Raw genomic sequence first — 60,046 nt, forward strand, 5'->3', positions numbered from 1 at the left:
AAGAACTGTTAAATATTTAATTTTATAATAAAATGATACATTTTTTATTCAAAATTTTATAATATCTTCAAATTTATATTTTATTCAAAAAAATAAAAAACATTATCATTTTTTTCAGTACCACATAAAATCGTATTATAACATCGATGAAGACAAAATAAAACAAAATATTAAAATCGAGATGTATCTCGTTGCATTACGCAAATACCTTCTAGTTTTTATATAACTTAAACAAACATTTTATAATTGTTATATCTGACTAAATATATTAAATAATAATAAAAAATAATAATATAAAAAAACTAATATGATAAATTGAGAAAAAAAAATTATTTATTATCTATACTATATTATAAAACATTTGACAAAAACTCTTAATAACTATTTTTATGCATGAAGTACTGATTATTGATGCAAATTACTTAAAGTTCAAGATTACAAGTAAATTGTGCGTAAGTACAACTTATTAAAGCTTCATATTTGAATTCGTGTAAGTAACTGCAGATAAACATAATCAAATAGAGGATAAACATCTCATTTTAAATATAAAAAGTCTAAAATATAATTACGATAATTATTGAGTTCTAACAAATTACTTAATTATTATATTTATAAGAAAATTATATTACCAAATATAAATTACTTCATTATTGAACCTAAATTAAATTATAATAAAAAAAATTGAATTAAAAATTACACACAAATAGGAATTTTAAATAGTTAATTTGATATTAATATCGATATATTTTTGTCAAATTTTTATGACATTTTCAAATTTATATTTTATTCCAAAATAAGTACATCATCGCTTTTTCAAAATCACATAAAACCATATTATAACATCGACTGAGATAAATAATAAAATGAAATATTAAAATCAAGATGTATCTCGCTGCATTGCGCGAGTACCCTTCTAATCCTAATAAAATTAAAAAAAAGTTCGTTTTATTTTAAACCAATATAGTTTTTTAAGTAATCAAATAAACAACTACGTACCTTCGTTAAATTCTGATTTTAAGAATCATATTTTAATAAACACATTTGGGGTTGGATTTTGATTAAAAAGGAAGTCATACTAAGAAGCGTAAGAAGAGATATCCATCATTAGATCAATTCTAATTAAATGTCAATACTAAATAAGTGCATCGAGATGTACCGAATCAATTTTGTTCTAAGCGTAATTCATGGGTAGGCGTGAGATTAAAAGCGATCAAGGGTTCAGATGTCTTATTATGCTTCTCATACGATCCTTGACCACATATTTAAATATATCTTTTTTAAGGGTTGAGTTCCAAAAAGAAGTAAATTTAATGTGAGAAACGTAAGAAGGGTGAGATGCACATTAAAATGAGATGTACCCAGATCAATCCCCGTATCAAACACGATTCATGAGTGAGTTTAAAGTTAAAAGTGATTAAGAGTTCAAATCCCCTCTCACACAATCCTTCGCTCTATCTTTTAAATCGTAGATATTCAAATAAACTACATATTTAGAAGCATACACATTTAAACATGTTTTATAAAACTAGAAAGGTACTCGCGCAATGTAGTGAGATACATCTTCATTTTAATGTTTCGTTTTATTCTGTCATTGTCGATGTTATAATACGGTTTTATGTGGTTTTGAGAAAACGATAATGATTTTATTTTTGAATAAAATATAAATTTGAAGATATCATAAAATTTTGAAAAATATATATATATCCATATTAGTATCAAATTAATTATTTACAAGTTCTTTTTTTTGTAATTTATTTGATTCAGTTTTTTTATTATAATTTAATTTAAGTTTAATAACGAAGTAATTTATTTTTGATTTTATAAAAATAATAATTAAATATTCTGTTAAAACTCAATGATTATCCTAATTATATTTTAGATTTTTTATATTTAAAATAAAAATGTTTATCATGTATTTGATTATGTTTATCTGTAGTTAGTTATATGATTTCAAACATGAAGCTTTAATAAATGTACGTATGTACAATTTACTTGTAATCTTGAATTTTAAGTAATATGCAACAATAAACAGTACTTCATGTATAAAAAATGGTTTTTAAGAGTTTTTGTCAAATATTTTATAATATAACTAGAAGGGTACTCGCGCAATGCAACGATATACATCTTAATTTTAATATTTCATTTTATTCTTTATCTCAGTCGATGTTATAATATGGTCTTATTCGATTTTTAAAAAGCGATGATGTTTTTTTTTAATAAAATATAAATTTAAAGTTATGATAAAATTTTGATAAAAATATATCGATATTAGTATCAAATTAATTATTTAAAATCCTCAATTTTTGTGTAATTTTTTAATTCAATTTTTTAATTATAATTTAATTTAGATTCTGTAACGAAGTAATTTATATTTGGTTTARTAATATAATTTTCTTATAAAGATAATAGTTAATTATTTTGTTAGAACTAATTAATTATCCTAATTGTATTTTAGATTTTTTATATTTTAAAATGAGATGTTTATTGTCTATTTGATTATATTTATCCGCAGTTAGTTACACGAATTCAAAAATAGAGTTTTAATAAGATGTACTTATGCATAATTTACTTGTAATCTTGAATTTTAAGTAATATGCATCAATATACAGTACTTTATGTATAAAAAAGGGAAAAGTCCAAAAAAACTCAATGGATTTTACTGTTTGGAATGATTAAGTCATTGGATAATTTTTGGGAACAAATAAACTATTGGACATTCTAAAACCTGTTAAATAAGTCATTGGACATTATAAAACCTGTTAAATAACTCCTTGGACTTTCTAAAATATGTTAAATACATTTTGTTAGTGGAAAAAGTCCGAAAAAAACCCAATGAACTTTCATATTTTGAATGATCAAGTTCTTAAACATTTTTTGAACGAAAAAAGTACTTACATTTATTAAAAAAAACAATATACCATTCTCATTGCTCTTCATAAAACATATAAAAGTTGTATACAAAGCATAATAATCTGCGTACAAAAATTGGGCATGATTTTACCAAAAGTTAAACCAAAATATATATCAAAAGTTGAACCAAAATATGTAATAAAAGTTGCGCCAAAAATACTAACAATTGCGCTAAATATACCAAAAATTGCGCCAAAAAATACCAATGGTTGAGCCAAATATACCAAAAGTTATGCCAAAATATACCAAAAGTTGGGCTAAAATATATTAAAGTAATGCCTAATCTATGTTAAGGTCATGGTATGAACTATTCTTCATTTGCATCATTAATTTCTGGTGGAGAAATAACCATTTGACTTTCTTGCAACCCTTCTTGATGTCTAACAACATCATCACTTTCATAATGTTCTTCATCACCAACAGTTGTATCACCTTCATGACGGTCTTCATAATTAACAACAGTCTCTCTTGAAATTGAATACGGTATCGACTAGCATACCTCCCTGAGTTCTTAATCTATCCCTTTCTTCTTGGCAAATGTTCAGTTCATAACTGTTGAGTAAAAAATGGAGAAATAAAAGTAGGTCATTAGCAGCAGTAAGCAATGTTAGGCATTCTCTGTCTACAAATTAAACAGTGAGCAAAAAACTATTGAAAACATAACAAGTTTGGGTCAAAAGAAGCTCTAACAACCCCAACCTGCTCGTTGCACTCTTTCAACCCACAAGTCTGATAAGTCCGTTTTGTATTATGGGTGTTCCTCTATTTATAGTTTAAATAACTTTTAACATATTCACCGAGATGCATTAATATAATACACAAGCTCTTTAAAATGCAGCAAGTGCTCTCATTCAGTAAACAGCCTCTAGTTAAACAAACAAATGTTGAAAGATAAAAGACATCTACAGTATGTGATGCATATGTAACATCCACGTAAAAACTACATAGTGAACTTAGAAAACAAATTGGAAGTGATACTTACACTCCAAGTAGGAAAGTCCAAACCTCTGACCTGATACTTGCATCAACTCCCTACAGATCATTTAGTAGGAGAATGGAGAAATAAATTATTCAAACCCTGTAAACTTTAAAACAAGTAAAATTATCAGATCACGTGAAACTGGGAACACACCGCACTACGAACTTTTATTTCTTTGTCCACAGCCAGGCCTTCATAAGGACCTTGACTTGGTAAAGTGAGTTGCAATTAGAGTCCTTGGAACTACATACTTTCAACAATCACAACCCGGTAAGCGCTTACCAGTATAATTCAACACTATCACTTACTTACCGGGTAAGATTTTAGTCAACAAAAACGGCATCGTATGCAAGAATTTACCCGGTAAGCGCTAAAAATGGTAAGAGTCTTCGTCCTCACTTACCGGGTAAGATTCTTGGTCCTTACCATATTCATCCATTAAGTTAATATGACTTGGTAAGCGATAAGCGTTTGATTAACGACCCCTAAATGGTTGCAATCATATTTATATTTTGTATGTCAAACAAAGTGATCCTTCTCTTTAACATTTGTAATGCCATATAACGTTTAACCCGTTTGCATTGGTTATGAGAAAGAATTGTGATAAGAAATATCTAATGGCTAGCTAATTACCTCCAACTGGAATACAACTCACACTGTAAAGTAGTAGTTACAAAGATACAAAAGTACAAAAGCCAGGGATATCCTGCAATGACTTTTAAAGGTCATATTGTGTATAGCAGATCATTTTCAGAGGCGGAGAAAGCTGTAAATGAGCTGTTAACGTTTGTTTAAACTAAGAATAGGGATGGGGGTCGTGCTGTTTTTGGATTTGACATCGAGTGGAGACCAACATTCAAGAAAGGTTACTAGCTGAACATAATATCTTTTTAATTGCAGTTTGTCATTTGTTCTTGATTGCAAATTAAACACACATCCAACTAGTGAGTTTTTTAGTGTTCTTTTACCAGATAAACAATCACATTAACAATGATCGATTTATGCTAGAAGATCGAGTGATTCATATTTTGTAGTAAAGCAATTGGACAAATTTATAATAATCGACATGATTCATCTTTGATATTGTAGATATGTAAGTTGCACATTAAAATGTAATCATATGATGAACAAGTTCAACCATTAAAATAACAAGTTCTCAATCAGAAGTTCTTTGCCACAAAAGTTGCAATGGTAAGCACATAAGCATCAAACTGCTTACAGCAGCATTACAACCATGTTGCAACTTGCATTAATACAGGCTCTGATACTAGAAGATTATTAAGATAAACAAGGATCCGATTTTCTACACCTGTTCCAAAAAGTTGATGCCAACCAATTTCAAGTTTTCAAACTAATACAGCAAATCCAAGGAAATCGACAATGTTAGAACAAACCTGATTAGATCAAACTGCAGCGGGATCGGCAATAGAGACGGTTTAATTGCAACGACCGGCGATGGGATGGTGGTGTATGGCGACGAGCGGAGACAGGGCTGGGTGCGGTGGCGACGAGCAGAGACAGGGCTGGGTACAGTGGCGACGAGCGGCAACAGGAGTGGTGCGGTGGTGCGGCGACTACAGGGGTGGTATGCGCGACGACGAGGGTGGTGCATCAGGGACCGGTGAGAGGGAGACGTGGCATCGGGGCGTTAAGCAGCGACGGTGGTGTGGAGACGAGAGGGAGACGATGAGTGAGATGGGAGTCATCATTTTTAGGATATTAAGGTTTTTTTTTTTAATTTGAGTTTACCTACAGGTTACGTTCTAAATAAATAAGGATCTATTTAACAAATTCTAAAAAGTTTAAGAATTTATTTAACAGGTTTTAAAATGTCTAATGACTTATTTGATCTAAAAAATTGTCTAAAAACTTAATCATTCTAAACAATAAAGTCCATTGAGTTTTTTTGAACTTTTTCCTAAAATTAAACGTAAGATTTTGTTATAAAAGAAAAAGAAAAGGAGAAAAACAAAGAAAAGAAAAGACAATAATAGCAGCCGAGCAGAGCAGAGCAGTCCATGAATATGATCACGTTTAGAAGGCCTTATTTGACCTGACCATGAGTTTTGCGTTTTCTTCTCTATAAATTCAAAACACCATTTTCAGCACCAACTACTATCCAGATCCTCCCTTAAACTACCATTCATCGATACCACCCAAGACCTCGATCATCTCTATAAAGTACTCACTCATTCACCTTCCAGCCTTCAATCAACTGCTGGGTGGAACACCATCAATTCTTCTCATTCCAGAGCATGGAGGTCAGAGCTAGAGCTCCTGGCAAGATCATACTCGCCGGAGAACATGCCGTTGTCCATGGATCTACAGCCGTCGCCTCCTCCATTGGCCTATTTACATCTGTCTCTCTTCGCTTTCCCTCACCTTCTGGTAATTTACTCTTTTTTCATTTCTGTTTAGGAATAGCGATTTTGATTTTTGTGTAATGTAGTATTTGATTTTCAATTTGGAAACGACGGTGAAGTTTATGATTTGTTCAATCTTACAGTGATGCACTTTTTGATAACATTGTTTTGCATAGCATGCCATTGCTGTACTTTATTGAACAAGTCATCGTCTTTAATTTGATGAGCCTGGGAAAGCTCACCAGGTAAATTGAGGGGGCTAAAAACTTGCTTATTGCCCATTGATGCACCCATGGTATTTTACCAGACAACCTGTGAGCGGGATTCTAGTTCGCCAACACCTTCAACTCATCATAAAGCAAGCTGCAATTAGTTGAGCATGTCTAGTTTGGCTTCAACAGACCATCATTCATGATCATTCACCTTAGAGAAGCTTGTTGGAAGGATTAAATCTATAATACTGTTGGAGAAATCTTGAAAGAATACTTAATGATTTGATGCAACTGAAAGACCAAACATCAATTGGCTAAGCTCGTTCCTGTCACCCATTTCTCATATGGTTCCTAACCCTCTTAAATATGAAAAAAGTGCTTCTTGAAGATGGGTAATTGTTTTGATACTTTGCATAAGCTCAAACTTTAGAGTAGTTAACATTTTGCCTTTACCTTATCAAAACATTTATAAATAATTTTATATCCCTTACAAGAAAAATTCAACATAATAATTACACCGTTCATTTACATATCAAGATCTTCATATTTTATGTTCTTTTCCTCATAATTTTTCTTCATATATATGAGTTATAAGAACATGGGATGGCCCCATGAAAAAGATATCATGCTTACAAGAAAGACTTCATTGGAGATACCGGCAAACAACCTTGAAATTTAACAAACCAGCCTTGTAAACTCCCTTGAAGATAGCAACAATCCAATCTTGGAAAAGGAACTTCATATATTTGAAAATCTGATACTGGAAACTCCAGCAAGATATCTAAATTATGCATGTAAGATTATATTCTAATCAAACTTATTCCATCAATTCCAAAAACCATAAGCTAATAGAATCCTCTTTTGGTTTATATTCTGCTCAAGTTACACCTTAAAATTTTACATACTGGTCCATAAGCCTCTTCTAACTTTGATTATATATAATACACACACATACCATTGAAATGTCACAGTAGTTCTGGGATGAGGAGAAAAAAACATAAATAAGTAAAATTTGGATCCTTTTATCAGCATATAGTCGACGTCTCAGTGGCTGGTTAGAAGCATGTGGAATACCTTGGTTTTGGACATCTGACTCATGTCATCCTAAAGTTCTATTGTACATAGCAGATGTTAATAGATAAATACAAGTAGGGGAATTCTCTTGAGTTTGAGAGTACTTTGTTCTGCCCCTCCCTTGCCTGCTTTGCTATCACCCATACGTTCTGCATAACTTCAAATTCTTCCTCTTCATCTAGGAGACTAGGAGTAAAGAGAACATGATATTTTGCCACCTACATCATACCTAGGAGTAAATTTATCACTACTGTAAAAACAGAACCTTTCTTTGTTCTATCCTCGGTTGGTAGGGAAGTATTGGTTTTCATTTTGATTGTAGCATGGGTTATTAAAAAAAAACTCTTTCTTGGCTTAGAGTAAATTGGAAGTTTGCAGCTTCAATGATCATTTTGGTGTCAGATCATAACATTTAATCTTAGACAGGAAGAAATTTTGGAAAAATACTGAATTAGAACCAAGGGTGCCAAGTTTCCGTCTAGAAACGTAGGATATGATCATCATACCTAAGGTAACCTGAGGCGTCTCACCAAGGATCGATTGCATCACATCATCATATTCTTTCTGATGTTGATTCATTTATTCAAATCGTTGTCCTTCTATTACAAAGGAGTAACATTACTGGTTGATATAAGGATTGCCAAGGCTACTCCTTGAGGTCACCCGTATTAATAACAGAGAATAGTTAAATCAGTCCAATTGCATAAGAGTTGTATTTTCCCTAGAATTTTGTTCCCATCAGTCCAATTGCGTTGAGGTTTCTCATATCTCTTTTTGTTGACCCCAGGCAAATAACCTGACTTAAGTGTTCAGGGTTGAGCGCCCCATTCCATTTACATTTCTCATTAGCTCACTAAGGAAGGCTGCATCAAACCTCCTGCTGACCTTATTCTTCTAAGCTGCCTCAGACATAGTTTTCAAATGGATCTTCATGCTTCTATACACTCAGATGTGTATGATTTTGGTGATAGCATCCTTCAAATCTTCATTTCCCAAATTTAAACCTTATATCATTCACCAAGTCCCATCATCTGATGGTATTAGCCCACGGACTAAGCTAATGCTTGGTACCTTAAACTAGACTTCCATCAAGTATATGGATATTTATTTCATGGGGCTCCTCCATGAGACAGAAATCTAAGTGTTATTTGCATTCACGTGCCCAATTCCTAGGAATACCGTCTAGAAAAAAGAAATTCGGGGTACTACTCGTTGGCCAAGGGCAATTGAGGTACATATTGCCTTTTTGGGGTAAATTTGATTATAATGTTGGCGCAATTGTGTTGACCAACTAACTGCTGATAGAGATGTAGTGTGAGTAATAAGAGAAGGGATGATGGAAGTGTGTATATGCTGTAATGCTGATAGAACAGTTGTTTGGAGTGCTTCTGTTTCCACCTATTCCTAGTGTGAGAAGGCTGCAGGATTTTCATCATCTTCTTGGGTTCGAGCACGGTTTGTTGGTTTGGCCTGCTCTTTGCTTGCCAGTATAAATCTCCTCTTGATCTGTGCAACTTGTGACAGCTTTGAATCTTATTTGTTCTGATACAGTTGAACTGCCTTAATACCAGTCTCCTCAATCTTAATTTCCAGAAAGATAAAGTCAACTACACTGATGCAGTTATTATCCAATAAACAAATTTTGTGGAATAGGATGAGCTCATTTGAATGCTGAAACTCTTTCTCATCTACGTCAGCCTTTGAGCAAACCTCTTCCATTTCACGATGTGAGGCATCATATCCCAAAACTATACCAGTTGTTATGAGAGTTTGTATTCCATTTAAAATTGTACATATGTATGTATGCCACTAGTGTTCTAATCCCATCAAAGTTAATAGAAACAAATACACATATCAATCTAAAATTGTATCATTGCTGTACTATATGGTAATGAAATAGGACAAGGTTCAGCATTAGAAGTGTACTAGTGTCTATTATTCATTTAAAATATGTTCATCCTCACTAGCTTAATGGAATAGATTCAACTAGCGTCAACCATATCAATCTGCAGATCAGTGGTGATAACTGATTTGTTCTTTTGCATCCACTATGTTGCAATCATATTTTTCGGATAAATTTTCTAACACCTTTAACATGCTAAAAGACACTGGCAGAAATACTTTTTTAAATTGAAATAGGAGTATTGGTTCAAGCTCATTGAAGTTATCTTTACCCTTTTTTCTATGTTGTGATTTCAAATCAGTTATCACCAATCACTATTTTTTTAATCAAAATGACTGGGGCACAGTTTAAAGCAATCTGAAATGGCTTATTGATTGTCAGTGAAACAATACTCCGACAAAGGCGCACAAGCAATTTCATTTTTGAGGTGTTATTTTGTTACAAGGACTGGATGCAAAGAAAGTTGACATGCTTTTCCTAAAATAATTACCTCATAAATTCATTTTAGAAGATATGTACCCCACCCAGCCAACCAGAAAGCAAAGTTTCCCCTTATTCATAGACACAAGGGTATTGCTCAAATTTTGATACGGAAATACTAAAAAGAATATTAGTAAACAAAGGAAATCAATTGGCTAAATCAGATCATGATAGTTTCCATATTGCATATGCATTAACCAAATATTCATCCCTATTTGCTTGACAGTTTATTTGGAAACTCGTCAATTGAGTTTAAATTAAATTCTGAACATCTTTCTGTGGTGCATAGGCGTTTCATTTCTATTTTATTTATTTTTTTGATTAACCTGGACATCCAACCCGCTATGCGAGCTGACTAATCCCAGGGCGACCACCTGCTTTGCAAATAGCCCAGAGTCACCGCATTTGAACCTCCGTGGCCACAAGGGGATTTTTATTTCTCCTTGGATTTGAACCTGGGACCTCCAGGTACTTTTGACCTTTGGAGCCAAGCTCAAACCAATTAGGCACCACCCTTGTGGTTCCGTTTCATTTCTATTTGTTATGGTAATTGCTAGAAAAGACTATAAATAGCATAGGAATAATGTATTGATGATAGTAGCATCTTTCAATGATAAGATATAATTGCATCATCCGACTGCTGTGAAGCTTGATACATACTTCATTTTTTTCCCAATAGATAATGATGATACCCTCACACTCCATCTCACGGATGTGGGCCTAGACTTTTCATGGCCAGTTGGAAGAATCAAAGAGGTATTACCTGGTTCAGTCAACAGTATTGTATCCTCACCCACGACCTGTTCTCCGGAGACCGTTAAACACATTGCAACTCTAGTGGAAGAACATAAAATTCCAGAGGCAAAAACTGGAATTGCTTCTGGCGTTATTGCTTTTCTATGGTTATACACCTCTATCCAAGGGTATACTTTCTGTCATAATTTCTAGTGACGGGCGTTTCTTTTAACCTTTTAAGCCTGCTAACCTAATTTTTCTGCTTCAGGAATAAACCAGCAACGGTAACTGTTTCTTCTAAGCTTCCTTTGGGTGCAGGATTGGGGTCATCTGCAGCATTCTGTGTCTCACTCTCTGGCGCCTTGCTTGCTTTATCAGATTCTGCAAAAGTTGACTCTAGCCAAGAGGGATGGATTGTATTTGGAGAAAAAGAGCAGCAATTAGCAAACAAATGGGCTTTTGAAGGTGAAAAGATTATTCATGGGAAGCCTTCTGGGTTAGACAACACAGTCAGCACATTTGGTATGCCATCTTTTATATCAACTGTTGGCCGAAATATGAGATTTTTTATGCTTAATACCCCTGTTTAGTTATAAGGGGTACACTTTCTCCAGAACCAATTCCTTCTGGAACTAGTGCTGAGACTAAGATATCTGTATATGCACTGATATACGATACCATGCAGCATTCTGATCAGTAATATACTCCATCCGTGCCAAAATACATGTCCACATTTCAATTTCAGTTTTTCCCAAAATTAGTGTCCACTTTCAGAAATAGATAATTACGATTTACTAAAATTCCAATTATACCCTTAATTATCACGTAAGAGTATATTTTAAGAGTTGATGATATATATATATATATATATATATATATAGAGAGAGAGAGAGAGAGAGGGAGATAATGTTTGCCTCTGTCATTAAAAGTAAAAATTGTCGTTCAGTTGATTAAAAGTTTAATAATTTTACATCTCTAAAATTGTGTGCTTTTTTATTAAAGACATTTATCCTGGGTCGGAGGGGATAGTTATTTGTGCAGATTTTGCTGTAAAATCATCATATGCCTTTTTTACAGTAGTATCTATCTATCTATATATGTACGTATGTTTGTTTTTGTATCTATATACCATATTTGTAGGAACTTTGTGGCATCTTTGACTTCTTTTTCGTGTTACTGAATTTGCATATCTTAATTCGTGACAGGAAATTTGATAAAGTTCAAGTCAGGTGCCTTGACATGCATGAAATCAAATATGACACTTAAGATGCTAATTACTAACACAAAAGTTGGGAGAAACACAAAAGCACTAGTTGCAGGGGTTTCAGAACGCAAGAACAGGCATCCTGATGCTATGACGTCTGTATTTACCGCCGTTGATTCTATCAGTAATGAACTGGCTTCAATAATCCAATCATCTTCCAATAATGATCTTGACAAGGAACAGAGAGTAGAAGAGTTGATGGAAATGAATCAAGGTTTGCTCCAATGCATGGGGGTCAGCCATGCTTCTATTGAAATGGTGCTGCGGACAACATTGAAGTATAAACTAACTTCCAAATTGACAGGAGCTGGTGGAGGTGGATGTGTTCTAACTCTGTTACCAGCACGTATCCTTTTATACATTATACTGCCATTTGTTGTCTTACTGCTAAGTTCTCCCTCTTTTTGCAGCATACTCCATCTGTCCCAAAAAGAAATGCAACTTTTTTCTTTTCGGGAAAGATTTATTTTCAGATTTATCTCTTTGCCCATTAGCATTCTTCACAAGATATTGATGAAATTGATCATGGTCCACATTTTTCTAAATCCTGTGTTAATATTAAGGGGGATATTTTTGGTATCTGATCATTTTGTTGTATATGCATGCCATCTTTAACCCATAAGGATACATTGTTAGGGAAGCCTGACCAATAAAAATAGAGGAAGAATTTAAAAAATTCCTGATCTGGAGTTGTTGACCCTTGTCTCCCCACTACCATCAACCTGTTCATAGCCTGGTGATGATATTAGAACAAGAGTTGCTAGATGGTGAGGGAAGAGTTTGAAATGATGGTATGAAAACCTTTGATGGTAATGAAATGCTGATTTTGCCATCCCCATTTTTATGACTTTTTCTGTTGGTAACAATTAGCCGCCATGATGTAGCACAGTTGGTTTGGGAGTGGTATACTTGCACATACTGATCTTCTCCCTTTTTCTCATGAAAAACTGGGACATTATATATAAGTATATATAGGACTTAACCACAAGGGTGATGCTTGATTGGTTTGAGCTTGGCTCCAAAAGTCAAAAGTACCAGGAGGTCACAGGTTCAAATCCAATGAGGAATAAAAATCCCCTTGTGGCCACGGAGGTTCAAATGCGGTGACTCCGGGCTATCTGCAAAGCAGGTGGTCGCTCTGGGATTAGTCGGCTTGCATAGCGGGTTGGACATCCAGGTTAATAGAAAAAAAGTATATATAGGACTGTGTGAAGTATTTGTCAAAGGCTGCTTGCTTTATACGACTGGATGAAGTAGTAGTAGTTTGTCCAAGTAGACTTGCATTTCTTTATCTGAAGCTATAATGGTTTTCCAACCTCTATGCTTCTTGTATCTGAACTCCTTCTCTTACTTTTGGTTTTTTATGTTTTGAAAACTGTGGAACCCCATTAGATTACGAGCCCTCAAGAAGAGAAGGGCGATTCCAACATACTTCTTCCTCCCAAAATAAATGTCCACGATGCAAATGACACATAAGATTAGAATGTGCAAGTATACCTTTTTTATTAACGAGAAATGACAATTTTACCCTTAATAATAAAGGTAGTAATGAATTCCTCCGTCTCATAATTAAGGATAGAATTAGAAAGTAGACAGTTTTTTTCGGACAAGGTAAAATAGAAATGTGGACACTTGGTTTGGAATGGAGGGAGTATATTAAAGAGAATAGTAGCCAATGTGGGACTGAATCGTTTGTTAAACTCCTTTTTGATTGTGATTTCGCCTTAACAGTCGGCAACAGTATTGTCTGCAACAGTTATCGGCAAAGTGATCGAGGAGCTAGAGCAATGTGGATTCCAATGTTTCATTGCCGAAATCGGTGGGAACGGGCTCGAGATCTGCTTCGATGGTCAGTCATGATTCTTCCATTTATAACCATCTTACCTGTAACAAATAATGCAGAGATGGTGATTCTTAACTGTTGGAACAGTTTTCATTCTAGTTGTTGTAAACACTAGCTAGCTAGCTACTGCTGCTGCTGCTGATGATGATTTAGCTTTCATGTTGTTTGAAATAATATATGTACAAATGCTATTCTGCCATCCATCTATAGTGAAAAAGCCCTTGATTCAGCACAGTTGATCTACTGGTACAAACTGAAAAACAGTTTTTACCAAATTATTGATCAAATTAACCAACATAAATGATTAATCCTGGACAAGAGGATTGATGTTCTGGGGGTTATTGGTAATGAGACTTTACCATGAAACTTTCCTTTCCACTCCACATGAATAGAAGTAGATAAACCGGAATTGTTATTGATGATTTACGTCGAATGATTTAATCAAAGTCAGACAGTTTTTCAAGTATGTAACCGGAAAAAGTATGATATGGATTTATCTGTCTTGCTTCCATTTGTATGAAACGCCAAGAAAACTATGGTGACGTTTGTTTTTTAAGAGGTGTTGAAGTCTGATGATTTATAAGAGGTGATGCTGAAGTCTAAAATCTGAATCAGTCAAACTGTTTGTTTTTATGTCTGAAGTCTGAAATCTGAATCAATATAAACACGAACAAAGTCTCATAACGAATAGAACCAATATTCATTTTGCATTAATTGTGTCGTCATCATCCCCTTGCTCGTTGGTTTGATCATACTCAGAAAAATAACTCATATATAGGAGAAATTGATTTGTAGAGATCGTTTTGCAAAGATTGATTTGGATAGATTGGTAGCTTAGGACCGAGTGAGAGATCGATATGGTGTCCAGATCGTATGATTTGGTAGCTGAAGATCAAGCGAGAGAGCGATATGGTGTCCTCGTCCGCGAATAAGAGCCCATTATGAGTTTAGACTACCACTTAAAAATTCAAGAGAACTATAAGAGCTTTTCAACTCTTATTTAAAAAAAATCAAGCAGTCTGAAAATAAAAACGTATGACCGATTGACGTATTTTTTATAATTCATTGATCGAACATAGCAACGGGATATGAACTCCTATGAGTCGAATCACATACATAGACAACGTAGGGTGTAAACTGAGAACATCCAGAGGAAATATTGTTATGCTTCTACCATTAGCCAAAAAATGACGTAAATGCTCATTAATCTTTATGTTTCTACTTTTAGCCAAAAGATAGGGATATAAAATGAACGTATACAGAGCAGATATTGAATAAGAAACTGCATTTGTTGGTTTTTGGCATGTATAAAAAAGGGGTTGGTTAGATGGACGAATCGTGCCTTTGTATCTATATATGTACCTTGTAGACATTATCCTAAATGGATGTAAAAGACAAAACAGAAATGAAAATTTATGAGGTACCGTTGAAGACATGACACGACATCCAATGGTGGAACCTAGAATTTTGTCGAGCGAGTGCACTTGGTGGATCAAGTGCTGCAAAATCATCCGTATTCACTGTTTTTTGAAGGACGTTCTAAGTTTTTGGTTGACTTTTAGGGACTTTTTCTGGTCTTTTGATTATGTTTCTTGTATTTTTTTAATATACAGCGCACCCCTTAAAGTTTAAGGGGTGCATCTTTCCTACACCATAAAAAGTCTATTTACGAAAATAAGTTGAGTAGGTGTATGAGACCCACTTGGCATCTTTTTTTAAATGTATAAAATTGCCCATGGTTGTAACGTTGCAGTGTTACTGCCATAATAGGGCAAAATGCATAAAATAACAATCTACTTTCATAAATTTCTTTATTATAGCATTGTACTTTTAGTTTTTCTTATTACAGCAATGTACTTTCAAATTATTTTTTATTAGGACATTGTACTTTGAAAATTTTACCCATTATAGCATTGGGTAACCTTTTGATTTAAATTTACCCATTATACTAGGTTTCCATGCCACCTCATTGTCCACATAGGCTGTCCACATGTACTAATAGTGATGTGACTTTCTTACTACATCATTGTACTTTCAAAATTATTTTATTATAGCATCTACTAGTTCTTATTAAACACTGTATTTTTAATTTTAATATTTAGATATTTTACATGTTTTTTTTAATAAATGTATTAAATGAATTAAATAAATTATTGATTAATATACCAATATCAATAAAACTAGTTGAACACAACTTATCTCGCTAATATTTTTTTAAAAATATGTGTTTTTTGAAAAAAGGAAAATAAGAATTGTTCTTTTTTACCAAAAAATATTATCTTTACTTGACGAATATATTATATTTGTTTAAAAACTTTTTATTTGACGTATAAATATATTAAATTAATTAGATTTTTTTGAAGTATTTATTAATATAACAATATTAAAAAATTGTAGATAACAATTTATTTCGTTAATATTTTAAAGAGAACTTTAAAAGATATGTATTTATTTGAACAACATAAAATAGGAAAAGTTGTCTTTTTTACAAATAAAATATATCTCGAAAATAATGTTGCATATTTATTTAATAAATATTTTACTCTAAAAATATTTAATTTAAATGCAACTTAATAAAAAAAAAGTAAAAAAAAATAAATGTTTTTTTAGATAATAGCAATGAAAAATGAAAATCACTAATAATAATTTGAAATATGTTTTTATTTTAATTTTAGTTAAGTCATCAAAATGATGTGTCATCCACATCACCTCATTAATGCCATACAAGCAAAAAAATCAAAGCGTTAACCGGTTTAAAAGGTAACAGGTTACCCATTGCTATTATGGGTAAATTTTTTAAAGTACAATGCCTTAATAAAAAATAATTTGAAAGTACATTGCTGTAATAAAGAAAAACAAAAGTAAAATGCTATGATAAGAAATTTTGTAAAAGTAGATTGCTATTTCATGCATTTAACCCTACCATAATATATGTTGTGTGACCTTAAGCGGTAATGTCACGGTAATTGAAATTGATGGATGAGATATTTGTGAAAGGAAAATACAAATGTATGATTATACTACCAAAAAGAAAATTACAAAAACTTCAACTAAATCTTTTAATTAAATTCTAAATCACAATATAAAAAAAGAAATCAAGAAAATGAATCAGTGTAACATTAAAAACCAAACCATCTTTACGTCTTCGTAAAAATAGTTTATATCTAGTTTCTGTTGTTTTTATGGTGGCGCGTATCATCGTTTCGTTCCTCCGTCATGGTATAAAAATTAAATTATAGGATCGTGAAAAATGTCACTATATTAATTTGTTGTGTGTCACTGTATATATTTTGAAAACTATAATAAGAACGTAAGTTTCCCTTAGTGGAATTGGTTTGTAAGGGATTTTCTTCCATCTTAGACCCAATTTTGAATTCTCTTACTATCATTTTTTTAGATTTTAACTTTTAATTTTAGGTTTATTATATTTATGAAAAAAAAATTGTAATAAAAAACTTAAATACATGACCTAACACTATGAAAGACAATGAACTAATTAAACAAATAAATAATAATTTTTATATAAAAAAACAATGATAATTTTATAAAATATATCTCTATATTTATTTTTTATAATTAAATAATATCATCGCTTGAAAAAGAACTAAAACGTCGTTTACCTAAGCACTTATCTAGTAAGCACTTACCAGTAAAATTTAACACTATCGTTTACTTACCAGATAAGATTTAATTCACTAAAACGCATCTTATGCAACAATTTCTCCCGGTAAGCGCTAACCATGATAAGAGTCATCATCCTCACTTACCGGGTAAAACTCTCGATTCTTGCTTTCGTTCTTACCGAGTAAAATTTTTAGCCGTTGCCATATTCATTCAGTAAAATAAATTGACTTAATAAACGCTTACTTAGGTAAGCGTTTGGTAAACTACACCTAAAAACCGTCCCGCTTACAATCATTAAAATAAAAACATATTTTTTATATACCAAGTTATATCCAAGTATTTAGACTTATATTTCAACTTATTTGAGCTGTCGGTGATTAGGTTGGATAAGAAGACAAATGAAAGCCATGCATGCATGCTAGCCACGTGTCCAACAACATCCAAAACGTGTCAACTTCCAACTCATTTGAAACAGCATTAATTCTAAAAAACTCCAAAGACACTGCATTGCAGAAATGGTGTCCCCAAGAATATGCGTCTCCCTGCTTCTACATGCCTTCCTCTTCCTCATCATGGCCGCCGCCGGTAATCTCTCTCTCTCTCTCTCTATATATATATATATATTATTAATTATAATTACTTTTATACTAGTATTCAAAAGATTCTCTTAAAAAATAAAAGGTTATAGAAGATGCATTTACGTGTGGTACGTAATTTTATTTGCAGATGAAGAAGACAATCTTCTTCAAGGAATCAACAGTTTCCGGCAATCTCGAAACTTGATAGCATTGTCCAAGAACGACAATGCGGAATGTATGGCGGACGAAATTGCCGAAGCATTGGAAGACAAAGCTTGCACCACCATGGCAGGTCCCAGCACCACCACAAGCGCCACCCAACCCCGCTACGCAAACTATGCCGATGTCCTCAACAAATGCAACATCGATATCAACACCACCGCCGATGGTGTCATTTTGCCAGTTTGTGTGCCTAAGCGGGTCCCAACCCTTGTGCTTACAAACTATACTCAATCGTCGTATGCTACTTATCTCAATAATTCCAGGTATACTGGAGTTGGGATTGGTAAGGAACATGATTGGGTTGTGGTGGTGCTAACAACCGACGCTCCTAGCGGAACCTTTTCGAACGTGGCAGCACCAAGGCGTGGTTCGGTGGTTCATGTGAGCCAGGGTGTAGCGGTTTTGATGGCGGTTTGGTTTGGAACTTGGTAAGTGATGGGTTGTAGCTAGATCTGGGTGTAATTAAAGAGGTTTGTGTGTGCTTAGACTTTAACTTAAACTTGAAGAATATATGTGGAGGAACATGTGTTTTAGTACTTTGGCTTCTAATCGATAAGTAAAATTTAAACCAATACACAGAGTCGATCTCAAATACAAAATAGAACTCGTGTATAACTTAATGTGTCGAGCTTATAACACCTTTTCACAACTTGGCTCTTTCAAAAAGCTCGAGTAAAATTCTGGATTCTAGTTGAGCATAGACGGATCTAGAGGGGTGGTTAGGTGGCACGTGCCACCGTATTGTTCCACCGTGGTAACATAAAAAAAATTAGGTTCGTGAAAGATGCAACCGTTTTATTCTAGAAGGTGCAACCGTTTTATATGGTGTCACCGTATCCAAAAATTCTTGGGTTCGTTCCTGTAGTTGAGACATTCGATCATATATACAGTTATTCAAGCGAAACATGTTTATGTGTTCATAAATCATTTAGATTTTATTCAAATTAGGCCGTAGTCTTTGATCATTTTATTCAAATTAGGCCGTAGTCTTTGATCCAACTGGTACCACTAAATCTCTTACTGTTATGTTATATTTTCCCCCTTTTTGAAAACAAGCATTTGCATGCATATATGTCAAAGCTCGAAGAAGACCTCAAAATGGATCATTTTTTGCAAGTAGAATACCTGAAAATCATGAATCAGACGGTTTTGTCTTTGTCATCATCGTCGGAATCGTTGCCTAGATCGTCGAAAAACACATCGAGATACCATGGGCATTTCTCGTTCCAATCCCCCCTCATTGCATGGGCTCGCCATTTTTGGTCGGCGATCATTTCGGGCAATAGCCCCCATCCTTCCATCTCTTTGTCGGAATGGTAAACCGCAAGACTGTATTCACCACCGACCCCTAATTGCATTACGCGAAACTCGCAGTTGTTTAAATTGTTCAAGTGCTCAAACTGCTCGACTGTCCATTTGAACCACTTCATTAGGAACACACGCGAAGCTAATCCATGCGAAACGATTATAAGATTTAGTTCATTGGAGGGTTCGTGGTTAAGCCGGTTCATGTCTATATCACGCCATAAAGATTCCAGAAAACCTGCAGATTTTGATGAATGTTAAGAATCCAGAAGCCATTGATCTTACAGAAAATCTATACACTTATATATATACTGCACATGAAATCAATGGAGATTGCAAAAATGGTAAGATTAAACATGATCATTTCAGTAATTTGTTACAACGCAAGAGTATGATTCGATACACCTAAATGAAATCAATGGAGGGTGCAAAAATGGTGAATTAAACATGATCATTTCAGTAATATGTTACAACGTGTTAGGGCAAGAACATGATACGATACACCTATAAAATATGCATGAAATCAATGGAGATTTGCAAAAATGGTGGATCAAACACGATGATTTTAGCAATCTGTTACGATGAATTAGGTCAAAGACATGATTCGAGGCTAAAATGGTAAACTACAAGGATGTTGATCCCAAATTCAAAAATTAGATGGTCTGACTTGTGTTTGGAAGAACACTGATCAAATAGGTTTTCAGATTGCTTACTCGAAACACGATCATAGACGTCAGCAGCGGATTCACCCTCAGGAAATCGATAGAAGAATCTACCGAATCTGTCTCTAGTCTCCTTAATAACCTTCATCCTCTCGGTGATCTGAAAATTCCCAAAATCCTGCTCTCTGATTCTACATTCTTCTCTAATTCCGATCACAGTGGTCTTGGGAAACGATCTTCCGATCTCACGCAGACTGGATCGCGATCGTTCGTAAGGTGATACGTAAAAGTAAACCTTCCAATTATTGTTGGTACCTGAGTCGGAGATTATATGACGGATCCGAGTTCCGGCGTGCTTTGCCTGTGAAATTCCTTGTTGGGTGAGTGGGATCTTGTAATCAGGGGTGGTGGTGTAGGCGGAACCGTCGATGTTTCCTTCACTCTGGCCATGGCGGACCAAAATTATTCTCTTTGGAAGAAACATGATTTGGTCTGTTGCTCCCTGCTTCATCCTACGTTTTTGAATATAAAAAAATCAAATTGGAAATGGAAATGAAGGAATCAACGTTGCAAAAGAATGATATCATTCGTTTGTATCAAGTGCATGAGAATTAAGACGAGAAGCGTAAGAAATGTTCTGGACCATTTTTAAGAGGTGTTTGGGATTGCTATATCTTAAACAACTTATTCTTATTTTATAGAAGTATTTATCAACTTATTATAAGTTAGAATTGTTTAACTTATTCAAAAGCTCCTTATTACTGATTTGACACCAGTATAAGATATTTATCCAAACACTCAAAAGTGTTTATTACTGATGTCACACCGAAATAAGTCAATAATTTGTTTTTATAAACAATATCAAACACTCCTTTAATCTCAAACTCATCCATGAATTACTCTTGGTACGGGGATGATGTGCATTGAGATGATCCTAATATGCATCAAAGGTTGGAGATTCTTTCTTACGCTTCTCACCGGAACCCAACCCTGTATTCATAAATGTGTAAAATCTTGCGTTTTCTTAAAAAACTTATAGTTCCCACGTAAACCTAAACTCGCAAAACCAAATCAAAAGAAACTACTCTATTTCACTCACGTTAGTGACTTAGGGGCCGTTTACCAAATACTTACCCGGTAAGCGTTTATCGGTAAACTTAACACTATCATTTACTTATCGGATAAGATTTTAATCCACCAAAACGGTATCGTATGCAACAATTTACTCGGTAAGCACTTACCTTGGTAAGAGTCATCGCCCTCATTTACCGGGTGAGAACTCTTGTTCCTTGTCTCGCTCTTACCGGGTAAAATTCTTGATCCTTACCATATTCATCCGGTAAGGTAATATGACTTGATGTTCACTTACCCGAGTAAGCGTTTGGTAAACGACCCCTTAGTTCTTTAGTTTTTTGTAAGAGTTTTCACTAGTAAACTAGTTTATCATTTATATATCAACCTTCAAGTATTAACTCGTCAATACAAACCAACGTGCAAAGGTTCAACTCGGTTGGATTTCTTGACACGTTGTGTTGAGATTTTTCTCAACAAATATAATCGGGTTGGGCTGTTTGAATGATGAAACCTTCCCAACCCGTACGCATATCAAAGACTACTATTTTAATGGTATTTTTATAATCGAAATGAAGATTGAATATAATGAAATGGAATGCGGAAGATATGGATTTATTAAAATCGGGGATAAATTTGAGATTAGAACAAGTGATTACATTTCATGGTTGGATTTTCTAGTTTAAATTACAAATTATATATACTATATTATAAAGCATTTGACAAAAACTCTTAAAAACCATTTTTTATGTGTAAAGTACTGTTTATTAATGCATATTACTTAAAACTTAAGATTGCAAGTAGATTGTGCGTAAGTACAACTTATTAAAGCTCCATATCTGAATTCGTGTAACTAACTGCAGATAAACATAATCAAATACAGGATAAACATCTCATTTTAAATATAAAAAATCTAAAATATAATTAAGATAATCATTGAGTTATAACAGAATACTTAATTATTATCTTTATAAAATTTATAATATTAAACCAGAAATAAATTATTTCATTATTAAACTTAAATTAAATTATAATAAAAAAAATAAATTAAATAAAAAATGAAAACTTTTAAATAATTGATTTGATGTTAACATTGATATATATATTTTTTCAAAATTTTATGATATATTCACATTTATATTTTGTTCAAAATAAAATCATTATTGAATTCTTAAAAACACATAAAATCGTATTATAACATCACCAGAGACAAATAATAAAATAAAAACATTAAAATCAAGATGTGTCTCGCTGCATTACGCAAGTACTCTTCTAGTTCTATAAAACAAATATTTTGACTTTTTAATTTGATACTCATATAGATACTATTGAGATTCTAATACCACGATGGTCTCAAAAACAAAATAAAGTAATGAACTTTATTCAACGATAATCAAGTATGTGATTTCAACTAGCAACTAATGCGGAAAACGGAATATGATCGCAAGCACAACGAACAATCAACCAAAGAATTTCGATCACACACAAAACACAGAGAAGATTTACGTGGTTCCACCACCGGTATGGTGATGTACGTCCACAGGGAGGAGGACGAACTTTAATTGATGAAGAGTACCCAAACACCAAAGATAAATTACAAACTGACACACTAAATTCTGTATAATCTCTCTCAATATCTTCTCAACTAGATATAGGGCTTCTAAGCTCTCAATTTCGTTCTCTACCTGATGGAAGGTGCACCTATGTCAGAGCACCAAAAAAAATATGTTTTGCAAAGTAAAATCATGCACATCCGTCCTTGAACATAAGGTATGGTCATGTTAGAACCACCAAACCTTTCTGTTTTGCAAGGTTATATTACACATGCCCGTGCGTGAATATAAGGTTCGGTAGTGCAAGAAACTCTAGAACTTTCTCTTTTGCATTCCTTTGTTTTGTATCACAATTTTCAACACTCCACGTTGATACAAAACATTTATCTTTGTTGATCCTCTCTCTTAGTGATTTGATGATAAACCTTTTTATCTTATGAAAAGTACTCTCTTTATTCAGTTTCAACAATCATCACTGAGTCTGTTTAGTGATCACTGAATAAATATTGTCTTTTTCAAAGACAATATTCTTCAAGAAGACAAAACTCATACCTCAAGAGCCTTCGGTGATATCGAAGATAAAGCTGAAGTTCGTGATCTGATGCGGTGTCAATGATAACAAGTCCGTCTACACATGTGTGAAATCTACTCAAGATACAACATACACTGAAGAAACCCTAGTGTTATTCCAGTGTCAGCGATCAAATTAATATTGTTGACCAAAATTAGTTTTTTGTCTTATCCTCTTACACATAAAGGATAAACTCATACATCTCAAAGTAAAGCATTTGTACATAGTCACTCTATTGTCTCCAAACTTGTTTACCTAATTTGTGAAAGACTTCTGTTCATATACGGCAAAAGTCTGTATATCTGAAGACAAAGAACAAACTCACCTCTAGAAGCTTGCTACGTGCCTTGTATTGTCTGACTTGCATTTAACGCAATGTGTATAAACAGCTGAGAAGCTCCTCCTTCTCAGCAACCATCCAAGCCAAGAAACTTACTTCTTGAAGACCAACTTTCTACCCAAAAGAAGACTTCCTTACAAGCACAGACTTCTTAATCTTTCGAAATTATCTTTACTTTAAGTGAAGAACCCCAACTAAAAAAAAATAAAAAAATAAAGATTTTGAAAATTTTAGGTTATTTTTTTATTTTGATATACTATAAATTTAAAAAAAATGAGAGATATGGTAAAAAAAAAAAAATCATATTTGAAAAAGCTCTGGAAAATTATTGCTTAATCCTTATACTTAATTGTTTAAAAGAAAAAGATTCAATTTTTTTTATGAATAGTTTAATTCTATGAATTGTTTTTACATTTTTGAATTTTTATATTAAAAAAATTAAATGTAAATTTGGTCTCTATGTTTTTTTTGAAATTAACGGATAAGGTTTTCGAATTAAACTTTTAACATATAGCATTTATCTAGTTTCATTTTTACTAGAAGGATATTCATGTAATGCATCCAGACACATCTTGATTTCGGTATTTTGTTTTTTCGTTTTTTTATGTTGATATAATACGGTTTGATGTGGTTTTGAGAACGCGATAATATTTTTATTTTTTGAATAAAATATAAATTTAAAAATATCATAAATTTTGAAAAAAAAAATATCGATATAAGTATCAAATTAACCTTTTTAAAAATTCTTGTTTTTGGTGTAATTCCCTTAATTCAAAATTTTTTATTATAATCTAATTTAGGTTTAGTATCGAAGTAATTTAATTTAGGTTTAATAATATAATTTTTTATAAAGATAATAACTAAGTATTTTGTTAGAGGTCAAAGATTATCCTAATTATATTTTAAATTTTTTTATATATAAAATGAGATGTTTATCCAATATTTGATTATGTTTATCCACAGTTAGTTATACGAATTCAAATATGAATATTTAATAAGTTGTACTTATGCACAATTTACTTGTAATCTTAAATTTCAAGTAATATGCATCAATAAACAGTACTTCGTGCATAAAAAATGGTTTTTAAGATTTTTTGTCAAATGTTTTATAATATAACTAGAAGGGTATTCACGCAATGCAGCGAGATACATCTCGACTTTAATATTTCATTTTATTCTTTATTTCAGTCGATGTTATAATATGTTCTTATGTGATTTTAAAAAAGCGATGATGTTTTTTTATTTTTGAATAAAATATAAAATTAAAGATTTCATAAAATTTTGACAAAAATATATCGATATTAATATCAAATTAACTATTTAAAATTCATATTTTTTGGTAATTTGTTAATGTAATTTTTTTATTATAATTTTAATTTAGGTTCAATAACGAAGTAATTTATATTTGATTTAATAATATAATTTTTTTATAAAGATAATAATTAATTATTTTGTTAGAACTCGATAATTATTCTAATTATATTTTAGATTTTTTTATATTTTAAAATGAGATGTTTATCCGCAGTTAGTTACATGAATTCAAACATGAAGCTTTAATAAGTTGTACTTATGCACAATTTACTTGTAATCTTAAATTTCAAGTAATATGTATTAATAAACAGTACTTCGTGCATAAAAAATGATTTTTAAAAGTTTTTGTCAAATACTTTATAATATAGTATAGATAATGGATTGAGAGGCACTTAGGTTTTTCAATTAAAAGAGTCTTTTTACGCTTTGTTTCTTTTAGTATCTTTTTCATTTAAAAGGGAAAAAACGAAATCAAAACCATAAAAAACAAAAATGCAAAATAGAATCAAAATCAAAACCTTAACCTTCAAAACACCCATAAACCAAAACCCGTTTCTTGATAGTTCTGCAATCTCTTTTCATGTTTCAGATAAATCTTTGTGAGATCTCAAATTAAAAACATACGATGTAATTTTAACTATGGTTTTTTCGTCCTCCCAACTCGATATCGCAACATATCATTAAGCATTTGAGATTTCACGAATCAAAAAGCATAACATTTGGGTTCTGTCCCCCCATATCAAACAAGCTACAGAGGCATAGCGGAGAAGATGGATAAACGTTTACTTACCCGAGTAAACGTTTGGTAAACGGCCTCTAACTCTAGGTCTAATTTCAAAACCTAAATCTAAATAAGAAAAATAGATGCTTTTACAAAAACCCTAAGGGTGCGTTTGGTTTGCAGGAATGAAATGGATTTGGGGGGATTTGGATTTTAAATCCATTCCAATCCTATGTTTGGTTTGCCAAACTGAAGGGATTTGAAATCCAGGGATTTGATTAAAATCCAGTGTATGCGGGGCTTGGAAATCCTTTGCAAAGGGGCGGGATTTCAAATCCAATCCTTTCCTTCCCATCGCTTCCTGTCGATTATTGCGTCTCCCTTCCTTTCTCCCGCTTCCTTCACCCATATTCCCTCCCATCGCTTCCTTTCCATCGCCGGTGCTCCCTTCCCGTCCCTTGCGAAGCTGTGCCCTAAGGTCGTCTTGCCGGTGCTTCCTTCATGTCCCTTGCGAAGCTGTGCCCTAAGGTCGTCTCGTCGGTGCTCCCTTCCCGTCCCTTGCGAAACTGTGCCCTAAGGTCGTCTCACCGGTGCTCCCTTCCTTTTCCCCTCGCGAAGCTGCGCCCTGAACCGCCTTGAGCCAAAACGCCTTTCCTGTTCCCCGCCTTCTCGCATCACTCTCAGCAGGTAAATCATACAACACCTTTTGTAGATGCTTAAATCTGAATAGGTATGAACAGAGTAGTCCTCCTTGTTTGATGAAAACTTTTCTCAAGTATATAGYTTTTGTTTAAGTGTGCTHTGTACATATGATGGTTTCATCGTCATTGCTATATGCTTGCTTAAACTGATTCTTCAGATGCATGATCATAGGAATTTTGCTATTTCTAGTCAACTTCTATATGCAGTTTTATGATTCTTCAAGATATATAGTTGAAGTTCATGGTATACACTATGGTCATATTATGTCCAAATCCTGCAAACCAAACAAATGAATGGATTTTAAATCCAATCCAATCCAAATCCCATGGAATCCAAATCCCTCAAAAACATTCTTACAAACCAAACGCACCCTAAGGGTTTTTGTAAAAGCATCTATTTTTCTTATTTAGATTTAGGTTTTGAAATTAGACCTAAAGTTAGAGGCCGTTTACCAAACGTTTACTCGGGTAAGTAAACACTAAGTCATATTACCTTACCGGATGAATATGGTAAGGATCAATAATCTTACCCGGTAAGAGCGAGACAAGGACCAAGAGTCTTATCCGGTAAGTGAGGGCGACGACTCTTACCATGGTAAGAGCTTACTGGGTAAATTGTTGCACATGATACCGTTTTGGTGGATTAAAATCTTACTCAGTAAGTAAATAATAATGTTAAACTTTACCGATAAACGTTTACCGGATAAATATTTAGGTGGCGTTTGTTTTTTAAGAGGTGCTTAAGTCTGAAGTCTGAATTCACTTTTGAATTTTAAGAGGTGGTGCTGAAGTCTGAAATCTGAATCAGTCAGACTGTTTGTTTTTACGTCTGAAATCTGAAATCTGAAATCTGAATCATTGAAATCTAGGCTTTCTTTGCAAGCATTGGAAGCTCTAAAAGCAATTAAGAGGTTTTAAGTGAAAATGTTACCTCTAAATAATTCAGACATAATCAAAGTTTTTAAGCTCCTAATTGGAAAAAAAAAAAAAAACACACACTTAATACCCTAAGATCTGACCGATTCAGACATAAAAGGGTATTAAGTGCTTTTTAGGTAAAAACAAACAGGGCCTTAGTAAATGACCCCTTAATATTTTTAAGAATAAAATTAATCTCAAATTCTTAGATTTTTTATTTTGGTTTTTGAATAAGTTTGCACACCTTTTGTTTATATTTTTCAAGTTCTTGTTTATGTCGTTAAATTCTTCAATAATTTTATTGTATTTTGAGTTAGGATTTTTTTAATTTTCTGTTTGGATTTGTACTTTTTGTATTTATTATGTAACCGAAGAAAAATAAAAGAGATAACAATATAAAAATGATTAAAAAATTAAATAAAAATACCCTTCGCGTGAGGTTACTTAACGATCAAATATAACGACCGTTAGCAGAAGGAACCTAACCGTTAATTTGAGAAAAGCATAGGGACCAAACTGAAGAATTTTTAGTGCGTTGTTGGTGATGCTCTTATTTGCGAGCTCCAAAGAGTTCTATTTGCGCCCAAATCAGCTTCAACCGATAAAAAGTTCGATTACCTCTTCACCGCTATCTCTCCCGTCGACGACTCTTTCCTTCCCCGGAGCTTCGAACAAAGCCAAACCCCTCTTTTTAATTCCTTCGGTGATGCCCTAGTTGAAGATCTTCCGCTGCACTGCATTAGGGTTCTTCAGTTAACCTACTACTTACCCACCAACTCAATTTCAAGCCCTTGTCCTTCCCTTAAACACGGAAGCTTCCCCTCCTGCATCTACATCTTCGATGCAGGCTGAAAACTCATTTCATATCAGCTAATTGACACGCACGCCATGAATGCCCCAATTATAGGTATAATTATTCGTTTTCTTTTCTCTTCTGACGTAAGTTTGTGTGTATTTTATTGATCAATTCTTGTATTTATGTTTGTTGTTGGGGTGAAGATCCGTTGCAGGGGGATTTTCCAGAAGTGATAGAAGAGTATTTGGAACATGGTATCATGAAATGCATTTCTTTTAATCGTCGTGGCACTCTTCTTGCTGGTAATCATCCACATTCGTTCTTTTTTTTACTCCATAGATACCCGAGTATTTTGGACTTTTAGGTGAACGTCTCAAATACTCTTAATTTACAAAAATTAATAGAGTTCTGTGCACCAAAGTCAATACTACCAATAACTTATGGTGATAATAACCGGCTAATAGGTCATGAAGTTTGCTCAAATGTTGTAAGATGGAACCTTTTATGGTGTTATTTGAATAAAGGGTATGTGTGATAACTTCTCTATGAATTGCGGATGTAGTCCCTGCAAAACTTGTAGTACATTTTTCGATTGTACCTCCATTACCCTCATACATGCCAAAGTGCAATGCTGTATTCACAACTAGCAGAGAGTCATAAAATTTACACAAAGCTGTTATCTTTGTGTTTTTCTATCTAAGTATCGAATAATTATAAAGGCAGGCAGTTATACACTTGGGCCTTTTATGCTCTTTTATATAAATTTGTGATTTCAGTACTTCACATTTTTTATTCTTTAATTGTTTTATTCACAAAATAGTTGTTCAGGTTATAAAACTTTGGTGGGCTTTATGTATCATGTAACCTTTTAATTTCTACCTTCTAGACTTGTTAGATTATGATGATGTTTAAACAAGTGACGGAAGTGCATCTTGATTGTGTGAAAGAAGTGATTGCCATGCGCTTATGATTTTGGTCTGCGATCTATTCTGTGTTTCTGATTTATAGGCCTATATATATTATATCATAGTCCAACTCCAGAAGCTTGTGTCTTTACAAGTCAGTCATATATACATTACTAGAGTAATATGAGATCATAACAGTGGACACTGGTGAGGTTAAATGGCCTCCATAATTAGGTCATATTCATTTTTCATTTTGTGGTTCCCATTTATATGGTGCAAGAGGAAACGATATGTGATTAAACGTCCCATTTATTTGCTTTGATGAGAAATGAAGATGAAACCCACAAAGTTGTGTACTTGTGTAGGTATGTTGTCCAAAGCTATTCCAATGTGTTATGATTAATCTGCAAGTAGTGTAAATTGGTAAGCCTAATCCAGATTTCATTAGCATCAGTTTCTTTCAGGGGTCTTCTTAAGATTGTAGGCTCAAACACATGTTGGATGTCAACATTTCATGAGTTTAGGTTTCTATGTTGTGGGTATCTAACTTTATGTTTCTGCTATAGTCAGTAACTAATGTTGGAGAAGCAGTCAGAGCTTTTGTTCTAATGCCTTCAACTTACTTAGTAGGGCCTGCCTTCATTAAGAAACTAAGCTCGTGTTTGACAACTATGATCTCTGTTATACTTGAATTCCAACTACTGTTTCATGAGTTTGCATGCATTTGTAATTGAGTCTCTTTTGACTCGGTTTGTTTTCTCTCCAGTCTCAGAAATTTGCTTAGTTGGTCTGATTCATCAAAATCTCTTGTATCTTTTTCTAGTAAAAAGAGGAGTCTCCATCATTGCCTTTCTATTTTCAGACATGTCTGTGTTGTCCCTTTGCTACCATTTGAGCAGTTTTCATACAAATTCAGTTATTTTATCATTATCACTTACATCTTTCATCCTACCTGTTTGCTCACATACTTGCACAAGCCAGGGGTCTTCACAGAAACAGCCGCTCTGGCTCTTTTCGGTAGAGGTTTAGTCTGCGTACATTTCACTCCCGAGACCCTATTTTTAAGTGGGATTTACTGGGTCAGTTTGATTTACTTTTTTTAAGATAAGAAACATAGCAGAGAATCATGACCTGCCAATTGGTCTTCTTTGAAGCAATGCAATTCATTGTTCTTCAAATGGCATTTTCTGCAATGTCAATTATTTTCTTTACTTATTATTACTCCCTTCTCCCAAGAAAAGGGCCCACTTTAAAATCACAAACAAAATCTTTTTAGACAAATCTAGACTTGATTAATAATATAATGACCAAATCTACCTCATAGTTAAATTTTGTATTACTTTTTGGGGACAAAGAGAACTGTGAAGCGGACTCTCCTTTTCTTAGACGGAGGGAGCACTATTTATCTTTTCTTGATGTGTTCAAAAGTTGAATTGCTTGTTGATTTTGGGAAATAATGCTACTTCTTTGTGACTGAAAAGTCATGGGTTTGAGTCAGATGCAGTCCCTTTGCAATATGCAATGGAAAAACTGCATAAAGGTGGCAAAAGTTTGGAGCCTTGATGCACTTGGTCCTGCAGGGAAAAGCCCAAATAAGTATATTTAGAGTTTAAGAAATAAGTATTACGAAATATCAAACAGAAATGACTCTCTTAATATGTTAGGGGATTTGTCAATTATCCATTAGACTTGCTAAAGATACAATATAACACACCAAATATTCAACTTGATGATATAAATCCATCAATAGACTATATTGAATGATGCTAATGTGATATTTCGTAATTTATTCGTTATTTGAGCTTTTGCTTGTTATTTAACTTAACAAGATACAAACTGAATTCTTGAACCCTTATACGGTTTGCCTATAAGGTATTGATGCATCAAGTGTTTATCATACATTCTATATTCTCTCTCTCAGATTACATTATATTAATACTACATGTTTTTTGCATTTTGTACCTATTTTGCTCTTTTTGTCAGCTGGGTGTTCCGATGGAAGCTGTGTTGTCTGGGACTTTGAGACCAGAGGAATTGCAAAAGAACTCAGGGATAAGGACTGTGTTGCTGCCATAACTAGCGTTTGCTGGTCAAAAAACGGTCATCAAATACTTGTTTCAGCTGCCGATAAGTCATTGTGTCTATGGGACGTTGTGAAGGGAGAGAAGATCTTCCGAACAACAGTGCATCAAACCCCGTTACAAGCTCGTTTACATCCGGGTGGTGGCTCTTCAGAATCAACTCTTTGTCTAGTTTGTCCTTTCTCGTCTGCGCCCATGATCGTTGATTTGCGCAACGAAACCACAACTATGCTCCCAATATCATTGTCTGACAAAGGCAGTGGACTCGCCCCTCCATCACGCAACAAATTTTCAGATGGAGCGGCCCATTTTACACCAACAGCAGCCTGCTTCAATAAGTATGGGGATCTGGTTTATGTGGGGAATTCGGTAGGGGAAATTCTTATAATCAATCACAAAGACAATCGGGTTCGTGGTGTTGTCCCAATTTCCGGCAATGCAGTGATAAAGACTATAGTATTCAGTAGAGATGGGCGCTACCTTCTTACAAACTCAAGTGACCGTACAATAAGGATATATGACAATCTTTTGCCCTTGAAAGATTCACTCAAAGCTCTTGATGAAATACATGAGCCCACAAATGAGGTTGAAACGTTAAAGGCAGTCGGTTTGAAATGTTTGTCGCTCTTTCGGGAGTTTCAAGATTCCATCACCAGAGTTCACTGGAAAGCACCGTGTTTTAGTGGCGATGGTGAGTGGGTCGTTGGCGGTTCTGCTAGTAAAGGCGAGCACAAAATATACATTTGGGATAGGGCTGGGCATCTTGTGAAAATTCTTGAAGGTCCAAAGGAAGCATTGATGGATTTGGCGTGGCACCCTGTTCACCCAATAGTTGTTTCTGTGTCATTGGCCGGTTTAGTTTACATTTGGGCCAAAGATTACACCGAGAATTGGAGTGCATTTGCACCGGATTTTAAGGAACTTGAGGAAAACGAGGAGTATGTGGAACGAGAAGATGAGTTTGATTTGATGCCCGAAAGTGAAAAGGTGAAATAGATAGCCGAATTTGTAAATGGAACTTTCTTGATTTGATTTCTTGTAATTACAAGATGAAATCTTGCAGGTGAAAGAATCGGAAACAAATGAAGATGATGAAGTTGATATTATAACCGTGGAGAAGGATTCAGCATTTAGCGATTCAGATATCTCGCAGGATGAACTATGCTTCTTGCCTGCAGATCCGTGTCCTGATGTTCCCGAGCAGGATAAACACGCTGGAAGTACTTCAAAACTAGGTGATAGCAAGAACTCTGATTCCCCACTTTCAGAAGAGACGGCAGTCGATGGCCGGGCAATGAACCATGATTCCAATCAAATCGAAGGTAATTTATGCTCTATTCTTGCACTTCAATTTCACAGATTAAGATTTTCAAGGAGTAAATAGTTGCTTTGTTAGTTGTCTGTGTAGACTTTTTCTAAACCAAACCAGGAGTAGAACAACTGTTTCGGAGAAGACTACCGACTAATGAGAAGTGCGTAAAAGTGAGAGATAAAAAAACAGATAAGCCAAGATTTGAAAACCTAGATATGAGTATACTTTTTCTGGGTTAGAAATTTCCATCGATTTCAGGATGTTGGAGCACTTCTTTTTGTACCCTGTTTACTTCGAAGGAAAAGTGTTCCTATGTAATGGGACGGAGGGAGCTAACCCTAAAGTCATCAATTACTCCATCTGTCCAATGGAAATTGCAACATTTGATTGGGCTCGGTATTTCGTAAGTGTTTGGTATGCGGACGGAACTGGATTGGAAAGTCCCAACATGGAGAGTGAGGTTGGCACAAAATTTATTTTGGAAGGTTTTAAGGTTTTAATTTGATATGGTAGTTTAGTAATCTATCAGTCTTGCCCCATCCTTTTTTGGAAGGGTCTCCGACCTGGACTAATCCCGGCAAATTGTGATTGCAAGAAATCAGTCTGAAAAACTCAGTGGCCACAATTTTTGTGTACGCCGGGAATCAGATCTTGCTGGATTGTGCTCTACCTATATTGGTTAGACGGAAAAAAATGCATTTTTATCCCACTCGGGTCTTGTCCTATTCCAGTCTAACGTTGTGCCAAACATGTAACAAGTTTTTATATTGTCCCGTCCTATCCCGCGTACGAAACGTCCTAAACAATGTCAAATCAAAGAATCTTGTGGACCATGATAAATGACACTAATATAGTATAATAGACTAATAGTAATAGTAAACCAGACTAAACGAACCCAATATATCTACCCAAAAACCAAGTATAAAAGTTATACCTGTAACCGTTTGAACTGGTCAGACCTGTGGTTTGCTCTTTAGTGGTCATCAGTTCAGGGCCCTAGACGAGGTGCACGCAAATTGACCCAGACATCCATAATTATAAGAAAAAAATTAAGTCGTAGTTGTAAAAATGAATTGTTTTTGCAATTTATGAATATATTTGATTGCAGGACTGGAGAATTCTGGTGCTGAAGATACGGCAGGGGTGACGCACTTGAAAAGAAGGCGAAAGCCGTCCGAGAAGGTGTTGGAACTGCAGCAGGCACAGAAGGTTAGGAAACCGTTACAGAAAGCGAAAGCCGCAGCTTCTTCAGGTAAATCTTCAAAAACCAAAACTAAATTTGGGATTGAACAAGAACATGATATGAATCATTTTGCAGATGAGAATGGGATTGATGATTAGCTGACCCTTATTGTACTAGTTTAAAGATTGAAAGTATTTATTGACATTTAAAGTTTTTCTCCAGAAAGTTCTTATCTTGCTTTAAAAAATCCGGAAGAAGTGCATGAATCCTCCATTATTAGAGGTGGGAATGAGGGCCTGGATCCGGTTATAATCGGATTGGTCTTTGTTAGATGCGATTCTTTTTCAATGACCGGTTATTAAAGAGGTAATCGGTTAAGACGAGTTATATTAGAAGTGCCGCATGGTGCGCACCTGCACTGGTTAAAGCGGGCTGGGCCTCGAGGACCTGTTATACCTGTCAATATCAATTAAATATCTGGGTTAAAGACCGGTTATGGGGTTACATGGTGGCAAGTCGATACCTTAAAGGTCTGATTTACCGTCAAGGGCATGGTTCTAAATAACTCGTTATGGCGTTAAGGTTGCGGTTTGCTACCACGTTAACCCCTACGACTCCATTCTAAGGCTTGGCTTGCATTGTAACACGTTATGGCATGTTACGTTGCATTATTTTGTAAGGTGTGCGGTTACTTTAATTTATAACTTGAGGGACAGATGATAATCATAGTAATCATTCTTCCCCGTAGAAGGAATAGAGAGTTTTAATTTTATTCTATAAGAGGCATAGTAAGGAACAAGAATTTTACCCGCTAAGTGATGGAAAAGACTCTTTATCCGGTAAACGCTTACTGGGTAAAAGACGTTTACCACAATCCGTTTTGATGATCGAGAATATTACTAGGGGACATTTGTGAAACTTACCTGGATAAATGTTTAATGGCAAAATTCAACACTATCACTTATTGAGTAAGATTTTAGTCCACCAAAATGGTATCATATGCAACAATTTACCCGGTAAAGCGCTAACAGTGAGTCGTCTCCCTCACAGTGTAAGACTTTTTAGTTCTTGGCTCGCTTTTACCGCGTAAAATTGTTGATCTTTACCAGGTAATGTGACTTGGTAAGTAGCCCCTTAAATAAGCGGGTGTGTCCTTTCCCTGGTAAACAACCCCTTAGTTCGATTTATGTCAAACTGTTCAATGGGTCTGTCTCACTCTAAATCTTGTTTGATAACGTTTTTGTGCTCTTTTAATAGTTTTAGTTTTTAATGACATGTAAACCGGATAAAAAATTTGTTTACTGAGATTTCTGGTCTCCTTTTCGTTTATGTTCTTAAAAACACATAAACCAAACATAGAAACAATATATAGCTACGATCCGTGTTTTTTTTTTAATGTGTGTGAAGAAAACGAAGATATATTAATGGTCTTCTCAAGGAGGAAGTGTCGTTCATATAATGTGAAAGAAAAGGAGGAAATTTGAAATAACTGAGAGCATTAGTCATCTATTTGCTTATTGATTTTGAAAATATCAAAATTGATTTACAGATAGGAAAGTCGGTTATAAATTATAAATCTGGTTTTGAACCTGTTCTTTATTCATTATTATTACAAAATTTACAGTTTATATTAATCAAAATAGGTTTAACATAGAAAATATTAATCGAATTTACAAGTAAGATTATCAAGTCGATATCAAATTAAATGATCGAATTTAATTTCGAAGAAGTAATTAGTAAAAAATGATACGAGACAAGGTTTTTACAAAATCTCCTGTAATTCAATCCCCATCAAAAGATCATGGTAGAGATGGACAAAAAACAGTTATGACTTTTTCTGACGTAAATCGATCCTGACCCGAAATGTGTAATTGATAGGGACCAACATAACCATTTTGTTGAATGATGGGCTAAGAACAAAATGATGCCTTTCAAGAAAACTTTGGTCAGTCTCCAACTGATTATTTAAAAAAGGAAATCGTATCTGATAAAGCCTAAACGGTTATGACTGGTCCCAGTTTATATCGAAGCCTTCATGGATCGGTCCATCCAAAAGAGGCCAATTTTTGACACCATACTGGCTTAGTGAGGTCTTAATAACATAGGAACTAAGAATATTTTTTATGCTTATTTGGCAACTGGACTCGATTCGAGAGGATGTTAGACCCTTGTTAGGTAAATCGATTCAATACATACAACTAACTGAAAAACAAATTATCATCACCGACTCATTGGGCGGTGATTGTTTAACTCACTCATGGCACCAGATCAAACCAATGGTCCTTGTCGAGTAAATTAATGGTGCTTGTAAGCCAGGTTCGTTTATTTTCCTACTCATCTCTGTCACATGATCAAATACAAGATATGCATAATAAACGTTAGCGAAAAAGCAACTAATAGACAATATCTAGCCTCTTGAGTTACAAAACAACAAGAAGGTTTCAATCATAAACTAGACAAACCATGAAGCCCATAAATCAAACCAAAAAACTCCAATGGAGTAGGTTCCAGCTAGGGAAGAATGTACACAAACTTTACCTGTATATCGAAGATTACAGAGGTGTTTCAGCGAAGACCCCTTATGTTTAGATCACCTAAATCAAAATCATACGTTCCAAGGTGCAAATACTAAAAAACACATTTCTCCCTCTTCAACATTTATTTTTGGAGAGTTCTCCAAATTTGGAGATTTTTATCTTCTCTTTCCTACTTTCTGTTGATCATATTTCTCAGTAATTTGATGATTATCTCTTTTATCTATCAAAGTGTATTATCTATGTATTCAGCTTCAACGATCATTACTGAGTCCGTTCAGTGATCACTGAACATGTATTGTAATTCGTTCAGAAACCAATATCGTTCAGGAAGACAACGCATCACAGATCCTTCAGCGATATCGAAGATAAAAGCTGAAGATAGAGACCAGCAAGTTTGTGATCTGAAGCGGTTTTTATTGATAACAAGTTCGTCTACACAAGTGTGAAATCTACGCAAGATTCAGCGAACACTAAAGAGACCTCCAACGTCATTCCAGTATCAGTGATCAAATGAATCTTGTTGAACAAGATAGTTTTTGTCTTGTCCTTTCGCACAGAAAGAACAAACCGATACCTTTCAAAGTAAAATACAATACGGAATCGCTCTATTGTCTCCAAACATGCTTACCTACTTTACGAAAGAAGATTGTTCATATACGACCGAAACATTGTATATCTGCAACAAATGACAAGCTTGCCAAATGCTTTGTACTTTCTGAATTTCATTTAATACAATGAATATAAATAGTTGAGTAGTTATCTTTTCTCAATTATCTCTCTAACCTAATCCAAGCATTCTGGCCTTGAAGATCTTACCCAAAAGGATACTCTTCCCTCTATCTCTCTATCTAAGAGAAAAACTAAGTTGTAACAAGTGAAGATCAAAATACTTTTAACCTATTTATTGTAGCAAGTCGTTTCTTCCTGCTATCTGTAATTTATATGTTTTTTTGATTGTTTAGATAAGTTTTATATCTTATCTCTTCCACAAACAATCTGTAAAAATTTACATTGATCTTCTTTATCAATATAAGTTTTTTAAAAATGAAAGTTGATGTGTTTGTATTCGTTCCTTCCTGTCCACAAATTATTACCTATAAACGCTTGTAGATGAAACCAAAACTTTCTCTATTTCACAAAGTTGTGAATAATCTATGAGAGGAAAAACATAGGTTAAAAGCTCCAAAATGTCCATTTTCTCCATTGTTGATGATTACACTCATAATTTCTAGAACTTGATTGTCAAGGACCCTCCTCTCCTCTCCTCACCAACAACAAGATCTTCGGTATGTCTCGCGTGTTACCACAAAACCCTATGCTACAAAGAGCTTAGAGAAACATGGACTTTATGGTACAAAGTCCTACTAGAATATTTTAGCAAACACTTGACATCCCATGCTTTTGTATGTCAAACCATTCTACAAGTTATTGTACTAATAGTTAACCTTTTCATCAAATCAATGCTCTAAGATAATCCAAATACTAGACCTTTGGGTTGAATGGGTTCACATGTGTGGATATATCAAAGTTCCCACATCATGTGTGGATATATCGAAGTTCCCACATCATGATGAAAGTAGTAAGGGACCATTTATCAAATGACTACTCGGATAAATGTTTACCAACAAAATTCAATACTATCACTTACTTATTAAGCAAGAATTTAGTCCACCAAGACAGAATTGTATACAACAATTTACCTAACTGAATCACTTGAATCATCACCCTCTCTTACCGGATAAGATTCTTTGGTTCTTCCATATTCATCCGGTAAGATAGCATGACTTGGTAATCATTTACCCATATAAGCATCTGATAAACAGCTCCTAAAATTCACATATCTTGAAAAAATATGATCATAGATCCAACAACAACTAAAGCAACGCAATTAAAATCGACAAAGCCAATATTGATTATACTGTCAAAATGTGGCAAGATGGAGCAGAGCCACCATAACAATTCAGATTGCAAAGAAAAACACCCAAAATAATATTTCTACAAACTTGTTTGCATTGAGTTCCCTATATTAGCTTGCGCACTAGATAGAAGGCAAGTGTTGGGTAGATCAAGTCTACCAAGATTGGTTCTAGAACTCTTGGGATGCAGAACCAATCTCGCCTTTATCCTTACCAACCTTCTTTGGTAGCAGGGTCTGATTAATGTTTGGTAAGACACCACCATTTGCAATTGTCACCGAGCCTAACAACCTGCTAAGCTCTTCATCATTCCTCACTGCCAATTGTATGTGCCTTGGAATTATCCTGGTCTTCTTGTTATCCCTTGCAGCATTCCCTGCCAACTCCAAAACCTAAATCCAGAAATCAAAAAGACTTGTTTATGTACAGTTAAGAACAACTAAATCAGTAGAATGCATATAATCATTTGGAACTGAATAAATAACTTTAACCAAATCAAATACAGATTTGAAATTGAAGACTTATACATCACCCTAATATTTGAAGAAAAAGGTAAACATCTGTTTAGGTTAAAGCCTAACTGGATCACTTGAATCAGAAATGCTGAGCACAACTAATCATTACAATTGAATCAAAATTGCATTTCAATCCAAAACAGAATCGAAATACATACAGTTTAGAACAAAAAGAAAATACAACCATAAATCCAAAAACAGTAAATAAGAATAACGGAAAACGAAATTCGCGACAAGAAATTACCTCAGCGGCGAGGTATTCAAGAACGGCGGACAGGTAAACCGGCGCTCCGGCACCTACACGCTCGGCATACTTTCCAGCCTTAAGGAATCGAGCGATCCTACCGACGGGAAACTGAAGACCCGCCTTGGAAGATCGAGAGACAGATTTTGTAGACTTAGGCTTTCCTCTTCCTCCTTTCTTGGCATCGGCATCAGATTTGGAACTCATTTTCTTGAAGCGAGATAGATCTGAATGATAAACCCTAACCCTAGTTTTTCACAAAGCGGTAGTGACTTTTGATTTGGTACCTGAACATGAAAGCATTAAGGGTACGTTGTACGACTTTATAGTAGAAGTTTCTTCGTTTTGATTGGTCAGATCAACTTGACCAGGATCGCCAGCGTGGCACTCTAGTTCCTTCTACTCTTTTTGGCGCGGGAGAGTGCGAATTTCTGAAGACACCAGATTTCTTGAAATACCAAACTTACCCCTGGGTGTATCTTACAAACATATAAAATAAATAGTAAGTTACATTTGTAGTCCTTATAGTTTGTTGAAAATTTCTATTTTAGTCCTTATAGTTTTAAAATTATGATTTTTATCTCTATTATCTATAATTCATTACTTTTTTTGTCTTTATAATTTAACATATATTGTTTTTCTGTCCCTATGGTTTACAATTCATTTATATTTTAGTCATTTATACTTAAAAGTAATGTTTTGACCTTAGGGATGAAAATAGAAATGAAACGCAAACCATAGAAATAAAAGTCAAAATTTCAAAATCATAAGGATGAAATCCATCATCTTTAACAAACTATAGGGACAAAAAATGTAATTTACTCAGAAGGAAAAAAAAAGAAAGAATTACAAAAATCATACATGAGATTTGCCAAAAATCTGTTTTTCGTCCCTAACCTTTGGAAATTACAGCGTTTCATTTTCGTTGCAGTTTTTGTCCCTGACTGTTCGGTCAGTTAGAAGATATTGTCAAGTGTCCTCACATGTTACTCACATAAGGAACATTTGAACCATTTTTCATGTTTAAAAAAATAAGTGGACAATTTTTAAAGGTAATGTACATGCATTTAACATTTTTCAAAAACAATTAAGCATAAAATTAATATCTGCCAACGTAATATCAATTTTTTTTTCAGCTTCCCCCTCTACGATATCCTCTCACTCTAAGATCTGTTATCTCGACAATAAACCAATCATGAAACAATGAAATAGATACTGGAATCGAAGATCTAGAAAAATTGTTAAATAATTGATAAGAGAAATTGTTTATAAGATTTGTATGAGAATATGAAATTGAATGATGAAAGAAAATTTTGTGTGTGTGTGTGTATATATATATATATACATATACATATATAGATTTGGTATCATGTGAGACTAGACCCTTTTTTGTGAGACTCGTGATACCATATTTTTACACTTGAAACTTCACAGCAACATGGTTTGTTTTAAGAAAAAAACAAGTATACCTTAAAGATATACTTACCTAAAAGGTTCAGTGGTAGAGATAATCACTAAGGAAATTCACTTTTAAAATATTTTAATCACAAAGTAAGAAAAGAGTCAGTGATGATTTTGTTTTAAGAAAAAAAAAGTATACCTTAAAGATATACTTACTTAAAAGGTTCAATGATAGGAAAAAAAACACTGAAACAATTCTTTTAAAACAGTTTGATCACTGAATATGAAAAGATTCAGTGATAGTTGTAAGTTTTAGAAAAGAAGATAAGTATATATACTTTAGAGAGAGTGAGACAAATTTACTCAAGAGTTCAGTGATAGAGTGAGAACACTGAATTACTTCACTTATGTATCACCGAGTATTGCTTAGAGCTGGAGGAACTAATCCTCAACATTCCAAGTTCGCTGATCAAAATGTTAAATCTTGTCTCATCAAGATGCTTTGTAAAAAGGTCAGGGAATTGGTATTCAGTAGGTACGAAATGAAGTTCAATAGTTCCATCATAACCTAATCTCGGACAAAATGATATATGATCTCAATATGTTTAGTCTTGGAGTGGAGAACATGGTTGGTTACAATAGCAATAACGCTGGTGCTATCACAATAGACAGGGATCCTTGAGAGCTGAAGATCATAGTCGATGAGCTATTTTTTCATCCATAGGATTTGAGCACAACAACTTCCGGCAACAACATATTCAGCTTCAGCAGTTGATATGGATATTGAGTTTTGCTTTTTACTTGTCCAACTCACCAACTTTCCACCTATAAGCTGGCAGCCTCTAGTGGTGCTTTTCCTATCAATTTTGCAATCTGCAAAATCACTATCTGAATAACCAATAAGGTCAAAACCCGAGTCATTGGGATACCAAAGTCCCATATTTGGAGTTACCTTCAGATATCTGAAGATGCGTTTTACAGCAATCAGATGGGACTCCTTAGGTTCATATTGATATTGTGCACACAAACAAGTAGTAACTTGCTGTGAGATACAGCATGGAGCCGATCATTCCACTATAAACAGTAATGTTTACAAGTTTTCCATTTGGATCCTTGTTCAGCGAGAGAGGATGAGCCATTGGAGTCTTCATAGATGAGTTGTTGGTTAGATCAAACTTCTTCAGCATGTCCCCTACATACTTACTTTGATTGATAAAGAGACCTTTATCTGATTGTTTAATATGAAGACCTAGAAAGTAAGTTAGTTCTATCATCATGCTCATCTGATATTTTTTCTTTATGCGTTCAGCAAACCAAAAACATAAAGAGGGATTAGTGGAACAAAAAATTATATCATCAACATTAATTTGGACTAAAATAATGTGACCTTTAACTTTCCTAAGAAATAAGGTCTCGTCAAAATTTCCATGAACGAATTTCTCATAGATGAGAAATGAGGAGAGGGCATCATACAGGCACGAGGGGCCTGCTTTAACCCATAAAGAGCTTTATCCAATCAATAAACATGATTTTGATACTTTGGGTCAAGAAACCCTAGAGGTTGTTCAACATAAATTTCCTCTTGAAGTTTTCCATTTAGAAAAGCGCTATTTACATCTATTTGAAAGACTTTGAAGTCTCTATGGGCAACAAAAGCTAGAAAAAGTCGAATAGCCTCAAGTACGACTTTAGCCACTGGTGTGAAGGTTTCATCGTAGTTGATCTGATAATCCCATAAATGATTAATCAATAACAACAATTCAAGATCCAAGAAACTTAGAAATTGTAGAACTTAGAGAGTAGAAAAGTAGAGAAAGAATCTTCAAAGTTCAATTGTATTGATCTTTCCAATGCTTACAATTCAAAGTATGATTACAATGATAACTCTCTTACCAAAAACTACAAACAAAGCATCCTATATATACACAAAGAAAACACAAGAAGCATAAATGGATACAATATTTAAGTACAAAATATTGAATCTAAAATTCTCCTCCTTTAGATTCAAGCTTTAAAAAACAGCTTAAAAAATTCAGCAAAAAAATTCTTTAAACTCTTTAGCTGCAACAATCTTCAGAATTTATCAGCATCTTGATATCTTCAAAATTTATCTTTCAAGACTTTGTACATTCTCCTCCTTGTAGAAACTCCTCCTTTGAGTAACAAATTTTCTTTCTTCAAAACTTCAATTCTTCATGATCTTTCCCAGACTTTAACAATCTCTTAATCTTTAATAATCTTCTTCAAGAAACAAACAATCTTAACAATCTCTCCCTGAACTTTGTAGACTTTCAAACAATTTCTCTTTAAAGCAAATTTTCAACAATATCATTCTGAAACCAAATTAGAAATAATTTTCACCTTCACTTCTCTTTAAACACAACAATTCAAAAATTCTTCAATAATCAACAATAGTTTTTAATAATCTTCAGAAACTAACCTCACTTGACATCATCGATCTTCCTGAATCAAGTTATTCCTCTTGAAATAACACTTTTCATTCATATCTTTATATCTTTGCATCATGTCTTTGATAACGTTTCTCCCCCTCATGATGATTAGGAGAATCCTGAACATCATGAATAATCAAAGACTGAACTTTTATCCTATACAAACTTCTTTAGATATACACCCCTTGAAAAAATAGATCACATTATAGCCCCCCCCCCCCCCCCTTTGAATCTTGGGTAAAATTCTAACATAGAAGCACATTAGCAACTATTATTATATCAACTAAAAATTTATTGTGTAGCTTATGTTCAGAGTTGATAAAAATGAACATCTGATAGGACTTCCAGTAATCACTGAAGTAAAGTTTCAGAACTAACTTCTCAAACTGTTATGGTAATCTCACAAAGATATGCAATTTGAATCACAAAGACTTGTGAAAGTGTCAAAGAAAAACATCATACATATAATATTTGGCTCAATAGACTCAAAGTGCACAGAACAAAATTCGAAGACCGGAGATGCGTCTTCTTGTTTCAATATCTAAATCTTCCGAACGAAAAATAAATAGATTATATGATAAATCTTTGTGATATATGAAACAAGCACCTTTTTGTGAGATATTTGAGTAGCAAGGTGGGGTGACACGAGTAGTCGACACTGGGTCTATGTCTGTTTCAATATTCATCTCTAAAAAATGAGAATGAATAGATTATAGGGCAACCCGTTTAACTGTTTCGGTTTTGAAAGGGCTACATTTATTTTTTTAAGTCCTGTACCCACACTAACCATTTTCTTTTAGCTCGTAAACACTCAATCTCTCAACATTTTACCTCAAATACTCCCTTTCAAAATATATCTAACTTAGGGATGTGTTTCATGGGTAGGTCCTTCATGTTCTGGATTAACCATTGGAACTTCTAAATTCTTAGCACTTAGAAAATTATTGCACATTCAAAGATATATATGTTAAATCTTAGGAAAAACAATAAAGAATGAGTCCTGAATTGATGTATTTAGAAGTCGAATATGTAGAACATGTTCTGAACTGAGTTGTTCATAAGCTAAAACATTTAAGGTATCTGCTTAGAATTATCAAAAAAACAAATTCAAATGATAAACATAATGACTCAGTACGCACAGTGTTTAACAAGAAATGTACAATGATTAGAATGTCTAATTGTGAAGAACAAGTCACAATTATTATTTCATATTAGAATTGAATCATTGATATGACATAATGCACAATGAAAACAATTATAATTTCAAACGAGTGTATTTCCACACAAAAAATATCAACATATATATGAGACGTGGAGATAACTAATTTTAAGAACAGTTGAATCAGGCATTAGAATTTTGCTTGATGAGAAAATACACAAGTATTAACTCAATGAAATACCTGTTCAAAGATAGTACTCGTTTAAAAAAATCATTTTAATCCACACTTCTTAAATCATAAAACATTTAAGATCAAAGAAGTGGTTTAAACATTTGTAAAAACATTTCAATATACTTAGAAGTTGTTCTTCTTCTAAACATATGGAAAAAAAATAAGCACAAAAAAAATATTGATTTAAAAAAAAATCGTTAAACACTCAAAAAGTTCATCACTCAAAAACCAGCCGATGAAAAGAATTTTATCGCTCAACATTGGACTCCCATTGCTCAAAGATCAATCCTTATCTCTAGCTCATCTCTCAAGACTATCACTCATCACTCACTACTATGTCAACACTCATCGCTCAAAGCTTTATCCGTATAAGGACTTTATCGCTCACCACTATGTCTGGATAGAACTCTCATCTTACAACATTATGTCCGGATAGCTACTTCATCGGACAAGGCATTATCCGGATATACACTTCATTGCACAGGGCTTTGAGCGGATAAGCAACTTCACGATCAAGATATTGTTCGGATTATGCTCTCATCGCGCAAGGCATTGTTTGGATAGCCACTTCATCAAACAGACCTTTGTCCGGATTAAGTGCTCATCTCCCAATTCTTGAATTCTTAAAAAAAACTATAAAAATTATATTAGTTAAGTATCCGTCTTTCATTCAGATATGAAAAAAAAATACTTACTCCCCCTGAAAAATAGACCATATAAAAATTCAAACACTCCCCCTGGAATTATTATCATATTTAAAAACAGTACAAAAAAAATAATCATTATACTTCTTTGAAACAGATAAGCCGAGGTCTTAAACTGTGTTGTTCAGAAGCTGTCATGAAGACCAGGTCCTGAACTAAATTTTTCACAACATGCTTAACCAAACCAGAATGTGTTATTGGTGAAGGCAAAGGTAATATATGTTTGGACGCTCCTAACGACATATACTCTATAACACCATTTATCATTTGGAATGAACCACCACTTTGGACATACACATAACCATTATCACTTTGACGTGATTTCATATTTATGTTAAAGATTGTGATGGTAGATTGTGTTAATGGTTGTGAGAGTAGAAGATGGTACATCAACAAAAAGGTGGGTCATAGATTGTCTTTACTAAAAAACAAAGTAGAAGTCAAAATCACCCCGGGGTGATTTGCATGAGATCTATTAAAAATTAGATTTTTGTCTCTCAAATAGTATGCATGTGGGACCAATCCATACCTTATTATGTATAATCCCCTTTCCATGAACTAAAATCGCCCCTGAGGGGTGATTTTGGTGGTTATTTTGTGAGAGAATTCTGAAAAATGGTCATTTTGTTAGTGTATCATGTATAAACTGGTATTTTGGGTAATTTTCCCAAACAAATGGTATAAATCTGTTGTAAAGTTCATGTTCAATTCAAGAATATGAAGAAAGAAGAGCGTGAAACAATGAACTTTGAATCAAAGATGAAACAAAGTTCATGAATAAATACAAAATTTGTAGATCGAATTAATGGAATTTAGGAATAGATAGAGATCATACAATATGATTCGAAATGGAAAATTTCAAGAAACTTATTACAAATGTATTAGGGCTTTATTTGATATCATAGTTGTATCGTCTTGTTTTTGTCTTGTATATAGAACACTTAGGTGGTGTTTGGTTAGATGTATTAAACAGTAATCAATAAGAATGAAAACAAAAGAAACTATTTGGTTTTCTATAATATAATGGGCTCATTCCCCTAAGAGCCCAAAATTCCATTCCTGGTTAAACTGGGGGAATGAAAATTCATTCTCATTTTCATCTCTGTCATTTCCATTTTCATTACTTATCATGAGCCAAGCAGACCCTTAATGACAAAGGGATTAAGAATTATAACTACAAATCAGGTAACTGTCTTAATTTGATATTATTCAACTTGACAAAATTCAATCTATAATTTGTAGTAAAAATATTTTCTTATGGGAAATAAATACAACTTTTTTGGAAGTTTGAGAGTTAGGGTCTGTTTACCCAAATACTTACTCGGTAAGTGATTATTTATAGGAGTCAACACTATAATTTACCTTGATGCATAAGATTTTAGTACATCAAAACGTGTAGTCTGCAACATTTACCGGGTAAGCACTTACCTGGGTAAGAGCCGTCATCTTCACTTACCGGGTAAGACTTTACATCCTTCTCATTGCTCTTACCCGGTAAGATTCTTGGCCCTTGTCATGTTTATCCGATGAGAAAATTTATCTCGTAAGCACTTACCAAACAAGCGTTTAATAAACAGCCCCTTAGGGACCGTTTACCAAATGCTTACCCAGGTAAGCACTTACTATGTTACATTACCTTATCAGAAAAATGTGGCAAGGACCAAGAATCTTATCTAGTAAGAACGAGAGAGGGAACAAGAGTCTTACTAGGTAAGTGAAGACGATGACTCTTACCACGGTAAGAGCTTATTGTGTAAATTATTACATATGATGTTTTTGTGGACTAAAATCTTACCCGATAAGTAAGTAATAGTGTTAAATTTTACCGGTAAGCACTTATTGAGTAAATTTTTGGTAAACGGCCCCTAAGATACATATATGTTAAGCACATAAAAAAAAGCTAAACCTAAAACATTAAAAATATGACCCTAAACACAATTAACAATTTGTGTCTAAACATAAACATGTAACAGTTTGAACCTAAACAATAAACAATTTGATTATCTAAACCTAATTCACACAAAAAACCAACCACCTTTAAATAAAATGAAAACAATTTGATTGTAGTTAACTAGATAATTTTTTTTTGAAGTATATAATATTTATATACGGCAAATGCAACAAATAAACTCACACACCCTTCTCACCTATGGTGAAGTTTGAACCCCTGACCTTCTAGAAGGCCAAGGGATACGATACCGTTAGGCCAAAGGCCCTTTGGTAGTTAACTAGATAATTTTTAAAGAGAGTAACATAAAGAAATCGAATTTATGGGTTCTACGAGTAGAGCTCAACACGGCAAACATAAGTACGAGAGGATGCAATGACCAAAATCATGTTCTAAAGTATAAGGGGGTGTTTGGTTAACAGAATGATTTATGAAGGAACATAATCTGTCAAAGAACTTGGAATCTTGAGGGAATTGGAATGAAATGTTATTAGATTTGATAAAATGTTTGGTTGGAAGAAATGAAATGTAATTTGTCTAATGAATTGGAATCTGTCTGTTTGGTTTGCAACAGAATTGGAATGAAATGACGAAAAAGGATAAAGATACCCTTTCTTTAATATTTTTTACATTTTTTACGACGTTGAAGAAGAAGAAGAAGAAGAAGAAGAAGAAGAAGAAGAAGCAATCCAAGCTGAAACCATCACCTAAATGGAGCTTTTTACATTTGGGTCTGTTGAAAGCACAAGAAATCGAGTTGGTGGATCTAAAGAACCGGAGCCCAAGAGGCGAGGGAAGCATGAAGGATGAAACCCAAAAGAAGAAGACGAAGCATTTATTGTTGTTTGGTGGGTGTAAATGCTCTGCAAATGCGGTTGAAAGTAGAGTTTCATGGCAGATTCCGATGGTCAAACCAACAATTTGGAAAAAAAAAGATGAAATTGGGAATTTCAAAAGGAAGTAAAATTCTAATGAGAGTATTTTTGTTATTTAAACAATTTTGAATGGAATGGATTTTAATTCCATCACTTTTACGAAGGAATGGTGAAATCCTCAAATGAGGAATGTTTGGAATTCAATTCCATTCAATAGGCAACCAAACGTAGGAATGGAATTTGGTCAACGGAATTGACCATTCCAATTCCATCAGATTCCGACGAATTTCAACGAACCAAACGCCCCTTATTAAAATCGAAGTTGATCATATTTTGTGTATATCATTATTAAGTGGTTTGAACTTGGTAAGAGTAACTTGTGTATTATACATTTAGTTAACAATGACGTGTCAATAAAAACAGGATAAACATCCCACTTTTGCAACGTGGTTTTCGGGCTTTGAGAAATAAAACACAGATTATTTGAATTTTTGCAACCATACCAAACCAATCGAGAGATCTTTCACTGTGATATTGGGCCTAATTCTTCAGGGTCGTGTAACTGTTTGCTATCATTTTCAATATATTAATATTCTCATTCTCTACAAACTTGTTAAAATCGAGTGACACCATGTGCACTTATGCCGGTCCACACCCCTTTACGAGTAAAGTTAAGGTGTCCAATATGCAAGTCCAATCAACATGCACTAAAATATCAATCAAATAATGAAAGAAATATACTTGCATACGAAGTTATGTATCAATAATACATAACACACCACCGTCATTATGACCCATGTTTTCAAGAAAATGGTTGAAAAGCGTAACATTGGTAGTGAAGTTGGAAAGACGTAATAATATTTGGCTTAATCTTACACCTTTTAGAGTTTATGTTTTGCAGTAAAAAGCGTATGACGTCATCCTCTGGAGTACCCTACCGTACTGGTCCCGTGACTATAATGGGGAGATAAATCGTTTAGTGGATGGTGTCTAGAATCAAAACACAGACTTCTCACTCTTGGGATAACACGGTTTCCTATTTCTCAATGATATTTCACGATCAACACAATCGGTTTAATCCCATCATTTCATTGAGATCTTTTTATAAAACAAATCAACTTTGATTCTTGATTAAGCGGTGACACGGCCTCCATATTCATCCACAAGCTCGCCCCTGCTTCTCTATATCAACCAGGCTAAAGACATACGACAGTGCTCAACAGTTTCAAGCGTTTATTTTTCTCAAATTACTTCCTCTAACACCCGTTTATCATCAATCTTAATGAACGTAGCCTTACTGAAAATAGTCGTATACGCATCCAAAAAGATCATCAAAATGTTTGTGTATATATGTATGTATATATGCTCATATACACAACTACATCACCTACCCCAACAATAATATAAAGATACAGAAAACTTACTTACTCTCTTTATCTTTGTGGCAAAATAAAATTATCAGAGTAGCATACAAGTCTAGAATCATTGCATACTCTTATCAATGAACATTAAACTACACAACAATGGAGAATTGCTCCATCAACCTCAAGAATATGAGAGAATTTTCATAAATGAAAAGCAAAAAAAAAAAAAGAATATGATGTGATATGAAAGGAAGCTGTCATCTCTGAGGTGGGTTCATTTCTATTTCTCCATTTCTTGTTGACTCCATTCTATTCGAAAACTTCTCTGCTTCTCTTGCGATTTGAATATCGCAAGGTTTACAGTGTTGCATAAACATTTTTATAACGAACCGAGGAATCATGGCCGTTACAAGAATCCCAAGAAGGCAAATCCAAAACAATCCGCTGCTTGCTAGATTAAAGATCGCCCTGTGATGGTAAATCAAAGATAGAGAGAGGGAAATAGTCGTGTTAGTTTACATAATCGAATAAGAAGCTTATATGATTGGTTTCAGTTATTTAAGTAAAACAGATGGTTTGACTTTTGGGGTCAAACCCGCCGCTTTTCGACTTCGCAGTTGCTATATTTTTATCAAATCTTGGAGAATGGCTTAAAAAGTAATTTGACATAAAAAAAATAGGAGAAAGTGTGTCATTTAATGAGAAGCTTATATTGGCAGAAGACAAATGATTAGTTACAAATATCAAAGAACCACCCTTTCCAAAAGAAAACGACTCGGTTTGACTTTTAAGGTCAAACCCACCAATTTTCTGCTTCAATATTGCTGCATTTCGGAAATGGCGGCTCTACCCCTTATGGTAGAGGTAAGGTACCGTACATCCTACCCTAGGTCCCAAAGCAGACCCTGCCTCTTTGTGGGATATACGGGATTTATTTTGTTTTCTTTGGTTTGAAATGCTGCAGTTTGACTAATTCTCAGTAATAGCTTCAGAACTACATTAAACCATATACAAATTGAAATCCTTTGTATTAAACCAAGCAGAAGCCTAAATGGGCAGAGGAATATTTGTATACTTTCTAACCCCCATATGAGAAGTTTGGGTAGAGCCGGATCTAAGCATTAGCTAGGTAAGCGCCCTGTAGTAAGAGGAGTGATTATGAACCCTGTCTTCACTAGAATTTCAAGAAAAGTTCAAAAGTTACCTTAGAAACTACATATACAAATAGGAAAGTAGGTTCATTTTACAAAATCAACAGGAGTTGAAAGTATTAAAGAACCCTCCATTCTACAAAAAAGAGACAGGTCGAATTTGAGGTCAAATCCACCGATTTTTGAGTTCAAAATTGTTATATTAGCATATTGAAATTTTAGAAACAGTTGAAAGTTGCATCAAGACATGAACAAATAGAAAAATGCCACGTCCTAATTTACAAAATCAAATGAGAAGCATATATTGGTAGAACATATGGTTAGTTTGAAGTACAAAAGAGGGACCATTTGCATCGCCCTAGCGGGTAAGGAGGTGGACATCTTTGCAGAAAAGAGGACAGAGGGAAGTAATATTTTAACGTGTATACATCAAAGTTCACTTAAGCATGAAAAAAATAAGAAAATGTTATTGAAGTTGAAAATTAGTCGATTCAACCAAAAATATATAGCACGCCTTTTTGTTTGGAGCCAATAAGAAAGTAGTGTGAAGAATTAGATTGCATTTTCTTTCTAAACCGGTGTTTAAATGCACTATAGAGAGTACTGCATACATCCTAACGGAAACAGCCTCTCTACTTCTAGTTTCTCTGGACCCTACTTCATGTGGATTTACTGGGTTCGTTTGGTTTGGTTTTATTCAAAGGACAAACCTACGCCTAGCACCAAAGTAGAGATACAATTTCAACTTTCAAATAACCATCAATTTCTAGTATTTCAAGAAAAACTGGTGCCTACATTAAGCTTCATATCATAGACTTCAACAAAATATTAGTTGGTACTAGGCTTGAAAAAATTATCCGTTTCAATGTAAATGCAGATTGGCTAAGAAATTATACGTACCAGTAGCCAGGCAACACGGGAACAGCATCTATGACGATAACACAAATGCATGTAGCAATAATTGACCCCCAAATTGACGCATGACTGATCCAGGTCCACCTTATAACATCCATAGCTAAGTGTATATTCACCATAAACACAACTGCCAACGTCCACAAATCTCCTATGCTCGAACTATCAATTTCGCTTTTCCAGTATGCAAATAGGGGAATGAAGAAGGCAACGACACTCTGCCACAACATGTCCGCCATTGTAAGCCAAAAGAGTTTTGCATTATAGCTTTCTTGTCTCTGTCCAGCTCCGTAAAGCTGAGGATATGTCATAAGAGACCTTCTACTTAGATCTTTGTCGAGAATCCCAATAACAATCGTAGGTATTGCAGTGTAGATTATGGAATATAAGACACTGCTCCATTCGGTAATAGCTGTGGTTAAAGTGAAGCCTGTAAAGAGCACATACCTGGAGGAAAACATGAATGCATTATAGGATGAGACTTAATCTTCCATCTTGTGTCGATCAGTGAGAGTGGAAATAATATCACCACAGCAAGAATTACTTATAATGAACCATTGGGACTAAGTAGCTGAACAGGTCAGACCTTGGGTTGGTCCTCATTGGTCACTGGTCCGGGTCCCCCCCTGGCCATTGGAGGTTTTCCCAGATGTAAACTTCAGGACCCCATTGGATTAGTCGAGGTGAGCCCAAACTGGTTCGGACACCCACAGTTATAAAAAAGAACTACTTATAATGATTAATGACCTCTCCTTTTCTAAAGATGGTTTACCAAAATTTCTCAGCCTAAAAGCGTCTGAAAGCGTGACTAAATAGATGGTTTACAAAGCATTTCCTTTCTTTAATTAGTTTTTTATGGGTCTTTCTCACAAAGATTAGCATATTTAACTGAAAGTTCTTCACCAGGCAATTAGGAATGTTTTTAATTGATTTGTTATTTCGTAATCCTCATTTCAATTATGTGTGTGCATGTCTTGTTGGTCTGTGAAGCTTCTGAACTTTTGGAATTAAACCGGGTAACAAGCACTGTCATCCTACTCTTGGAATATATCTATACTATATTATAAAGCATTTGACAAAAACTCTTAAAAACATTTTTTTTTATGTACAAAGTATTGTTTATTAATGCATATTACTTAAAATTCAATATTACAAGTAAATTGTGCATGAGTATAACTTATTAAAGCTTTATGTTTGAATTCGTGTAACTAACTGCGGATAAACATAATCAAATAGAGGATAAATATCTCATTTTAAAATATAAAAAATCTAAAATATAATTAGGATAATTATTGAGTTCTAACAGAATACTTAATCATTATTTTTATAAAAAAATATTATTAAACCTAAATTAAGTTACTTCGTTACGTTAAATTAAATTATAATAAAAATTTTGAATTAAAAAAAATAAACAAATAATGGAAGATAAATTTAGGAAAAAAATAGTGTATTATTTTTAATTTAATTAATATCTTAAAGTGATATTTATCTTTCATGTGAAGTTAGCATCGATTNTGAATTAAAAAAAATAAACAAATAAGAACATTATTAATTAGATAATTTGATACTAATATTGATATATTTTTTGTAAATTTTATATGATATTTTCAAATTTATATTTTATTCAAAAATAAAAACATTATTGATTTCATGGACAAAAAATAAAACGAAACATTAAAATGGAAATGTGTCTCGATGCATTGCACGAGTACCCTTCTAGTATATATATGTGTGTGTGTACACAGGCAATTATGATATAACACACACGGGTTGGGTCCCGGTGAGAATGGAAGTTACTCTGAGAAGGGTAAGAAGGGATCTCCACCCTTGGATCAATCCTAATGGCAGATCAACACTAATGCAGTGCACCGAGATGCACGACATCAATTCCCGAGATAAGCGCAATTCATGGGGTGGGGTGAGATTAGAAGTGATCAAGGGTCCAGATATCTTCTTAAGCTTCTCACCTTAACTCCTATTCTCACACGATCCTTCGTCTAACACACACACACACCCATATATATATATATATATATATATATATATATGCATGCACACACACGACACACCACACACACACACACACACATATATATATATATATATGCACACACACTATAAGTGTTTGTGTAACGCTATTTGCAATTAGAATACTTTTTCGAGTCAAGACAAACTAACCAATACAAATTCATACTACTGCGAGTCTCAAAATAGAGTAAATGGTTGACTTTGGAGTGCCAAATGGGCTGCCTCAATCTCAAATTTGATAACTGTTAGGTCATCGAGAATAATATTAATAGCTACATTGAACTGTAAGAAAAGTATTATCATAGAAACTTAAGAGGGAAAAACTAAAAGCACCCATCTTGATTGGATTTGAGAACTATCATGTTTAAATCTTCAAAATCAAGCATGCACTTATGGAACTAGGGCGCAAAGAGATTTAAAAAAATCGAATGGTAATTTAATGTCTTTCTAGTTGAAGGTAGACACTCACCAGAATAAAACGAGGACAAACAGTGCATTCCTGTAGAAATTATAGAGAATCATATAGCCCATCCGCTGGTAATTCCAATGACCATGGACCAACAAAAGCGGAACCAAGAACCTGAACTGGCCCATTGCAAAATCTGATGCCATCACAGCTTGCCGACCCTCTTGGCCACTGAGGCCAACTCCTACATCAGCCATTTGGATCATCGAAACATCATTGGCACCTGCAATATTTTATCAGAAACGTCTATCCTTAGACATAAGTTTCATGGGCGACAATAATTCTGAAAAAAGAGGTGATCTTCTAGCACCAACTTCAATATGATTCTCTTAAGTTTTAGAAAAATATTGGCATCAAATACGTAACTAAAGCCATAAACATTGTGATTTCAAGAGTTGGCTTCAAAAGATATGGTGCATATGTTGGAAGTTGCAGTCTTGGTTTTCAGCATCATCTCATGTCAATAGACTAAGGCTATGTTTGGCAAACTAGTTGATAAGCTAGTTGTAACTCAGCTGGTTGATAAACTATTCATTTTTGGTAAAAACTAGCTGATAAGCTAGATGATATGTAAATTGACTTAAAAGAACATGTTGAATTAATTGGAAAAAGACAAGGGGCATAACTGGAAAAAGAAAAGGTGAAAAAAATCATTAGAGCTTATTGAAATAGCTATTCAAAAAGCTAGCTTATGGCTAACCAAACGATATTTTTTCAATAAACTGAAGAAATAAGCTAACTTGTGGTTGACAAACATGGCCTAAGAAATCATGCTTACCATCCCCAATGGCAAGGGTCATGTCCCTTGTCCTATTCTTAATCAGCGCCACGATCCCAGCTTTCTGTAGTGGGGCCACTCGACAACATAGTACCACAGCACATTTACTGGCTAGCTCGAACAGCTGGAAGACAAAAATCAAGAAATTGAGACGATAAATTAAACAACCAGAAGAAATCTGACGTTTAAAGATTATTCACCTGCTCTTCGAGTTCTGAGTCAAGGATATAAACAAGGCTTGTTCCGTCAATGATTAGGGCAACGGAACTTGCATCATCATCGGAAGCACGAGTAACATTGATGAGTTTTCTAGACGTAATTAATGCATCTTCCAAACTCTTTCTACATGACACTTTAGAGTTGTTGTTGATAATAATCTGGACCATCTTGCTTGTTAAGAGCTTAGAAGAGTAGCCAATCGAAATTGCCGTTTCTTGCTTGTCACCGGTCAAAACCCACACTTTAATGCTGGCCGTTCGCAGAGACTCGATAGCTTCAGGAACACCTTTTTGCAATCTATCTTCAATCGCAGAAGCACCCAATAAGCTGAGATTGTTCTCTAAATTGATGGCAACCTTTCGAAGCAATCCTGCCCTACCCATCAAAGCAGTGCTTGCAATCTCATAAGAAGATTGCCATTGTTCGAATTCAGATATACTCAGTCCACGCATTCCCACGACGAGGGTCCTCAAACCAATGGAAGAATACGAATGAAGATGGGTCTCAGTTGCTTTTACCACATCCAAGTTCAAGGATTTATCTATTATCTTAAACATGGTGGTGTCGGCACCTTTAACAAACACTTTTACTGTGCTGTCAGGGTATCCTAGTATAACAGACATCCTTTTTCGGTCACTATCAAACTCATGCATTCCAAGAACATTAAATCTGCACTGCCAAATTAGAAAGAAATACAGAAAATTAGAAAGATTAAGATTCTACAAGGAATCAGAGACTGGCGATAGAAGCAGTAAACCAAATGAGACCAGCATATCGCACCCGGAGGTGGGTCTTCCCCCCCCCCCCCCCCCCCCCCCAAAAAAAAAAAAAACCACCATAAAAAGTAGATCAGATGTGTGTGAAAGGTGGAAATGCAGATGTGCAAAAAACTGAAAAGCTAGATATGAGTAAGCTACAATGATACAAAAAGAAAGAAAGAAAGACAGATATGCTAAATTTTGAGAAACTAGATATGGTTAAGCAACACCATTATAATGGAAGCTTACAGGAAAAAGAAACTACACACCCCTAGTCTAACTTAGGATTGCTTCATATTTTTCTAATTTCGAGCTTTGATCTATAATCAATTATGTTATGAAGTAGAAATAGCACAATCTAAACACACTCATTAGATGTGGCACAGATGTGTTAGAAGTCTAAAAGGAATACACATCATACCTCTGTCTTTCTCCTTGTATATCAATAACTATGTGGCCAGAGGTTCGTTCAATGAGCATAAAACCATAAGCAGCAGCTGCATAGACAAGTGCTTGTTCATCTGGAGATTCCCCTTGATAATCTATCAACTTCTCAGTGGGATCAGATGTGTTGACAACAATAGGCACAATTGTGTTGCAAGCAGCCAATGCAAGGAAGAAATCATATATCTCTTTGGACTTTGTGTCATTTCGAGTTTGTGATAGTTGAAGAAGCTCCCGGTCAACCTGTACCTTCATCTTTGGCCTCCATACCTGCCCCTCCACTGAAATCAGATGACGGCAAGAAAAGATTGTTCAGCATTCATTACAAAAGACTAATTACTCCAAGTACATGAAGAACAATCACAAATATGAAAATAAGAAAAGGAAAACTTGTAGCACCTTGAATGCTGTATCCCCCTTCTTCACCTAAAAATTCAGTTTTCTCCCCACTGTAATTTACACCTGAAATGCTGGCAAATTGGAATTCCATCTTGTTTTCAGTCAATGTACCAGTTTTGTCAGAGAATATATACTTTATTTGTCCTAAATCCTCATTTATATTTAAAGCGCGGCACTGGAATCTAGTGTTTGATGTTGCATCAAACATCTTGTCATCTCGGATCATGAAGTAAGCTTGACCAACTCGCACAAGCTCCATGGATATGTACAGCGAAATGGGTATCATAATCTGAAACACAATCACTGACATCAAAAACGAAAAGAATATCTCCATTCCCCACCCATAATATTTGTAATTCTCTACTTCTTGCTTGGAGTAATCCTTTCTTCTATAAAAGGGCATAATATCAAGCTCGTCTCGATGGCGCCTCAACCAAACACCAGCACAAGCAGAAACAATTGTGCATAGAACAACAAGGAAAGAGGATAGCAAGATAATTTCCCTATTCATGTGCGTCTCAAGACGGCTCCTTTTAGATGGGGCACCAGAGTTGTTGAGCATAGCTTTGGTCTCCCTTCCAGCATACACTGCAACTCCTACTGCCCAATCAGTGTTCTTGAGCACACAGCCTCGAAGAACTATATTGGAAGGGCCCAGAGACACCCGCTTCCCATCAATCTCCATGTTAGCTTGGAAACCATATATATTGCGATTGGGCTTCTCACAATTGATCAACCCACTAATCATATCCTTCTCAGGAATTCTTGGAAGGGTTTCTTGTTTTGCATACCGTGTCTTCAGATTTGATTCACCATCCAAATTAATAGTCTGGACATAAGCAACCCCAGTTGGGTCACTAGTCGAAAGCAGCACAATATCACAAGGCATAGTTTCGTTAGCTAAAATTTTAATGACCTCACCAACTTGAATATCTTTCCATTTCTTCTCTTGAAATCGATCGTTCATCAGAACAGATGACATTCGGTTGTTTTCGATTCTGTCTGACCTATGGCGTCTCCAATCCTCATAAGCATCTTTAACTGCTGTAACTAATAATACACTTGCCAATGGCAAAATGGAGGCACCACGCCCAAAAACTGCAAGCTGGGGAAGCTGATTGAGAATGGCAATGACCAGGAAATACATGTAGGCAACTCTGTGGAATTGTTCAAAGAGATTCCTAGGCAAGAATGTTAAAACAGAATACTTGCCGGTTCTAATAGAATTGCCAGCAAATTCAAACCGTTCATTCGTCTTTAATGGATCATTTACATAGACCAACCTCGCATCCTCGTCGTTGATCTCTCTCCGGGACATGGACATGCTAAACCCTTCTGACCCAGCACCACCTCGAGATCCATAGTGCACACCCTTTGATCCGAAATTGACCGAGTTCGCCCTCCAGCTGTTCGACGAAATGCTTTGCTGAGAAGTCGAATTTTGCAAGGTATCTGGTCGTTGTTGTGGGTGAAGATTTACAATCTGAGAACCATCCGAGTTCTTACTGGATGTAGGTGATGAAAGATCAGGCCCAGCAGATATTGGACTTCGAAAGAAAGGACCCGGAAGTGGTCGATTGGAAGCCATGATCTAAACATCAACTTCTCAACATCTCACTTGTGCTTAAGCAGATCGAAATCAACCATATGCAAATAAAATCTCCAAATTACAACAACAAATATGCAGAATGAAGATCCACCATCTCCACTTGTAGTTTATCGGTTCTTAAAAATAAGAAAACCCCCCACTAGATGTGTAAAGCGCCAAGTAATTAAAGCTAATCAATTGAACTATGACACAAAAGTAACACCAACACGAGAAAAAAAGCCTTTCTTGCTCATTTGACACCAGCAAGAAAAAGATTGGCGAATGGTGGGGTAAAAATCATAGGTCAAAGAAGATATTCTTGAAAGGGAACAAAAATTTACAAGAAATTAGGAAGGATTTCTACTGGGTGTTGACTCTTTTGGAGAACGGAATCGAATCGAAATGAAATGTCAGCAGAATTAAATACGGTTTCTGGAGAACTTTTTTCCGACAGAAGGAAGGAGGAATGAGTTGTAAGAAAGAGGGTTTTTGACATTAAAAAACTTATTTTGTGGTGTAATCAATAATGGCGGATTAAAGGATGCGGGTGGTTGCTCAAGTTGACCAGAGATGGATGAACTGAACTGAAGTTGGGGCGCAAATGGTAAATGCCTCTGGACGTTATAACTTATAACACCTTGAATGGAATGTTTTCCTAATTCCACCCATTTTTTAAAATATTTTAATAGATTTTTCCAAAGAATAAATAAAATAAACATTATACGAAAAACTCCACCAAAATATTATGTGTTTTCATTGTTTACAATGTATTTTATGATATCATAACATGTATAGATTGGATGTCACAATAGACATCTGTAAGTATCAGTTAGCATATAGAGAGAATGATTCTAATTCAAAATTTATATGGAATTTTCTTACGAAGAGTAATGAATAAAAGCTGGTGGCTCGACTTCGGAAGCAAATTCGCGTGTAGGCAGCGCTATCTGTTATACCGTTGACTCTATCTACGAGTATAAAGTGACTATCACAGTGGAATGTCGGAGAGGAGAGAGATAATTTCTAAGAACCTAAAATGACATTATTTAAACTTTGAACTCAAAATCAGCAAAACTGTTAATTTCTTAATTTAAACTTTGTTTTATGTTGAGATTAAATCTCACAGATCTCAAAAAATACCGAGTTCTCACTTGACTGCTTATATATATATAGGGAAGGTTCAAATGAGAACTTCTGTGATTTACAAGAACGCAAGAACAACTCAATAACCACATATTGTGATAAAAATAAAATTAAAAGATTTTTAAAATTAAAATTGAAATTGAAAAAGATTCAAAAAATTTAAAATTAAAAAGGTAATAATGGAAATGATATCATCAAATCTTTTAAACACGATCATTATGTTTTAAACACGACCATTATTATCATTAGCCTTATCATTATCTAGTAAACGATTACGAATTCAAGGAGACTCATAACTTCAAATCGCAAAAACAACGGAAGCAAACATTGATCGACGGTGATCAACCAAGAATTCGCAACCCTAGTCGACCAAGAACCTTAATCGAGAAGCCATTGCATGCAACAAGCGGACAAATTCAAGGTATCTTACAAAATTATTCGTTTTGAATAAGTTTTTAATCGATTAGTTGTGATACTCATGTGATATCAATGTCACTCGATTTCATCATGGTTTCAATTGGTTATGTTAGACATTATCACAACGATTTCGAATGGTTTCGATAGGTTAGGATTATACTAGGTGTGATAATCATGTGATCTGGATGTGATAATCATGTGATAGGGGTGATAATCACTGTTATACATCACTTGGGTTATCGTTTTGGTTGATAAGTTAAAATTTTGGTGTAATCATATAATATGAGTGTGATAATCATGTGATATGGGTGTGATACTTATGTGATAGAGGTGTGATATGAAGAAAAGATGTTAAGCCATCAACTATCTGGAGATTATCATGAATGAGAAGGAGAAGAAGCATGAACGTAGGAGAAGAAGAAAATTACCAAGAGTAAAACGTGGAACGTGAAAGGATAATTATGGTTAATTAAAATAAAATAAAAATTATAAAAATTACATAATTACATTATTGTCCTTATTAAATTATTTATATATAATAAAAGTTAATTTATTAATTCAAAAAGTTTGAGGTTATTGGGTTGTTTTCGCGTTTTCGTAAATCATGGGGGTTCTCGTTTGAACCTCCACCTATATATATATATATACTAGAAGCGTATTCGCGCAATGCAGCGAGATACATCGTATTTTTAATATTTCATTTTATTCTTTATCTCAGTCGATGTTATAATATGACTTTATGTGATTTTGAGAAAGCGATGATGTTTTTATTTTTGAATAA

The 60,046-nt window shown here is 34.3% G+C and overlaps 6 protein-coding genes across 8 annotated transcripts; 3 read left to right on the plus strand and 3 right to left on the minus strand.

Moving 5' to 3' along the window:
- The first annotated feature begins 5,971 nt into the window (after positions 1–5,971).
- Positions 5,972–13,994, plus strand: LOC112515322 (mevalonate kinase). Of its 2 annotated transcripts, XM_025122067.1 has the most exons (5): positions 5,973–6,277; positions 10,601–10,844; positions 10,925–11,178; positions 11,862–12,266; positions 13,662–13,994. In XM_025122067.1, exons 1-5 carry the CDS (start codon positions 6,145–6,147, stop codon positions 13,778–13,780), a joined length of 1,155 nt encoding a protein of 384 aa, XP_024977835.1. In that variant the 5' UTR covers positions 5,973–6,144; the 3' UTR covers positions 13,781–13,994. The 2 variants fall into 2 exon arrangements, with proteins under 2 accessions (XP_024977836.1, XP_024977835.1); XM_025122068.1 differs by lacking the exon at positions 10,601–10,844 and having other exon boundaries at positions 5,972–6,277; positions 10,975–11,178; positions 13,662–13,991.
- A 3,905-nt stretch (positions 13,995–17,899) lies between these two features.
- On the plus strand, positions 17,900–18,735 carry LOC112515828 (uncharacterized GPI-anchored protein At3g06035-like). Its single transcript, XM_025122766.1, has 2 exons — positions 17,900–17,972; positions 18,114–18,735. The coding sequence occupies exons 1-2, from the start codon at positions 17,903–17,905 to the stop codon at positions 18,617–18,619; spliced, it is 576 nt and encodes a 191-aa protein (XP_024978534.1). The 5' UTR covers positions 17,900–17,902; the 3' UTR covers positions 18,620–18,735.
- A 198-nt stretch (positions 18,736–18,933) lies between these two features.
- On the minus strand, positions 18,934–20,665 carry LOC112515159 (phosphoglycerate mutase-like protein AT74). The gene is made up of 2 exons (XM_025121835.1): positions 20,206–20,665; positions 18,934–19,730 (listed from the first exon to the last, which is right to left on the minus strand). The coding sequence occupies exons 1-2, from the start codon at positions 20,663–20,665 to the stop codon at positions 19,327–19,329; spliced, it is 864 nt and encodes a 287-aa protein (XP_024977603.1). The 3' UTR covers positions 18,934–19,326.
- A 7,254-nt stretch (positions 20,666–27,919) lies between these two features.
- LOC112515131 (protein RBL) lies at positions 27,920–33,838 on the plus strand. Of its 2 annotated transcripts, XM_025121805.1 has the most exons (6): positions 27,920–28,247; positions 28,340–28,438; positions 31,025–32,109; positions 32,186–32,444; positions 33,543–33,686; positions 33,753–33,838. In XM_025121805.1, the coding sequence occupies exons 1-6, from the start codon at positions 28,229–28,231 to the stop codon at positions 33,773–33,775; spliced, it is 1,629 nt and encodes a 542-aa protein (XP_024977573.1). In that variant the 5' UTR covers positions 27,920–28,228; the 3' UTR covers positions 33,776–33,838. The 2 variants fall into 2 exon arrangements, with proteins under 2 accessions (XP_024977573.1, XP_024977572.1); XM_025121804.1 differs by having other exon boundaries at positions 33,543–33,838.
- A 4,204-nt stretch (positions 33,839–38,042) lies between these two features.
- LOC112515133 (probable histone H2AXb) lies at positions 38,043–39,143 on the minus strand. Its single transcript, XM_025121806.1, has 2 exons — positions 38,830–39,143; positions 38,043–38,462 (listed from the first exon to the last, which is right to left on the minus strand). The coding sequence occupies exons 1-2, from the start codon at positions 39,034–39,036 to the stop codon at positions 38,241–38,243; spliced, it is 429 nt and encodes a 142-aa protein (XP_024977574.1). The 5' UTR covers positions 39,037–39,143; the 3' UTR covers positions 38,043–38,240.
- A 9,865-nt stretch (positions 39,144–49,008) lies between these two features.
- LOC112515982 (phospholipid-transporting ATPase 1-like) lies at positions 49,009–58,263 on the minus strand. The gene is made up of 7 exons (XM_025122977.1): positions 56,118–58,263; positions 55,696–55,999; positions 54,498–55,185; positions 54,298–54,421; positions 53,523–53,742; positions 51,014–51,472; positions 49,009–49,430 (listed from the first exon to the last, which is right to left on the minus strand). Exons 1-7 carry the CDS (start codon positions 57,703–57,705, stop codon positions 49,220–49,222), a joined length of 3,594 nt encoding a protein of 1,197 aa, XP_024978745.1. The 5' UTR covers positions 57,706–58,263; the 3' UTR covers positions 49,009–49,219.
- Positions 58,264–60,046: the final 1,783 nt, after the last annotated feature.

This window comes from Cynara cardunculus (genome assembly GCF_001531365.2).
Source record: "Cynara cardunculus var. scolymus isolate 2C chromosome LG 7, CcrdV1, whole genome shotgun sequence".
Lineage (NCBI taxonomy): Eukaryota > Viridiplantae > Streptophyta > Magnoliopsida > Asterales > Asteraceae > Cynara > Cynara cardunculus.

Bases quoted from the DNA above. Each gene is read 5' to 3' on its own strand.
- LOC112515828 (XM_025122766.1), top strand. From the start codon at position 17,903: ATGGTGTCCCCAAGAATATGCGTCTCCCTGCTTCTACATGCCTTCCTC. The intron at 17,973-18,113 runs GTAATCTCTCTC...TTTTATTTGCAG, and splicing joins CCTCATCATGGCCGCCGCCG to ATGAAGAAGACAATCTTCTT.
- LOC112515159 (XM_025121835.1), bottom strand. From the start codon at position 20,665: ATGAAGCAGGGAGCAACAGACCAAATCATGTTTCTTCCAAAGAGAATA. The intron at 19,731-20,205 runs GTAAGCAATCTG...CAAAATCTGCAG, and splicing joins CGTCTATGATCGTGTTTCGA to GTTTTCTGGAATCTTTATGG.
- LOC112515982 (XM_025122977.1), bottom strand. From the start codon at position 57,705: ATGGCTTCCAATCGACCACTTCCGGGTCCTTTCTTTCGAAGTCCAATA. The intron at 56,000-56,117 runs GTGCTACAAGTT...ATCTGATTTCAG, and splicing joins AGGGGGATACAGCATTCAAG to TGGAGGGGCAGGTATGGAGG. The intron at 55,186-55,695 runs GTATGATGTGTA...TTGGCAGTGCAG, and splicing joins ATACAAGGAGAAAGACAGAG to ATTTAATGTTCTTGGAATGC.
- LOC112515133 (XM_025121806.1), bottom strand. From the start codon at position 39,036: ATGAGTTCCAAATCTGATGCCGATGCCAAGAAAGGAGGAAGAGGAAAG. The intron at 38,463-38,829 runs GTAATTTCTTGT...TTCTGGATTTAG, and splicing joins TTGAATACCTCGCCGCTGAG to GTTTTGGAGTTGGCAGGGAA.
- LOC112515131 (XM_025121804.1), top strand. The intron at 32,110-32,185 runs GTGAAATAGATA...GAAATCTTGCAG, and splicing joins TGATGCCCGAAAGTGAAAAG to GTGAAAGAATCGGAAACAAA. The intron at 32,445-33,542 runs GTAATTTATGCT...ATTTGATTGCAG, and splicing joins TGATTCCAATCAAATCGAAG to GACTGGAGAATTCTGGTGCT.
- LOC112515322 (XM_025122067.1), top strand. From the start codon at position 6,145: ATGGAGGTCAGAGCTAGAGCTCCTGGCAAGATCATACTCGCCGGAGAA. The intron at 11,179-11,861 runs GTATGCCATCTT...AATTCGTGACAG, and splicing joins CAACACAGTCAGCACATTTG to GAAATTTGATAAAGTTCAAG. The intron at 12,267-13,661 runs GTATCCTTTTAT...AGTCGGCAACAG, and splicing joins TCTAACTCTGTTACCAGCAC to TATTGTCTGCAACAGTTATC.